Source organism: Apium graveolens, chromosome 6, assembly GCF_009905375.1.
Source record: "Apium graveolens cultivar Ventura chromosome 6, ASM990537v1, whole genome shotgun sequence".
NCBI lineage: Eukaryota > Viridiplantae > Streptophyta > Magnoliopsida > Apiales > Apiaceae > Apium > Apium graveolens.
Window position 1 is genome coordinate 295,446,644 of NC_133652.1, and position 62,191 is coordinate 295,508,834.

The window sequence follows — 62,191 nt, forward strand, 5'->3', positions numbered from 1 at the left end:
GACCAAGCTTGATAAAAAGAGGTTTATCAGACCTATTTCTGAAAAATTAAAGCCGTTGAGAAGATGCAAGAGAAGCAACACACCCAGATTACTGAGGTCCTACAAAATCAAGCTTCTCAAAAAGCTCAATTGGATGAAATCCAATCTTCAGTTGAACTTCTTCTCTCTCTCTTATTACCTGATGATGCCGAAAAGGGGGAGAAGATAGTTAAGTCCAAATGCTCTAATGATCGAGTACTGAAGAAGAAAGATGATGAAGCTGATGACCAGGAAAACCCTAGCAAGGGTAGAGGTCAAGTTCAAGGTAAAGAGCACAACAACAAGTTTTCTTCAAGGAAACTAAATACTGATGCAAGGAAATCTTCTACTCAAAAGAGGACAAGTTCTGAAGCTGCTCAAACTTAAAATCTGATAGCAAGTGCTGATAATCAAAATCTGATATCAAGTTCTGATGAGCAAAGTCTAATGACAAAGCCTGATGTTCTGATACAAGGTGGAAGTCAAGATTCTCAAAAGTTCATGCAAACTCTAAAGCTAAAGGGGAAGCAGACTACAGTCTACTACAAGGATCCCAAAATTCAGACACTTGATGAGGAAATTGCTAGAAGATTATTTCTGAAGCATAATCTTGGAATGGATTTAGAAAATCTCAAGGAGGAAGAAGCTAGATTTAAAGCTGAAAAGACAAATCTAAAGCCAAAAGCTTCTGTTGCAAAGAAACCTTCAAGGCCTAAGATATAAGGCATTGTGATCAAGGAGAAGTCAAATACTGAGGCATCAAAGCCCAAAACAAGATCACATATTGAGATTGATCCCAAAGACAAAGGGAAGGGAAAAGTTGATGAACCAACCAAGCCGCTGGAGATGAAAATTCCTCAAATCCTGATGAAACCAGTGTGCAAAATGGTTCAAGTTACTGATGATACTCTTGCTGAAGATGAAGATGTTGAAACTCTGGAAAGAAGGAAGATTTCTGAAGAATCAAACACAACCTCTGACAAGGCTCAAGTTGTTCAGAGTGAAGAAATGCAAGCTACAACAGAAACAGCAAGTTCTGACAAAGTCATCAAGACATCAACCATTGACATGGCTCAAGTTGATTTAGACAAGATGAAAGTAGCTGACAAAAAGAAACTTCTGTGGAAAAATATCAAACCATCAGATCCAAAGAAAAGCCAATTACTGTCTGATTTTATGACTATTGGGTTAAATGCTAGAGAACCAAGAGACAGGGCTGGACTAGTTTCTAATGAAGCAAAGATCAAGATAAGAGTTGAAGTTGCTACTAGAGATCCATTTCTATTAACTGACAAACCTCTTGAAGATGTTACACAGAAACACCTTGGTAAGGTTATCTCTGTTCAAGTGGTACTGGATGCTCATGACAAGCACAATGTCAAGGAAAATCTGATTCTATTTCTTGAAGATGGAAGGACATATCAGATGTCAGAATCAGATGTGCTAAACAAATCTTTGAAAGAACTTCAATTCTTTCATTACCTTTTAGAGGTAAAGTCTGATATTACCAGGAGATGGTCATAATTTATAATGAAGACCATAAAAGATAAAGCTAGAATTTCTGGTTCAAGGGTTACAGAATTCATTCCTAATATTGTTGAAGATGATGGAAGTGAGATTCCAATGAAGAAGGATTCTGCTAAGCTTGAAGTGATATTGAAAGAGAAATGTCTATGCTACAATGAAGATTCTTCTCATCCAAGGGTAATAAGACTAGATGATGGTTTAGAAAGAAACCATATATCTGCACTAAGGACTGCAATCTACCAGATTGGAAGTCAGAATGAAGAGATGAAGCAAGTCAAGACCACACTATCTCAAGTCCTGAGGATTAAAGAAGAAAAGATGATATCAAACTTTGTCAAGAATCACTTTGGATTCAGATTGACTCAGTGAGATTGGTAAAAGCTAGAATGACTATAAGCTATAGTTAGTTATCTAGTGAAACTCTTATTGCATTTGTACTTAAAAATATTTTTGACATCATCAAATCTATTAACTTGTATATTTTGCATAATTTACAAGTTGAGGGGATTGTTAGATATATTTGAGACGTCATGTCTAATATGATTTGTGTTTAGTTTTTAGAACTTAACAATAGGACAAATCAGGACTTACTGAAATCAGGACTTACTGGAAGTCAGAACTTAATATCAGAACTTAAGGTTATATCAGAACTTAAGTGCGGGAAGACTTTCAGTTAAGGAATGAAGCTGATTTATAGGAGAAGATCGAAACTAAAACAAAAGAATATATGCATAGAAAGAGTTAGAGGACTAGAAGACTTGTATAAGATATCTGATTGATATATTTTAGGAGACTGAATTATATTCCATATCAATTAGAATATATCTTGTAACTGTGTACTATATAAACATGGACTTAGGGTTTACACTATAAGTGTTATCATTATCAAGAAGATTATACATTGTAACCTAGCAGCTCTTAGTGATATTTATTCATCACTGAGAGAGAACAGCAGTTCATATTGTAACAAAGTTTATTGAATATACTTGATCTTTGTTACATACTTGTGCTAAATCGATTTGATTGTATAAACACTGTATTCAACCCCCTTCTACAGTGTTGTGCGACCTAACAAAGTTATCACCCCGGAAAAGCGAATATGGCAGCAGATGTATTAAGCCGCAAAGAAAGATTGAATATGTTAACTTCATCAAAGGAATTGATCAAGGATTTTGAAAAGTTGGAAATAGAAGTGCAGATTCCAGAGTTAGGAAAAGGAGCCATGTATGCAATGTCATTTCAACCAAAAATTTTGGAAAAGATTCGATGTTATCATGAACAAGTAATGAACTGTGAGAAATATAAGTTGTCAGGAGAGGAAGTTAAAGCTCAAAAGGATGAAAAAGGAATATATCACATCAACTCACGTATTTGGATACCTAATATTGTGGAGCTAAAGCATGAGATTTTGCACGAAGCGCATAACTCAAGATTTTCAATTCACCCTGTAACTACGAAAATGTACAAGGACTTAAAACAGAGTTATTGGTGGCCAAACATGAAAAAGGAAATCACGGAATGGATAAGTAAATGCTATACATATCAAATAGTAAAAGCGGAACATTAGCGACCGAGTGGATTGCTTCAACCACTAGACATACCTGAATGGAAATGGGAACATATCGCGATGGATTTCGTGGTAGGATTGCCAAAGACCAAGTCTAGTCATGATGCGATTTGGGTGATAGTCGATCGACTAACAAAATCAGCACATTTCTTGCCAATCAACGGAAGATTTTTATTGAAAAAGTTGGTCAAAATATATTTGGACGAGATCTTGATGTGTCACGGAGTTCCAGTATCTATTGTGTCCGATAGAGATCCGAGATTTAACTCGAGATTTTGGCGATAATTTCATGATCATTTGGGGACTAAATTGAAAATGAGCACGACGAGGATATGTTGTGAACCAGTACATTGGATTTCAAAGGAAATTGGGCCAATCATTTGCCATTGATTGAGTTTTCCTACAACAACATTTATCACGCGTGTATTGGCATCCCGCCTTATGAAGCATTGTATAGAAGAAAGTGTAGATCCCCTACATATTGGGACGAGGTTCGTGAGCGCAAACTAATTGGCCCAGAGCTAGTTCAACAAATGAAAGAGAAAATAGAAGTGATTCGTAAGAGGTTGATTGCTGCTCAAGATCGACAAAAGATGTACGCGGATCAAGATCAGATTGATTTGTAATTCGAGCCTGAAGATAAAGTGTTGTTAAAGATATCTCCGAGGAAAGGTTTATCCAGATTCTGGAAGAAAGGAAAGTTGAGTCCCATGTATATTGGACCATTCGAAGTACTTAAACAAGTCGGGAAAGTGGCTTATGAGTTAGCATTACCTCCGCAGATGCAACATCTTCATAACGTGTTTCAATGTTGATGCAAGCCATGTGATTAAATTTGAACCAGTAGAAATATAACAAGATCTGTCATACGTGGAACAACCAGTGCGAATCTTATATCAAAAAGAGAAGACGCTCAGAAAAAAGTTGTACCTCTAGTTATAGTATTGTAGAGAAATCTTAAAGTAGAAGAGTCAACTTGGGAATTAGAGAGTGAAATGCAAGAAAAGTATCCCCATCTATTTACTTAGACTAGATTCTGGGGATAAAATCCTTTTAAGGGGGGTAGATTGTAGCGACTGGGAATTTCGCGACGTGATTAAGTGAATAAAGTATAATTGTGTGGTGTAATTATAAATTATGTGATTAAATAAAGAGTTAAATAATTTTGTTGGTTAATTGTCTTTATTGTATATTAGTAACTGGGAACATGAAATGACCCATTCCAGTTTGATGAGTCAGCTTATGGTATAAGTTGTGTTGTCGGGCCGTCATGTTGAACGAAACCTGTCTTAAAAAGAGATTAAGGTATTTAAATGTGAAATAAGTGTTATTGTGTAAAATAGGAATGTTTAAGTGAGTATTATATTCCAGTGGTGTGTCAGTTGATATAAAGAGAATGATTGAGAAGCGCAATTGAAAACGCTCAGCGTCGGGCCGTCAGACAGGACACGACCTGTTACGTGAAAAGTGGTTATCAATTAAAAATGGGAATTCTTATGATCGAATGTGTTACGATATGAGTCATGATATGTGAATACTTGTTATTTCTTGAAAATATGCTTGATTATGTGCTCTAGTTATTTTTAAATGATTTTAAGGGATTTATTTGATTTAAAATAAGGTTTATTGGACCTTTATATATTTTTATAAAATTATTCGAGTATGGTCAAGGCGTGAAATTTATCTTGTTATCTTCGAAATAGTCCTAGAGACTTTCTAAAAATGATAGATGAAATTATTTGGTGATCGGTGTATTTTAAAATGATTTTATCGAGTTATAACTCTATTTTGAGTGCAATCTTGTAAAATTCATAGAAAATAAATTGTACGCTCAAAAATTATTTTTAAAATATGTCTAGAAATCTAATTTCGAGATCTATATTCTAAAATTTTTATTCGTGACATTTTCATCTTTTCTGAGAGGGTTGCGTATTAATTAAATTCGTTTTGAGTTAAATAAAAAGAAGATTCTAGAGTGGGTTGGCAAAAGACCAAAACGCTTCTGCCATTTTGGCTATAAAAACCCACCCCTCCCTCTTTTTCTTCTCTCCACCCAGCCACTCTTTCTTTCTTTCTTTCTTTCATCTTTTCCTTCTCTCTCTTCTCTCTCGTTTCTCTCTTTTCTTTCTTCTCCCTCTCGGCTCTCTCTCTCCCGAATACTCTCTCTCTCTCTCTCTCTCTCTCTCTCTCTCTCTCTCTCTCTCTCTCTCTCTCTCTCTTCTACATGCAATAGCAAATACTAGCTAGAACTCAAGAATTTCACCATTGATCATCATATTTTCTAATTCTCTATCTTATTCCTCTTTGCATGTAAGTTTTAAGCAAGTTTTGTAGCACCATCTCTTCGATTATGTCCAAGTAAAACACAATTTCTTGGAACATTTTCATATAGGAGAGAATAAAGTTCTAGATTGTGTGATTTTCAAAGTGATTTACTGTATATTTGATGTAGTATAGATTGCATGTTAGTTGTTTGATGTTTACTTGAGGTTTTGATCAAAATCAAGTTTTTATGGTTAAAAGGTTGAGTACAAGGATTATTGGTGGTTGATTGTGTGTTTAGTTGGATAAAAGTGGATGCATGTCATCAAAATCTCTATGCATGTTACTAAAAATCATTGCATGCTAATTTCTAAGCTTCATTCGACTTTTAACACTTGTTAGGTTCGAATTTTTGATAAAATAGTGTGGGGAAAATGATTTTTAAAGGTTAATTGATGATTGGTAGTTTGAATGTGAATTTAAATGGTTGCATGCAATTTTGTTGATTTTGTTTGATGATTGGAGTTCGAATTTTTATAATTTAAAAAGGGGGTCTAATTTTGATCTAAGGCTACAAAGAATTTTGGCTTTAGAACTTAATTTGTGTTTCGTTTTCTTTGAAAAATGATTTAAAGGGGTGAGTTTTGGATTAAATTAAAGTTAATAAGTGATCCTTGTACTTGCATGTCATTATTTGATTCTTTAATTGTCTTTTGTTGAAAAAGCCGTATGGTTTATAGTTTTAAAAGGGATTGCTTCAAGTTATTTGGTTGATTTGATTCTAGAGTCTAGTTAAATGAATGCATGTCAAGATATAAGATTGCATGTTGATCTATTTGATGTGGTTCATTTGCTTTGGTTCGAATTTTTGGATAAAAAGGAAAGGATTGAGTTACTTAGTTATCGAGTCATACGAAATATGATTATTTGCTAGAGTATGGAGTTTAAGTATATTAGTGTACACTATTAAGTGTTATGTGAGTATTCGGTATTATACTCGTATATATAAGTTAAGCGTTAGATCGAATTGGGGTAATTATTGAATGTTCTGGGAACATCGAGTGGGAACCTAATTAGGGTTTGATTTCGGATTGTAGATTCGGATCGTGAAAGCATTCAGGCTAGGGAAGGGAAAGGTATTCTAGGTGGCAGTAGCTCAAACCCCGTAAAACAGGAAAGCGGATCCAGGAAAGTAACTCTGCCTACTCGTATAATTTGATTATAGAGAGGATATTGATGATGCCATGATTAACTCGAGGCTTTTTATTGCAATTATGATATACCTGTTATTGATTTTGAGATACCCTGTTATTGTTCCTTGTGAACTTGTTATTGATTCTTGAGAAGCCCTGTTATTGTCCCTTGTGATAACCTGATATTGATTCTTGAACCCGGACGTTAATACTTGTGTTATATCTATCATTAATCCCTTGAAACACCTTGATATTGTTCGTGTAGCGACTTGATATAATTATTTTTCAAACCCTTATAGTAACCCTGCCGATTTATATCTTGATTACCTATTGAATCCTTTGTATACCCTAAATTCTCGTAAACCCTATAAGAACCTTTATGAACTCCCTTGCATAATATTTCGAGAAACCCAAATCCTTCATTTATTTGTTTACCTTAACCTGTATTGATCCTTGAAACTATTTTGGTTCCCTAACTTGTAGACCTTGTTTATCATTTGTTCTCGACCATAGTATTGATCTTTGATTACTTTTGATTCATTCAATTCCTTTGAATTCTTGAAATTGAACTTAAGAATGAGTTTTGACTTGAAAGAGTCCGAATGATTTCATATTCTTGGTAATGATAAAATGTACTTAGTAAAACCTTTATTTTCCAACATAAGGTTTTCCAAATGAATTCCTGATGGATTGGATTGAGACGTAAGAGACTGGTGGGACTAGTCTAGTCATATAAAGTCATATAAGAGACTAGCGAGCTAGTCCAGTTTAAGGCTGAAATTATGTCATAGGTACCTTAACGACCAGATGGAGGTCGGTACGGGATGATCACCCGTATTATTATTTATGAAAGTTAAAGTAGTCCAATCAAGGGTTCCCTATCACTTTAGAAAAAGATATTGAATACATTGCCTTAACAATTGCTTCTTTGTAAATGAAATGATTTAAAATGATTTGAGAAGAGTTGATTGTGTTATTGTTTAGCATACAGCTTTGAGAACCTTGATTCTTATTCTGATATAGTTATCAATCATATAATTGATTCCCAGAGTTGAATAGATTCTTTCTTTCCACTTGAAAGATCCTTGAGATCTTGTTAATGATTTGTGATGAACGTCGGCTTTCACCCTATCTTCAGCCTTGATTCCTGAAAGCCCAAATCTTTCTTCATAACCCTTTCATAGCCCAAAGATAGAAATCTGCCACCTACAGATTTAAAATAGAATGCCTTAAAAGTGATTTGGATATTTGTTATTGCTGCATTATAGAACTGTCATATAGTTATGTGTTGAGCTTTTTATGCTCATATATTTTACTTTATTCTAACCATGGCAGTTAAGCGAGAAGATGGCCAGACTTAGGCGCACTGCTCATAAGAGCGTACCTGGTGGCCCCTACCGTATCGTAGGCTTCCAGATGCCAGAGTAGGTAGTACAGGTTGTGTGAGCAAGCGCTTAGTTGGAAAGTTTGTAAAGATACAATGGGTTATCTATCGGTTCCAAGTCTGAATCGATTGTGTAAATTAAATATTATTTTGGGTTGTAATAATAATATGTTGGTTGATAGTTTTGTTTTGTCTCATACTTAATTCTGTTTAGATCATGTTAGTAGTTAATCGGGGTTTATGTTATTTTATTGATAGTTTAATGGTGTGTGGGTCCTCATTTCCTAACCCCGAGATTGAGGGCGTTCACATTATCAACTTACATTTCCTTAGCTTTATTTGTTTATTCTCCTTTGAATTCTTGAATTGAACCTAAGAATGATTTTCGACTTGAAAGAGTCCGAATAATTTCAATTGCTGGTAATGTTAAAAAGAATTTAGTCAACACTTCTGTGTTCTCCAATATAAAGATTTTCTAATGAATTCCTAAAGATTGGATAGAGATGTAAGAGGCTAGTGGGACTAGTCCGATCACATAAGAGGCTAGCGGGGCTAGTCCAATATATAGGCTAAAATAACTGTCTTAGGTACCTTAATAACCAGATGGAGATCAGTGCGGGTTGATTATCCGTATTATAATTAAAATATGGATAAATCCAATCCAAAAAGGGTTCTAAATTATTTAAAATAATGAAAAACGTTTAATTATGCATAAAACACTATCTTTGAATTGTGATTTGAATTTGACTATAATGATTCGAAACTTTTGTTTATTGATTAAACCATCTTGAAATTGTTGAATCTATTGAGAACCCTATTGATTGATCCTGAAACTGAATAAACATCACTTGAACCTCAAATCCCATTGAATCCTTATCCTGAAATCCTATCCTAGAGATATTGTAACCCTTCCACCTAGTTTATTGAGATTGTGACTGCATTATTGTTTTGATATTAGAACTGTCTAATGCTTACTTGCTGAGCCTTTTAGCTCATTTATTTGCGTGATCTAACAATGGCAGTTAAGCAAGAGGATGGTCAGACTTAGGCGCACCGCTCACAAGAGCGTTCCTAGTGGTCCCTATCGTGTTGTGGGATTTTAGATGCTAGAGCAGGTAGATGATGTGTGAGAAAGCGACAATAAATGGGTGGGAAGTGTATTAGCTGAATCAGATACTCTGGGTTATCTGTCAATTCCAAGTCGGAATCGGATAATTTGGTTTAAATTATATTTTTGGGTTGTAATAATATTACTCTGTTTGGTAGTTGTAATCTTTTCTCATATTTTGTCCTGTTAGATCCTGTTAGTTTTAGGGTATTATATTTTTTCTGCTATTATTATATTAGTAAAATAATATTGTGGGTCCTCTTTCCTAACCCCGAGTTTGAGGGCGTCATAAGTTGGTATCAGGGCTACAGGATTTAGTCCCTGAGATAAGTTAGGATAAAAGGGTAATAAGGGTAATTAAATATTACGAGAGTGTTCAACTCATATAGAGTTGAGTTAGACTATTAGGTATAGTCTAAGTAAGTATATTGCTGAGAAAGTAGTTAGAGTTAGGGTATTGAGTTAGTTGGGGGTTTGATTTAACCCCACTGATGTTTCTTAGTTACCGTTTTATATTTTATCTCAAGATCCTGATAGTGCTGATAGTGGTAGTGATGCCGATTCTGAGGATAGTTTGTTACCGGGATCTGTAGAGCCCGGTATATTAGTTCAGATACCGAGGAGGATCTGTCTGAGGATACTGTGACCCCTATGCATGTATACTCCATATTTCCAATACATGAGTCCCCAGTTGTTAGGGCAGATTCCCCAGCTCCTGATAGAGTGCATGTTTTCCTGCCCATATTGGTGATGATTTGGCTTGGGACCGTCACTTTATGTTTACTCTTATACCAGAATTGAGATCTTTGGTAGATAGGTTGAACCGAAAGTCTAGATTGCAGATGTTGGTACTAGAGCCCGAGTGGCATGTTCGTATTGAGATGGTGGAACAGTTTTCCTGTAGATGGTTGGTTGAGGGTCCTTCTTGCAGTGATGCTGATGTCGAGGTCCGCGGAGTTCATAAGTTGATGCGGTGGCTGATGTCAGTGTTGAGAGAGGTTCTGGATCATAATGTTTAATTATGGTTATGAATTCAGGCGGGACATCTGGTAGAGCCCATAGCAGTTGTTGTTGTTTCTTTTCAACGCCAGTAGGCTTGGGATACTTGGTTAGATGTCGGGTTCCCCTTTTATGTTATAATCTATTGTAGTGATGGTTGACAAGGGATAATAGACCTTCAATCCCGGAATGCAAGACTTATGGAAAGAGACACCCAGGAAGGTACAACAAGCTTAATATGACATATTTTAAGTGTAACCAGAAAGGACATTACTCATCGGAATGTTCAAATATTGTGGGAAGATCCGAGATAACATGCTTCAAATGCGGAAAAGCTGACCATATGGCAAGGAATTGTAAAGATCCTGTTCAGAAGGAAAATGTCTTGAGAATTGCTGGACCACCACCCCAACAAGCACAATCAGTTCAGCCAAGGGCACGAACATTTAATATGATAATGAAAGATATCGTGCAAGATACGAATGTGGTAGCAGGTACGCTCGCTGTAAATTCAGTAGAAGTTAAAGTGTTAATGGATTCTAGAGCTACTAGATCTTTTTGATAGATTAAAGTGTGTTGCATACCCTTTAGAATATAGTTTGGTTATCGAAGTAGCAATTCAGGAAAGAGTTATTGTCGATAGGTTTTTCCAAATTATGATATTGTTATAGAAGGTCAGTACTTTACTACTGACTTAATACCATTTAAGTTAGGAGAATTCCACATCATACTCGGAATGGATTGGTTCGTGAACCACGATGCGCAAATCAAATATAGAAGTAAGAATTTGAAATTGAGGTCCAAGGATGGAACTAAGGTGATATTTAAAGGGGGAAAAGCAAAAGAGAAAGTTTCTCAAGACAACCCAGACAAGAAGATTATTACAACAAGGATGCGAAGCTTATTTGGCTCACGTAAAGGATGTAGAGAAGGAATCCCTTAGGATTGAGGACATTCTTGTGGTTAAAGATTTTCCCGATAAATTACATGGACTACCTCCAGATCGAGAGAGCGAATTCACAATTGATTTGGCTCCTGGAACGGAACCAGTTTTGAAAGCCCCTTATCGAATGGCGCCCATTGAAATGAAGGAACTAGCGATACAATTACAAGAATTATTAGATAAAGGAGTTATTCGACCGAGTGTATCCCTGTGGGGTGCACTAGTGCTGTTCCTAAAGAAGAAAGATGGAAGCATGAGATTATATATCGATTATCGCGAACTCAATAAGTTGACTATCAAGAATAGGTACCCTCTCCCGTGAATTGATGATTTATTTGATCAATTGAAAGGAGCTACTTGTTTTTTGAAGATCGATTTACGATCTGGATATCATCAGCTGAAGATTAAGGCATGAGATAAATCCAAGATGACATTTTAAACGAGATATGGACACTATGAATTCTTGGTAATGGTGTTTGGCTTGACAAATGCGCCAGCTGCTTTTATGGATCTTATGAATTGAGTATTTAAGAAATACTTGTACAAGTTCATAATAGTTGTAATAACCCCAATTTTTGGGAAATTTTTAAAACCCTTATGAATAGTGTTTTTGCTGAATGAGAAAACTTTTCATGCCACACTATGTAGGGGTTCTGATATGGATATTCTGAGATTTTATTAGTACTTTATATGGGATATAAGTGTATGTAAAGATCGTCAGAATCCAAATCCGAACACTTTGATTTTTCCCGGAAATACACTAGATACGGAAAGATTTGAGAAAAAGGTAACAGGATAAAAAGGATTTAAATTAAAGGATTATAGGAGAGGATCATAAAAGGAATATAATATATTGAGAAAGGTTAAGGGAACCTAAGTAATAAGATCCCGGGTATGATCCTTCAAACGATAAACAAAAACGAAAGTTAAGCGAACCGTATAACAGATCAGCGGTCATTAGGCAAACAATTAGGAAGTTAATCAAAGGGATTAGAGAGGATGATGTCACCCAACCAATGAGAAGAGGACAAGGAGGGGAGGATGACATCATGAGGATGACACAAGCATGACATGGGAAGGAAGGAGATGTGGTGGCTTTTTAACCACACAAAATCAAGGGCAACTAGGTAATTTACTAAAACAAACACAAAAATCAAACCAACCAAGCCAAGCAAATCATTTTTCATCAAAATCAAAAAGAAACCAAGGCATTGTTCTTCATGCTCTCGGCCAAAACAGAACCAGAATACTAAAACTGCTGTATCTTCTTCATTTCTCACTCAAATATTGTGTTCTATAGCTCATTGGAAAGGTATTGAGATGGCCTACAACTCTTGTTCACAAGTCTCGTCCAAATAATCATGGTAAGACTCTCATTTTTACAGTTCTTTAAATCGGACTTTTAGAAACTTCAAAGCCTAACTTTGTGTTCTTGATTTCTTTGGAAAGATCAAGCTTGTAGGAGGCTCCCTAAGGCTTCCTAGCAACTTAACACCTCCCAAGGAAGGTATAAACTTCAAATCCTAGCCTTTACTTTATTTTTTAGTAAGTTTAATGGTTGGTGTTGTGAAATGAGAAGCATGGATTGTGATTATTAGTAGTTTGGTTTGATTTGGAAGTGTTTTTGGTAATTGAAGCTTGATTATAGTTCATAGGTCGTGATTGTGGTTGTTTGAGTTAAAAAACTTGGAGATTATGGACTGATGTGGTATGGTTTAGGTGAAGTTTTATTGTATTGATGGTTATGAGTTGGTTGGTGGTTAATTGGAGTAGTTTAAACATTGGTAATCGCGTAAACATAGCCGTCGTAACGTCCGATTTTCTTTGGACTGTTTTTGTTCATAACATTAGGACCCGAGAACCCCCTGCTAGATTATGACCACTGCCATGTTTAGATAGCTCATGTTACGAGCTTCGTTTTGATATGTAGTTCGTTCGATTCCGATGCACGGTTTAGGAGAAACAACCGTTTCAAGTAACGGCGTTTCGCGAACGAAACTTTTCCCCTCGCCTTACTTTGAAACATAGGTTAAATACCAAAAAGGGTTAATTAATGCATGAAACATTTATGGTAAGTGTGTTAGGCAGTTGGTAAGACACTCGCGAAGGAATCGCCTTAAAACTCGTAAAGGTTAAATTATTAAAAATGGTGGAGCCGAGGGTACTCGAGTGACTTAAGAGAATCAGTAAGCGCAAAACGAGCGTTAGAGTCTGAGTTGGTTAGAGTATAGATTTACAAGTGACTTTGGTTTAATTCCAACTTACTTGTTGTTTATAGGTTACCAGACTCGTCCCGAGCCATTCGTAACCCCCAGTCGCTCAGGCAAGTTTTCTACCCGATATACTGTTGTTGTGATATAAATATATGTATATGCATTATCTTGTGATAGTGCATGATTGTTATTAGCAAATTTTGCGATATATTGGAGCATGCTGATATGGTATATATGCATGTCTGTTTCTTAATCTGGTTATCTATCTGTTAATTTCAATGCTTATAGTTGCATAATACCTATGCTAGAAATAAGCAAGTAGTTGCGTATACCCTTAGTATAGGGGATAAAAGGTGAACATATTTCTAAACCGGGAGTCGATGTTCCCGAGTATATTATATATATATATTTATATATATATGGATATAGTTTTTAAAACTATGGATCGAATAAGGTTTATTCGATACCTTTATTTTACTTAATTGAATATTAATTTGAGTATTCATTCGAGGGCTTATGACTCAGTTTATTTTATTATTTGAATATTATTTGAATATTCATTCGAGGGCTTATGACTCAGTTTATATTATTATTGAATATTACTTGGATATTCATTTGAGGATGTATGACTCCTTTATTTTATGAATATTATTTATAGTATTCATTCGAGGTATTATGACTCCGCTTATTACTTAATAATATTCTTTCTTGTATTAAAAAATAAGGTGTCGATAATCAAACTTACTTTTGATTATTCAAATAAAGATATTACTTTCGTATAAGTATATCTTTGATTATTTGCTATTCATTTCAAGTATAAGTTTTAATACTTCTACTTCAATTATTTTATAAGATTATTCTTTATGGGAATATTATTTAAATAATAATATTCAGACATTTTCTAAATATTCTGGGGACTGATTTACTTCATTAAATCAGCTTCACTCCAAACATTCTTAAAAATGTTTTGCGAGTCTTCAAAATGATTTTTTTAAAAGTTAGAGCGGATCCCAAAACTCATTTTTTTTAAGATCCTCCTTTCGAAGGGGATTTAAATACTCGCTCAAAACCTGAGGGATCCGGCTCTGTGGTGTGTTTTATATTCGCAACAAGGTTGCTGTTTTGATAAATGAATTGATTACTTACCCAACACTCGGGAAGTAAAATTCTTGGAACAAGTTAATCCATTAACAGGCATCGCCTGGGAAATATCGGTGAGTTCTCCTTTCCAAATAGATACGACTTCTTGGTGGAGCCGTATCAACAAGTTTCTACTTGGGGAAAGTGGGGACAAGCTTTACGTTTCAGAGTCATGGATTTCATCTGAACTAGGAGTGGCGTAAGTGGCCGAGTAGCGCCGGCCCAGCCTTATTATATTGGCCCAATTGGCCTGGAAGTTCCGCTAAGGCGGTCCATTCCTTAGGAGTTCAGTGTTCGGTTGACAAGTAAATCCGACAGGTTCTCCTCTACATGTAGAAAATGGTGGGGTTGTACTACTACGACTGATCATCGTAAGTGGTCTTCCTGGCGCGGCAAACTCCCGTAATGAGTTCATCATCCAATTGGATAATTTCTGCAACACTACCCAGAGCACTTCGATAGAAAGGCTACGGTTGGGCGATTGTTGAGTGTTGGCAGGGTCAAGTTTTCAAAATGATGTTTACATCAAATGAAGTATCTCGTAACTTCATTTTATTTTGATAATATTTTAAAGATTTAATCTATTCAAATCTTGCCTTATAGTCTCATCTATGTGATGAACTTTTGAAGCTAATTATAACTTGAACGGTGGTAGTTCAAGTAGTATTTGGGAAAGATATAAGTATATTGGGGTATCTTGTAACTTCATCTTTTAAACTTATATCTAATTAATAATTGTCTTATGAATGACAAAGATTTTCAGAAAAACGTTGAGACAAGGTTAGATATATGAGATCACCTTGCAACGATATTTTTTTTTATACAGTTATACACTGGGACTTTGTGTATATTGTGCATGGAAGAGGACTTCCAATATTTTGAAAAGTATATATGTATATATATATATACTGAATATTTTGCGACTTCATCGCATTAAGATATCAACTTGGTTCATTTCTTTTGACCAAGACTTTCATGAGTACTATGAGAAGGCTCATATATTGTTAATCATTATACATATTATTTTGGTGGGCTTGCTGCTCACCCTTGCTTTCTTCTTTCATCACACAACATCAGATAGACAAGATGAACCGGACCAAGCTCCCGATTCGCAAGAGGTTAGGAGACGTTCCGCAGTTTTCTAGAAGCACTGATGCCGCCATAGCTGAGGTAGGAACTACCAATAGGCTAGGCTTTCAACTTTTGATGTATCAGATTATGTATATTTATGAATTGTAATAATGGCAAAGAAATGTAAATTTATTCAGAAACCTGTTTAAGGTGTATTGGCATATAATTGTGGAATAAAACGACTTGTGATTATTTTTGGATATTCATCTCTGAGACTATAACTTGTGGTGTGTGTGTTTATTGTGGGGTCACAGTACAGAGTAGTTGATTATTTATTAAGATTGGGTGTTGTTAAGGGAAATGGAACTCGTGACAACCCGGATCCCCGACCCCGGATTTGGGGGTGTTACAGAAATGGTATCAGAGCTAAGCGTTATAAACCTCAGAGATGATGTGACGTTAAGATAATAAGTTCACAAAGATAATAAGAACTCTTGCCAAGTTCATAGTCGGGCTACCTAACGTAGTACTGACAGTTAAAACCCTTATGGGAACCCTTATAAATATCGTGATAGGAGCGTAGTTCGTTATCGTATATGGTAGCGGGACTCCGAACACTGAGGTTGAGGAGCAACAGCGCGATGATGTTTTATTACTAATTGGAGATCGGATTGTGGATCCGATAGAGTGTCCTAATGCAGGACCGGATGATGTTGATATTGAGGATGTAGCGGTTGAGGATGTTGTCCTAGAAGGGATAGTTGTTGAGGAGGATCCCATGGAGGATCCTGACAAGATTGGATAAAGGACCACTGATGAATTGATGACCATGGTTAGGTCGACTACCAGAGGTAGGATTGGCCGGTCACTACCGGAGGTTCGTTCAAGTTTGTAAAGATAGTAACCCCTTTAACACGGCTTACTCGTAAGACTGAGAAGTTTGAATGGACAGAGAAATGCGAGAACAGCTTTCAAGAATTGAAGCAGAGGTTGGTGATGGCCCCTATGCTGGCATTGCCGGATGGAAAAGGAGATTTTGTGAAGTGTAGTGACGCTTCGCACAAGGGCTTAGGGTGCGTGCTTATGCAGCACGGTAAGGTAATCGCGTACATGTCAAGACAATTAAGGGAATTTAAAATTCGATATCCCCACCCATGAGCTTGGGCTCGTGGCAATAGTTTTGCCCTAAAGATTTGAGGCACTACTTGTATGGAGAGAAGTGTGAGATTCACAAACCATAGGAGCTCTAGTACATTCTTGCGTATAAAGAGCTCAACATACGCCAGAGGATGCGGTTAGAGCTAATCAAGAATTATGATTGGGAGATTCTTTATCATTCGGGGAAAGCCAATATGGTGGCTGATGCCCTTAGTAAAAAGGAGAGACTCAAGATGATAATGTCTTTTGGAGAGTTTATAAGAGATTTTGAGAAAATGGAAATAGTAGTGAAGGTAACCGGAGCCGGTACCGAAAAGCTGTTTGAGATAGCAATACAGCCCGAAGTATTGGAAAAGAACATATTGTGCCAGTAAAAGTGATGAATGAAGGCAGAGAGCCAACAAATAGGTATGAGATTAATACCGAGAGTGATGATAAGGGAATAATGAGGTATTCCTATAGAATTTGGGTTCCAAAGGTTTAAGAGCTTAAAGATGAAATCTTAGATGAAAGCTAGTTTGAGGAATAAGAGTTAGAGCAAACCCTGAACGTGATAGTCAGGGAGGTTGCCACCAAGACAAAAGGAACCCATAACATGATGAAGTGGAAAATGAGGATTTAAATTATGTAAGATGACCCCAATTATAGGGAGTAGGAAGAAATATTTAGACTGAGGAAACAAAAGTCGAGTAAGGACAGGAGACCCGAGATGGTACCCCTATACGGCAATTCATGGACCTATCTAAAGAGAACTTAGACTATTATCCCCAACCACCACCCTGAGGAGACAGTGCGGTGGGAAATTCTTTCATGACCTTTAAGTCGCTAAGCTCTCAGAGTTCCAAGGAACAAGCTGACCCAGTCGAGGCAAGAGCCTGGCTAAAGGAAATAGATGAATCATTTGAGATTCTAAATGATTGACGAACCACAAAAGACTGTTTTGTCACTTACCCTCCTAAGAGAGAGACCACCCGCTGGTGAAAGGCCAAGGAAGGCACGGAGCAAGAGATTATAATAAACTGATTTAAGTTCAGTCAATTGTTTTCAGGAAAGTACTTCCCAAGGTTATGGAGATAGTGTAAAAGCTTAAGAGCCAGAACAAAGGCAGACGAGTATGATGAATTATGAATCTAAGTTGTAAAAGTTATCAAGATTCGTTCTGAAGACACGAATCCAGAATGACGGGATGTTTGAAATCAATGCTTATGTTGTGTTGGTTCATGAAATAATGATAAGAGAAAGGAATATAAAGGCAAGAGAGTTTGAGGAATGATAAGGGAGTTGGGTATGAGGAAACCCTAAAGACTCGTAGAAATAGAAATAGAAAAGTAGGTAATCGTCCGGATGAGAGTGATTCACCATGAGTTAAATTGATGGTTGAAGGTATAAGAGATACATATATTTTATCCCCTGTAAGTTGGGAAGATTCGAGGAAACCTTGAGATAATTCGAAGGATAAATAATGAGACGCGGATAGACTGAGGAGACAAGAAAGTAAAAAATTAAGAAAATTGGGTGAAGGAAGTGACCTTCAAGAAGGTAAAGTGTAAGACCGGTGGCATGATACCCAGAAAGGGAGACGCCAGATATGAAAGATATCCCAACATTGAGATGACTGTTGAGATAAACAACAAAAGTAAATAAGGAATTATTAAGAAGAAGTTCACGTTGAACATGACCAATATCTTCCAGAACATCCATGTTATCATTACCAAATCAAGAAAGAAAATTGGATGACCATTGTTATCTTTTGGAGGCCATATGAATTGACCTCAATTTGAATAAGGATGCTATTATGAAGTTAGGTATAGACTATCGAGGTGGGAATGATTGAATAAGACACCCTTATCAGGGATATATGACTTGATTTATCCATGGAAGGATGCAGGTACCTTTTAAAGGTGGAATTAAGGATAGAACATCGGTAACTTAAAATGAATCCTAGGGGAATGCATAAAGGTTGGAATTTCACCCTTAATAGGGACAGTATGAGTTTTGACAGTATGATTTGGAAAGGGTTAATGTAGCAACAACCTTTAAGAATCAGTGGAGAAATTTTTCAGAAGTATATAGACAATGGTTCTAGTAATAGTAAATGGTATTTTAATATGCCCTGTATCTAGGGAATACAGGAGGAACGGTTGAAGGATAACCTTAGAGGTTTTACAAGGAGAAAGGTAATATTCAAAATTTTCAAGAATAAAAATGTTGATAAAGGAAATATGACGTAATTATAATGTTGCCAAGTGGGGCATGTGTTAAACCACGAGAAAGTATGGATCGAACCAGTAATGGTCGAAATTATTCAGGGTAATTAGGACTTAAGATAAAAGATGTTCTAATTATGATTGAGAGTCAGTCATGACAGTGATTAACCTCTAAAGAGTGAGGCAATAACTTATGGAAAAATGGTGATTTTTTTTTTACTCATCAGATTTTAAGGAAAGCATTTTCACATAAGCTGTGATTGAAATAAGGTAGAAAATTTATTTGGAGATGGTTAAAGTGACATTGACTGTAAGGAAATTTTACTATCAGGAAAGGCCAAAGAGGTGGCCGACACTTTAAAGGTAAGAGGATAATTATAGGCGCTTGTGCCAAAAGAATACAGTGATGATGGTTAAAACTGTGAAGGTTGTATTATGGTTTGGAAGATTGACATTCCTTCTGATGACTGTGCAATACCCAGCCGTAATAGTAGTTGGTAAAGGTTTAATTCGTGTAATCGCCATGAGCGGGCTATCTATCTTAGAAGGTACTATCTTGAGAATGAGCCTGGACCATGTTTCAAAAGGACTAAACGAACCTTTGAGATCAGGAGTGTTCTTCATGAATCAGAAATGGTGATTATGTTACCTCCTTAGAAGGATTTGATACGACATGTATGGACTCCGTATGGTTAGCTATTAAGATTTCATGGAAAGTGAATGATGACAGTGGGTTAGTGGTGGACCATAGTAAGGCAGCAATGATTCTGTGAGTAACAAGCTGATTACAACCGTGAGAGTTGTATTGGAATGGGTGTTGAGATTGAGTACCACTAATCGGGTCGTGGTAGTGTATAAGTTATCATTGATAGACTAATTAAGTAGAGTATCTACCTAGTGAATTATTATTCTTTCTTATCAATAGAGAGTCGTATTATTATACGAGGAAGGTTGCGGTGCAAGCATAGAATTCTAGTAACGATGATGTATAGAATGAGATCCCAGATTCGATTTTCGATGTCGAGGGAGTTTCAAAGGTGATTGTGTATAAGCTCGAGGAAGAGCATGGGTCCATAGAATGATGGACGGAATAGCAAAAATATTTAGGCATGTGAAATAGGATGCTATAATACTTGATGTTAATATAAATACAGATATGTTTTGTTCTCCTATGACAAACCTCTATAGTTCAGAGGTAGGTTCCAAGCCAGATATTTTGTGGCAGTATATTTTTTTTTATATATACAATTCTCTTCAGTTCATTCTTTTCTCTTCTTTTCATTTCATGTAAGTTGAGAAGAACAACCCTTCCAGAAGGGGAGGTATTGCCGAATGACTGTCTATCTGTGTGATAGAAGCCTAGTAGGATACCAACTATTGTTTAATTGCTTGTCAAGTACTAAAGGATGGGCACCTTCTGTACTAACTATGCGAGATAACAAGTGTTCATGATCATAGTGATCTCTCAACAAATTCCTTTACTTCTATATGATTGATCAAACTTTGGGAAATAGAAACAGCTGAAAAAGGAGTAATAAAGTTGTGGTAGTATTCGGAATGGAAACACATTCGTGATACTAAGGTTGACGTGGTTATTAAAAGGTTATAGAACGCTAACGAGCAAAAGTATAACTAGTATAATATTAGGAACGGAAGATAGTAGCGACTACGAACTGGGAAAAAGGATGGGTAGTGAGAAGCAAAAGCTCTAATGCTAAAAGCTATAATGAGAGTCTGTGCAATAGACTTGAAAGAAATTGGAATGATCACTTAACACGGTTGAGTTTTCTTACGACAATAGATCATATGTCAGTATTGAGGTATCGCCTTATGAGATCCTTGAGGGAAGACAATGTCGATCTCCCTTATGTTAGGATGAAGTTGTAGAGCGCAAGATGCTCGGACCCGCAGTAGTCCAAAGGACCAAGGATATGATAGATCTAATCAGAGGATGGCTGGTAGTAGCCCAAGATAGACAAGATGAACCGGACCAAGCTCCCGATTCGCAAGAGGTTAGGAGACGTTCCGCAGTTTTCTAGAAGCACTGATGCCGCCATAGCTGAGGTAGGAACTACCAATAGGCTAGGCTTTCAACTTTTGATGTATCAGATTATGTATATTTATGAATTGTAATAATGGCAAAGAAATGTAAATTTATTCAGAAACCTGTTTAAGGTGTATTGGCATATAATTGTGGAATAAAACGACTTGTGATTATTTTTGGATATTCATCTCTGAGACTATAACTTGTGGTGTGTGTGTTTATTGTGGGGTCACAGTACAGAGTAGTTGATTATTTATTAAGATTGGGTATTGTTAAGGGAAATGGAACTCGTGACAACCCGGATCCCCGACCCCGGATTTGGGGGTGTTACAGAAATGGTATGAAATAGGGGGCCTAGTAATGTTATAGGTATCCCCTTGGAAACCCTTGAAAAAGGATTGATGAGGTTCGGAAAGAAAGGAAAGCTAAGTCTACAATTTGTTGGACCCTTGGATATATTAAGACGTTTGGGAAGTTAGCATATGAGCTAGCCCTACCCCCGAACCTGTAGCAAGTTCATAACGTGTTCCACGTATCAATGTTAAGGAAGTGTAATTCGGATGCCAGACAAATAGGGGCATATGAGCGCATAGACATGCAACCAGACGTAACCTATATGGAGCAACCAGGAAGGGTATAGAATAAAAAGGAACGAGTGCTTAGGAGAAGGGTTATCAAACTAGTAAGAGTTTGATGGTAGAACCACAATGTGGGAAAATTTACTCGAGAGTTAGAAAGTGCAATGCTAAGAGAGTATCCCTATTCATTTTCTATCTGATTCCGGGACGGAATCCTTTTAAGGAGGGGAGACTGTAATAACCCCAATTTTTGGGAAATTTTTGAAACCCTTATGAATAGTGTTTTTGCTGAATGAGAAAACTTTTCATGCCACACTATGTAGGGGTTCTGATATGGATATTCTGAGATTTTATTAGTACTTTATATGGGATATAAGTGTATGTAAAGATCGTCAGAATCCAAATCCGAACACTTTGATTTTTTCCGGAAATACACTAGATACGGAAAGATTTGAGAAAAAGGTAACAGGATAAAAAGGATTTAAATTAAAAGATTATAGGAGAGGATCATAAAAGGAATATAATATATTGAGAAAGGTTAAGGGAACCTAAGTAATAAGATCCCGGGTATGATCCTTCAAACGATAAACGAAAACGAAAGTTAAGCGAACCGTATAACAGATCAGCGGTCATTAGGCAAACAATTAGGAAGTTAATCAAAGGGATTAGAGAGGATGATGTCACCCAACCAATGAGAAGAGGACAAGGAGGGGAGGATGACATCATGAGGATGACACAAGCATGACATGGGAAGGAAGGAGATGTGGTGGCTTTTTAACCACACAAAATCAAGGGCAACTAGGTAATTTACTAAAACAAACACAAAAATCAAACCAACCAAGCCAAGCAAATCATTTTTCATCAAAATCAAAAAGAAACCAAGGCATTGTTCTTCATGCTCTCGGCCAAAACAGAACCAGAATACTAAAACTGCTGTATCTCCTTCATTTCTCACTCAAATATTGTGTTCTATAGCTCATTGGAAAGGTATTGAAATGGCCTACAACTCTTGTTCACAAGTCTCGTCCAAATAATCATGGTAAGACTCTCATTTTTACAGTTCTTTAAATCGGACTTTTAGAAACTTCAAAGCCTAACTTTGTGTTCTTGATTTCTTTGGAAAGATCAAGCTTGTAGGAGGCTCCCTAAGGCTTCCTAGCAACTTAACACCTCCCAAGGAAGGTATAAACTTCAAACCCTAGCCTTTACTTTATTTTTTAGTAAGTTTAATGGTTGGTGTTGTGAAATGAGAAGCATGGATTGTGATTATTAGTAGTTTGGTTTGATTTGGAAGTGTTTTTGGTAATTGAAGCTTGATTATAGTTCATAGGTCGTGATTGTGGTTGTTTGAGTTGAAAACCTTGGAGATTATGGACTGATGTGGTATGGTTTAGGTGAAGTTTTATTGTATTGATGGTTATGAGTTGGTTGGTGGTTAATTGGAGTAGTTTAAACATTGGTAATCGCGTAAACATAGTCGTCGTAACGTCCGATTTTCTTTGGACTGTTTTTGTGCATAACATTAGGACCCAAGAACCCCCTGCTAGATTATGACCACTGCCATGTTTAGATAGCTCATGTTACGAGCTTCGTTTTGATATGTAGTTCGTTCGATTCCGATGCACGGTTTAGGAGAAACAACCGTTTCAAGTAACGGCGTTTCGCGAACGAAACTTTTCCCCTCGCCTTACTTTGAAACATAGGTTAAAGACCAAAAAGGGTTAATTAATGCATGAAACATTTATGGTAAGTGTGTTAGGCAGTTGGTAAGACACTCGCGAAGGAATCGCCTTAAAACTCGTAAAGGTTAAATTATTAAAAATGGTGGAGCCGAGGGTACTCGAGTGACTTAAGAGAATCAGTAAGCGCAAAACGAGCGTTAGAGTCTGAGTTGGTTAGAGTATAGATTTACAAGTGACTTTGGTTTAATTCCAACTTACTTGTTGTTTATAGGTTACCAGACTCGTCCCGAGCCATTCGTAACCCCCAGTCGCTCAGGCAAGTTTTCTACCCGATATACTGTTGTTGTGATATAAATATATGTATATGCATTATCTTGTGATAGTGCATGATTGTTATTAGCAAATTTTGCGATATATTGGAGCATGCTGATATGGTATATATGCATGTCTGTTTCGTAATCTGGTTATCTATCTGTTGATTTCAATGCTTATAGTTGCATAATACCTATGCTAGAAATAAGCAAGTAGTTGCGTATACCCTTAGTATAGGGGATAAAAGGTGAACATATTTCTAAACCGGGAGTCGATGTTCCCGAGTATATTATATATATATATATATTTATATATATATGGATATAGTTTTTAAAACTATGGATCGAATAAGGTTTATTCGATACCTTTATTTTACTTAATTGAATATTAATTTGAGTATTCATTCGAGGGCTTATGACTCAGTTTATTTTATTATTTGAATATTATTTGAATATTCATTCGAGGGCTTATGACTCAGTTTATATTATTATTGAATATTACTTGGATATTCATTTGAGGATGTATGACTCCTTTATTTTATGAATATTATTTATAGTATTCATTCGAGGTATTATGACTCCGCTTATTACTTAATAATATTCTTTATTGTATTAAAAAATAAGGTGTCGATAATCAAACTTACTTTTGATTATTCAAATAAAGATATTACTTTCGTATAAGTATATCTTTGATTATTTGCTATTCATTTCAAGTATAAGTTTTAATACTTCTACTTCAATTATTTTATAAGATTATTCTTTATGGGAATATTATTTAAATAATAATATTCAGACATTTTCTAAATATTCTGGGGACTGATTTACTTCATTAAATCAGCTTCACTCCAAACATTCTTAAAAATGTTTTGCGAGTCTTCAAAATGATTTTTTTAAAAGTTAGAGCGGATCCCAAAACTCATTTTTTTTAAGATCCTCCTTTCGAAGGGGATTTAAATACTCGCTCAAAACCTGAGGGATCCGGCTCTGTGGTGTGTTTTATATTCGCAACAAGGTTGCTGTTTTGATAAATGAATTGATTACTTACCCAACACTCGGGAAGTAAAATTCTTGGAACAAGTTAATCCATTAACAGGCATCGCCTGGGAAATATCGGTGAGTTCTCCTTTCCAAATAGATACGACTTCTTGGTGGAGCCGTATCAACAAGTTTCTACTTGGGGAAAGTGGGGACAAGCTTTACGTTTCAGAGTCATGGATTTCATCTGAACTAGGAGTGGCGTAAGTGGCCGAGTAGCGCCGGCCCAGCCTTATTATATTGGCCCAAATGGCCTGGAAGTTCCGCTAAGGCGGTCCATTCCTTAGGAGTTCAGTGTTCGGTTGACAAGTAAATCCGACAGGTTCTCCTCTATATGTAGAAAATGGTGGGGTTGTACTACTACGACTGATCATCGTAAGTGGTCTTCCTGGCGCGGCAAACTCCCGTAATGAGTTCATCATCCAATTGGATAATTTCTGCAACACTACCCAGAGCACTTCGATAGAAAGGCTACGGTTGGGCGATTGTTGAGTGTTGGCAGGGTCAAGTTTTCAAAATGATGTTTACATCAAATGAAGTATCTCGTAACTTCATTTTATTTTGATAATATTTTAAAGATTTAATCTATTCAAATCTTGCCTTATAGTCTCATCTATGTGATGAACTTTTGAAGCTAATTATAACTTGAACGGTGGTAGTTCAAGTAGTATTTGGGAAAGATATAAGTATATTGGGGTATCTTGTAACTTCATCTTTTAAACTTATATCTAATTAATAATTGTCTTATGAATGACAAAGATTTTCAGAAAAACGTTGAGACAAGGTTAGATATATGAGATCACCTTACAACGATATTTTTTTTTATACAGTTATACACTGGGACTTTGTGTATATTGTGCATGGAAGAGGACTTCCAATATTTTGAAAAGTATATATGTATATATATATATACTGAATATTTTGCGACTTCATCGCATTAAGATATCAACTTGGTTCATTTCTTTTGACCAAGACTTTCATGAGTACTATGAGAAGGCTCATATATTGTTAATAATTATACATATTATTTTGGTGGGCTCGCTGCTCACCCTTGCTTTCTTCTTTCATCACACAACATCAGATAGACAAGATGAACCGGACCAAGCTCCCGATTCGCAAGAGGTTAGGAGACGTTCCGCAGTTTTCTAGAAGCACTGATGCCGCCATAGCTGAGGTAGGAACTACCAATAGGCTAGGCTTTCAACTTTTGATGTATCATATTATGTATATTTATGAATTGTAATAATGGCAAAGAAATGTAAATTTATTCAGAAACCTGTTTAAGGTGTATTGGCATATAATTGTGGAATAAAACGACTTGTGATTATTTTTGGATATTCATCTCTGAGACTATAACTTGTGGTGTGTGTGTTTATTGTGGGGTCACAGTACAGAGTAGTTGATTATTTATTAAGATTGGGTGTTGTTAAGGGAAATGGAACTCGTGACAACCCGGATCCCCGACCCCGGATTTGGGGGTGTTACAATAGTATTCATTGACGATATCATGATTTACTCAAGGTCAGAATCGGAGCACATGGAACATTTTAGAATTGCTTTGGAAATCTTGAGGAAATAGAAATTGTACGCAAAGTTTTCTAAATGTGAGTTTTGGTTAAAGGAAGTTCAGTTTCTTAGACACGTAGTCAATAGTGAAGGTATCAAAGTAGATCCTGCGAAGATTGAAGCTGTTATGAATAGGGAAAGGCCAAAGACTCCAATATAAGTGAGAAGCTTTTTGGGACTAGCTGGATATTATCGACGATTCATTCAAGGTTTTTCTAAGATTGCAGTTTCACTGACTAAGTTGACGAAGAAAAATGAAAAAAAATTGTTTGGACAGATAAGTGTAAAGAAATCTTCCAAGTGCTAAAGAAAAGATTAGTTTATGCACCAGTATTGGTTCTACTTGATGAGAAGGGTGAGTTTGTGATATATAGTGATGCTTCGTATAAAGGTTTAGGTTGAGTGTTGATGTAGCACGGAAACGTAATAGCGTATGCATCACGTTAGTTAAAGCCGCATGAGCAGAGATATCTTACGCATAAAATGGAATTAACAGCGATTGTGATTGCTCTTAAGATTTGGAGACACTATTTGTACGGAGAGAAATATGAAATTTATACGGACCACAAGAGATTGAAATATATCTTTACGCAGAAAGAGTTGAATATGAGACAAAGGAGATGGTTGAAATTAATCAAGGATTACGACTACACGATAAGTTATCATCCTGGAAAAGCAAATGTCATAGCGGATGCGCTAAGCCACAAGGAAATATTTAATATATTAACTTCATCTATAGAATTGATCAAAGAAATTATGAAGTTGGAGACAGAGATGTAAATCCCGGAGATAGAGAATGAAATGATTTATATCATGGCATTTCATCCAGTCTGGAAAAGATTCGACGTTGTCAGGAATAAGTGATAGAGTATGAGAAAGATAAAATATCTGGAGAAGAAATTAAGACTCAAAAGGATGATAAAGGAATATACAGATTTAATTCACATATATGGATTCCAAATGTTGTAGAGCTAAAGCACGAGATTTTACGCGAAGCGCATAACTCGAGGTTTTCGATTCATCTTGGAAGTACGAAAATGTACAAGGACTTGAAAGAGAACTATTGGTGGCTGAATATGAAAAAGCAAATTACAGAGTGGATAAGTAAGTGATATACATGTCAAAAAGTAAAGGAGGAACACCAATGACCGAGCAGATTGCTTCAACCACTAGACATACCTGAATGGAAGTGAGAACATATCGCAATGGATTTTGAGGTAGGATTACCAAAGACCAAGGCTAATCATAACTCGATTTGGGTGATCATTGATCGACTGAGAAAGTCTACGCATTTCTTTTGAAGAAGTATAATGCAGATTCCAGTCACGAACTAATTGGAACCCGTAGAAATTCAGCAAAAAAATTCTTATATGGAACAACCCGTTCAAATTTTAGATCGGAAAGAAAAAACGCTTAGAAATAAAGTGGTGCCATTAGTTAGAGTTTTGTGGAAAAATCCTAAGGTAGAAGAATCAACTTGAAAATTAGAAAGAGAAATGTGTGAGAAATATCCCCATTTATTTGCTTAGGCTAGATTCTGAGGACAGAATCCTTTTAAGGGGGGTAGATTGTAACGACTTAGATTTTCGCGATGTAATTATATGATAAAGTATAGATTTATGATCTATGTGTGGATTTATGATTATAAATATAAAGGTATATAATTTTGTGGCTTATGTGTGTTTCTGTAAAAAAGTATAAGGGATTGTAAAATGACTTGATCCAGTTTGACGAGTCAGCAAATGCATAAGTTATGTTTTAAGAAAACATAAATTAATCAGTTGTTGTCAAGCCATCAGACAGAATGGGACCCGTTATAAGAAAGGTGGATTAAATGAAAAAAAAGGATTAAAAATAAGATAATTAATGGATTATATTAGGAGATGAAAGATATCTAGTCCTCTGTGTGTTTCTGTTGTATGGAGTCATAAATGTGAAAGTTATATTGTTATTTGAATTACCGGGTAATTGTTATAAACGTAATTAGCATTTACAAGGGAAAATTATGTGTTGAGGTGTACAAATATGAAATGTGGATGATGTTATTATGTGATATATGATATTTTAGAGTTAAGAGTGTGATTCTGAGATTCACGAGTATTTAATTATTCACAAAAGGATTTATTGAATAAAAATAAGGATTATTTGATCTTTATTTATTTTTATAAAATTATTGGAGTATGATCAAAGTGTGAAATTTATTTTATAATCTTTGAAATAGCCCTAGAGACTTTCTAAAAATGATGATTGAATTTATTTTGATATTCTGATATTTTTAAAATGAATTTCGAAAGGTTATTTCTATTATCTGAGAGTTAATTGTAAAATTCATAGAAAATGATCTATTTACTCAAAAATAATTTTAAAAATATGAGGAGAGGGCTAATTTCATGATATTTATTTTAAAAATAAAAGTTGTGTAATTTTTATAATTTATAAAGCTGTTTTTATATTTGTTACTTTATGTTCTAGAATTTTCTAGAAAATAAAAGAGAAAAGCAATTGTGAATTATCATGTTGCCCCTCCACTCCACTATATATACTCCCTCCTCCCATCCTCCTTCCTTCCCAGCTTACTCTCTCTCTTCTCTCTTGTCTCTCTTTTCTCCCCCTCTCTCTCTCTCGAATTCTTCTTTTCTCTCTCTCTCTCTCTCTCACATGCGAGATCAAAATCTAAGTTAGTTTTCAAAGATTTTACCATAAATATTAACCATTTATAATCCTCTATCCTACATTATTTTTATCTAAGTTCTTGAGTAAGTTTTTACAAAACCCTCTCTTAGAGTATATTCAAGAAAATTACAATTTCTTGATGTATGTTCATAAGGGTGTATAGTAGATTAGTATTACAAGATTTAAAGGTCCAAAATTTGAAGAAAGACCCTTGTATGAGCACCCTCGAATTCGACCACCCCGGCCATGACCAAAAGGGACCGATGGATTTATTTAAACTTGATCTTCCATTTGCTTTAGTGTAAAGAAGATGAATTGTAAAATGCATGTTACTTGTTTAGTGCTTGATTGGATTTTTGGTTTTTAAATCAAAGTTTATGATTATAAGTTTGAATAGAATGATTATTGGCAGTTGATTATATGATTAGTTGACTAAATATTGATGCATGTCACTAAAATCTTTTTGCATGTTATTAAAAATGGATGCATGTTGATTTTCTAAGTTTCATTCGGTTTCCAACATGTTTTGGTTCGATTTTTTGATAAAAAAATGTAAGGTAATTATTTATAAAGGTAATTAATGTTTAGAAGTCTTGTATTGATTGATTGATGATTGTGTAGAAGCTAAGAAACTTTTTAAATGTCAGAATTGTGATTTTTGTTCGAATTAAGAGCTTTTAAGGTTCAAATTTTTATAAAAAATGATAAAAAGAATGGTTTTAAGGATGGTTAGGATTACACATGCTATGGATCATGCATGTTAGCTTGTATAGTTTTAAGAAGTCGAATTGCACGATTAAGTGTTTTAAGTGATTTTGTGATATTTGAGATGGATATGCTAAATTTAATTTGCATGCAAAGTGATATTTGTTTAATGTGAGTTGATCACAAGGATTGGTATTCGGTTTTAAAAAGAAATAAGGATTCAATTCCGTATAGTAGTTTTGATTCGAGTTGTTAATCGTATAAAGTTTAGTGCATGATACGTGTTAAGGGTTAAGTGCTAAAAAGAAATTAGGTGTACTTGATTAATTATTTTGATTGATTGTTGTGATAAGGGTAAGCGTAGTTGCGAATACGTCATGCCCTATTATCGAGAACAATATATATATATATATAGGGGTGGATTCATTGGGTAACTCTATCTATTGAGTAACTAGGTAACTCTAACTCTAACATCACGTCGTTACATTGATTCAGTTTTTTTATCTGCACGTTCTTTTACTTTTTTTTGTTTTTCTTTAATATTTTGTACCGTGCACAATATTTTTTTATCAATTTTTGTTTTGTGCACAACAAGTCTTTTATTAGTATTCCCTTCTTTTTATTAACACTGTGTAATTTTTTTATGTATTTTTAATTTTTTTATCGTACTAACCCGCAGTCGTATTTTGTAATTACTTTTATGTGCTTTTATTTATTGTGAATTGTGGTGTTATGTAATTTCAACTAATGTTCTGTATTGTGTTCTATAATTCTTATATATTTTATGTTTTTTCTTTTCTTAATGCTATATATTTTTTACTTAATGTCTATTTTTCTTGTTTTCATTTTTAGTAACTTTTATGTGTTCTATAACTATTTTTATAGAACACATCTAATTATCCATGAGTTCTTTAATATTTTTCATGTTCTCAATCATTTTTTATAATTTTCATGTATTCTGTAAACTAAAATCATGTGTTCTGTAATTATTTTTACTGAAACTTGGGTTATTATTTTTTTACCGTGTTTTATTAATTTTTAATTTCATGTTTTGTGTTTTTTAACCTTTGTTTATAACATAACCTTTAGTCATACCTTTTTATATTCTTTTTATAACGTAACTTTGGTTAATGATTTAAAAATGTATTCTTTTCATATAAAAAATTTAATTGGTCGTGAAAGTTTTACATGTTCCGTAAACTTTTAGTGTTTTGTAAACTTTAATGTTTTCTATTGTTTTTGTTAATGTTATGTTCTGTAAATTTTATGTACACAGGATGTTAGTTTTTTGTATTTTTTTATTTATGTCAGGTTTATTTATATGTAATATACTTTTATGTTGTTTTCTTAATTTTATTTTCATATCCAGTATTTCTTTTTCCTTAGATTGACTAGCCTAAAATTTAAATTATATTTATAAATATGAAAAATTAGAATCTCAATGTAAAAAAATCATAAAATATGTAGAATATTATATTTACAAATGATTTATAAAATTACATAGTATTTAAATTCAACCAGAAAAATAAGAAAAACAAAAAAAATTAAAAGTTGGAAACGTTGTTCACACTGTGCAACACTGTTAGTTTGTTTTTTTAACAGCAGATGCAATATTTGATGTTAGGTACATGTCAAGATCTAAACCCCTAACTAACATAAATCTAATGGCGAATATTTAGTTACTCTACAAAATAGTTACCAGTTGATCACTTCTCTCTTTCTCTATATATGTGTGTGTGTGTTGATATATATATAAGTATAAGGAATATAGATATAAATGAATGTGTTGGATTATGTGTATACGTGATTACGTGTTTGTAAGTAAATGATTGAACAAGGGTATAAAGGATATAAGGTTGATATTTGATATCTGTTAAGTATGATATAAGTTATTATAGGGATTAAGATATATTAATTGGGGTAGAAAGATAGACGTTCTGAGAAATGTCAAGTTTTGATGAGGTTCTAATTATGGATTATTTTGTGATTGTGGATTCGGAAAGCAGGGGCATTCGTTCTAGGAAAGGGAAAGAGACTCTAGGTGGCAGTAGCTCAATATTCAGTTAAACAAGAAAGCTTGTGAGGCAAGTAACTTTAATTTCTCTTTAAAAGTGAATTGATCACAGAGAGTCGATATGTTATGCATTGATAAAATAAGATGATCTTATTGGTACAGTTGTTGAACTTGAATTGATAACCCTTGTTATTGACCTATTTCATTTCAAATACCCTACCCTACTTTCATTATATCTTGTGATCTACAAAGACCTTTGATCCTTATTGCTTTGATAAGCCTGGTTGTTAATACCATGTTATCCAGATCCTTATATTGATTATTACTTGGTTAAGCCTTGTTTTTTTATACCTTGTTTATCCAGATCCTTATTGTTAATGCTTTGTTTACCCATATCCTTATAACAGTAAACCCGACGCTTTTTATTGTATTGTTTCCTGAGAACCATCTTGTGGATGACTTTGATAATACCTATGCTTAGTGATTAATCATTTCCTCAACTTACGTTTCCTTAGCTTTAATTGTTTATTCTCATTTGAATTCTTGAATTGAACCTAACAATGATTTTCGGCTTGAAAGAGTCCGAATGATTTCAATTGATGGTAATGTTAAAAAGAATTTAGTTAACACTTCTGTGTTCTCCAATATAAAGGTTTTTCTAATGAATTCCTAAAGATTGGATAGAGATGTAAGAGGCTAGTAGGACTAGTTCAATCACATAAGAGGCTAGCGGGGATAGTCCAATATATAGGCTGAAATAATTGCCTTAGGTACCTTAATGACCAGATGAAGGTTAGTACGGACTGATCACCTGTATTGTAATTAAAAGATGGATAAATCCAATCCAACAGGGGTTCTAAATTGTTTAAAATGATGAAAAGGGATTTATTGTGCATAAAATACTATATTTTGAATTGTGATTTGTATTTCACTATAATGATTTGAAACTGTTGTTTATTGATTAAACCATCTTGGAATTGTTGAATCTATTGAGAACCCTATTGATTGATCTTGAAACTGAATAAACATCACTTAAACCTCCAATCCCATTGAATCCTTATCCTGAAATCCTTTCCTAGAAATATTATAACCCTGCCACCTAGTTTATTGAGATTGTGAATGTCATTATTGTTCTGATATTAGAATTGTCTAATGGTTACTTTCTGAGACTTATAGCTCATTTATTTGCGTGATCTTATAATGGCAGTTAAGCAAGAGGATGGTCAGACTTAGGCGCACCACTCGCAAGAGCGTTCCTAGCAGTCCCTATCGTGTTGTAGGATTACAGATGCCAGAGCAGGTAGATGTTGTGTGAGCAAGCGACAATAAGTTGGTGGGAAGTGTATTAGCTGAATCAGATACTTTGGGTTATCAGTCAATTCCAAGTCGGAATCAGATAGTTTGGTTTAAATTATATTTTTGGGTTGTAATAATATTACTCTGGTTGGTAGTTGTAAACTTGTCGCATACTTTATCTGTTAGATCCTGTTAGTTTCGGAGTATTATATTTTGTTTCTGCTATTATTATATAGTAAAGTTGTATTATGGGTCCTCTTTCCTAACCCCGAGTGTGAGGGCGTCACAACATTTATACATTAGGCTCGAAATAGACTTAATTAAACTCAAATTACAATTAATCCCAAATTAGAATTATATTACCCAAATTAATTGACCATTACTTAAATAAGGCCTCGTTTGGCCATGTAAAAGGGTTAATTAACTCGCATTTAGCTCGATTCCATGAATTATGTCAAACTAACTTTATAACCCGTGCGTTATACGGATACTCGTTAATATTTTATAAATTTTATTGTTTTAATATTTATATTATTAAAATTATAATAAAATTATATTTTCAGTTAAGATTATATAGTGTATGAAGGATGAGATTTGAAATATTAACTTTATTAGTATGTTTATAAATGATAATATAAAAGTTTGTTGTTAGCAAAATTTGAAACTGGGAATTTGAGTCGTGTATAAATAATAATATAAATTTTTGCTGCTGGCGGGATTTGAACCTGAAAACTTGAGTTGTGTACAAATAATACTAGCATAATAGCCCTTGCGAGGCACGGACCATTTCTAGCATAATGTGAGTAATACCTCTGTTTTCTATGGTCGCCATAATACCTAGTGAGGTATGATTAGTTTGCTTCAGCAGTTTGTTTCAGGATATAAAATTTGTTACTTTTTCATGTTTAAAAAATTTTAGGCTACCGGCTTGCATTGCAAAAGTTATGTTGAGACGCATCACTAATGCAAGAAATCTTTAGACTTTAAAAATTGTGAATTTGAACTCATTAGAGTTTGTTATTAAACGTCTCTTCAACTGTGTCTCCTCTCAGAAAGTCGAGTGGGAAACTGCATCTCTAACCGGAGCCAGAAAGGCGTCTTCTAGCCAAGGCTCTTCTAGACTTCTCCAACGAGCGATTTGCTCTTCTTTCTGAGAGTTGTATACCAGTTTACAACTTTCCAACTGTCTACAGGTACCTCATTGGATCCGAACAGAGTTTTGTGCAGTCATTCGATGATCCCTCCCGCTATAGGCGTGGGCGTTACAGCTCCAAAATACAGCCTGATATTCAGCTTGAAGACTGGCGGAAAGGGTCTCAATAGTTTGAAATTAACCGTGATCTTGCTACAAAAGTTGTGTCGGATACAAGTACTACGCACTGTTCAAGAAGTATTGTCTTCCTGCTTGTTATCCAGATGAACATTACCTGCCAACTTATGTTCACATGTTTTACGGAACTTGTAATTCGAATCGATCAGTGACATATGTTGATTGGACATTAGGAGGACCACACCCTGCAACATTTACAACAGAAAATATTACGGAAACTTTCATGCAATATATAAGGAATAGTGGGTTGCTCTGTGAATATAATGGGGACTGGACTCCTCTTTGTCATCTTTTTGCTAGAAAATTTGCTCCTAGTGCATTGAGCCCCTTACTTAACCTCACCTCAACTGTGTTGGGATTTCAAGAATTCTGATTCTTTTCAAATCGTATGAATATATATAAAGTTCTTCAGGCAGACCTTTTTCACTTGATATGTTCACTGCGATTACAGCCATTAGGTTCATGGTTAATGAGTCCGGTTAACGTAAATTGAAACCTCAATCCCATTAATTATAGTGTTTGGATTAGTAATTTTGATATATCAAATTGGAAGCTCAGTCGCTCACCAACCCTTAGGATTCGATATTATTCCCAGTCTTATTTACCTCATTCACATATTCAATTCCGATTCCACGCCACAATCCAAACGCCCCCATAGAATATAGGAAAGTAGTAATGAAATGTAGTATTTTTCAAACATCCCGAGTCCTGGAAACCGGCTGAACACTAGTAAATGCTTCCAGATAAAAGTACTGGCAGTAAGTTGGTGGAACTTACAATAAAGAAGTCTTTGATTAATAGAAATCTTAAAGTTTCTCTTTTAAATATCTTCATATGAGAACTTTTGTTTAGAACTATTTCATAACCTTCCTTGAACTAGTGATCTACCCTTCATTCAAATATACCAATAAGTTGGGGTATCAGGCAAGAGGGATACATTGTCAATATTAATTTTTTTGGATAAACAAGCGAAATTAAAAAGAGTTGATCTAAAAAAAGATTATCTTCACGTTTGAAAATGAAAAAATGCGCAAACAGAATAAGCATCACATTACGCCATAGATGGCATGATGTAATGTCTTTCTACTGTTACAATAGGCCCGAAAAGCATTATAATAGACCTATTGTAACAGTAAGGGGCGTTGCACTTGCAAGCATTACATCAGGTCCCTTGTAACACTTTGGCTACCTATTATAACATGACTAAAAGTATTACAATAGGCCTCTATGCATTGCCAATTTTAACATTTTATAGATGTTACATTAGGTTGGAATTATTTTGCAAAAGTGGGTCCCAATGTGGGTCCCCACATAGTCTAATGTAACACTCTGCTTGTGTAATGTAACAGTGGTGCATTTTTATTATGCAATAGTAGGTTTCATTAATATAACCCTACAATATATAAAGAAATTATACCACAATATGAAAATGTAAAAGTTAATTTTATATAATTTGAGATACATCCTCTGTTTAGACAACAATTCTTGTACCAGATATGCTCTGTTAAACAAGAATCCTAATACAAACAAATACCAAACTAATAAATTACATTTTGTGAAGCTAAATACATCAATTCTTGAATGAACAAACATGTTAAAAACTCTTGAGCAATGCACCGGACGAGCGTACTATAAATTTCAGCTAAGACTTTACTCAAAAGGCGTTGAAGAACCTACACGAATATATAGTTTTATGATAGTGTGATATAAAAAATTATGAGAAATATTTTATATGAGAATCGTTAATATATATATTGATTTACTTGTACCTGTATAGAAAGCTTTTCCAAACATGTATTTTCTTTTTGATGAAAACCCAGCCCCTGTAAAATTACTATCACCATTGGTAACAATGCAGCTTAAATAATTAAAAATCAGACTACTTACTATTGAAGATTTTTCAGTAGGGTAATTACATACTTAAAAATGTACTTATTCCAGCCTAGTCATGATTTTAGAAAAAATACACAATTATTCTAAATAATTAATAAGGGTGGATAAACCTGGATTGCTCACCACAACCCAGCGATGCTGATAATATAATTTACTATATATTGCTAAGTCATATATATCTGAGCTTATTTTCTTGTTCGCGATCGGCTCGTTTAAGAAAACGAGTTGAGCCGAGCCGAGTTCACTTAAACGATACATGTACACTCTCCATAAACAGAATTACTATTTACTATTGCTCAAAGAAAAGATGCACTAAATTCACTTTAACATTCAGCTTGCAATATGGGTAAAAGAAACAAATTTCTGCTAGCACCGACAATTTATGGAAAAGCAAACAATACATCATGTCATGATGACTTGGAATAACAATTGTAAACTTCAATCCACTTCCTTTTTGCTAAGGAACCTTAATCCACTTAAATACCTCAGATAGGCAGACATTATTTACAGTAAACACAGACTCCTCGTAACAATGACAAAGCTATCTCATACATTTATAACTATCCTTACAAGGGCCAACAACAGTTTCGTGTTACAGCATAATTTGTGCTTTAGTTGTTTAATGAAACACATTCCCATACCTTTGGTAGAACATTAAAACTATACTCGGCCATCTCAAGGACGTACCTTATGTCTGACTCTTCTTATGCTTTGCTTGACATGTTCCCAAGATTTTCTTGCCAATCTAGTAACTTTCTTATCAAAAGTAATGTCTTATTAGTTAGTCAACTGCATCACAAACTGAATTAACATCAAGCAAATGTTAGAGAATGAATATCATTTACCTGATTTTCCTTGGTGGATCTAGTGAAAAATACAAATGATTAAATTAGTGAACTGGCACATTAAAGCGATTGTTATTTTAATATAGCTTGAGCACTAAGATCACTGGTTCTCCTAAATAATATGACAAACAAATTTTCTGAAAAATGATAAGATTTTAAAAATGGATAGTAATCGTCTCTTATATATCGGAAGAAGATAGATAAGGTTCTTAAAAAATATACTCGTCAGAAAACTATCAATTCAACACAGGAGACTGATTAGCTACTCGTATATATAAAAGTGAAAAAGTCATACCCGACATCAGCCAAGTCAGGATATATGGCTATGGCATCTCCAAAATCTTGCATAAGAAATGCAACACCGAGTTAGTTACTCAACTGCATTGCCAACTATTTGGCTGTAAAATGTAATCTTCTCAGATACTAGAGTTCCTGCATAGCCTTAGAGCACAGTATCTAGCACAAGAAAAAAGTTGCATCCTCTGAAATCAGTACTTGACATGTAGACCGATGACACTATCCTCCACCACTATATAGTCTTTCTCTAACACACCAAGTCTCTGAAATTTTGGGAAAATTTAAATAGCAAGGAACATTAGTTAGAAACCAGAACACTGTAAACATGAAATATTGCTAAGTTTTAAAAGATAAAATAGTAATTCAAGTTTACAAAAGGAGTTAAATAACTCGGTAAAAGCAGAGTATTCAAGCTTTGCATATAATTGAAGTGTGCACCTGGTTCAACTCCTGAGGTGCTCGGTTATTGGTGGCAACAAGAACATTCCGGTGCTCACCAATTTGCTTAGAATTCCAGATAAGGCCACACTTTCTGTAAACTGTGTACTGGGAATCCCAGATGCCAATGATCTGAACACTGGAGTTACCTGAGGTGGAGAGTCTAACTCATTACTTGAGAAGGAGTAAACAAATCTGTCATCATCATTGTTTAAATCATCACAAGGTGGCATAATGCTTGCTGAATTAAGAAAAGAAATTGCGTCAATCAAATCAATATAGCATAATTATATCTCTCAAATAAATTAGAGTTTATGAATATAAGTAGCTTTGTTCTTACAAGATAAAAGTGTGGAGCCAGTACTATACTCTTTATAGTACTCTTTATGACTGTTCAGGCCAAGGTTCCCGTTTATTGTTGAACACGGCATTGAGTTTGGTAACATAATTAGCGGCAGATTTTTTTGTTAAGAATGAGTTTATAGATCTAAGATATAATTTAGTTTTATGCTTACGTTTTGTAGTTTATTGAATAGTTTTTGTTTTGAAGTCCTTGTGCTCATATCTACCTTGGGTCACCTATTATTTATGATACCCTTCTTTGAGTATACGTGATTCCTCATACTGACTTTAAGGTCAAATATCGATTCATTTCAGAATAGTTCGATGATGGATGTTCCACTGCTCTATGTATCTAAGAGCTTACATAAATTTTCTCTTAAGTTTAGGATAAATTTATATTCTTGCTGATGTGCCTATATTTGAAGAGTGCTTAATCAACCTTTTACAGTTGGTTTTCCGTACTCCTTTAATACAAACAGTAAATACAATCCCCAATTAACTCCAAACGCTCATGCATACCGAATATATACTATATAAACATTCAAAATTCTACAAAAATACACTAACAAACACCAAAAAATCCAAACTTTAAATTCTGTTTGTCAAAATACTACTATATAAACCAACATTCACTAAAACAGAAACAAAATTTCCTAAAAACACAAATCCAATTCACCTGATTAGTACATAAACATGATCCCATACATATTGGCATTAAAAAATTAAAGGGGGACCAAACATACTTGTAAGAACAAGAAGAATAAAATTCAATATTTATTGTATGACCAATACCAATTTCTCCGATACCACCACTAACTTTCTGAAATCACAAAAAGGGTCAGCAAGATTCATCAAGAATTCAAAAGGGTACATCAAAAATCCAAAAATTAACATAAAATATAAACATGGATAGGAAACTGAAGAGTTTCTTGAATGACCGGCGGTGAAGATTGGATTTTATGGTGATTGTGATGGTGATGTTGGGGGGTTTGGATGGAGGAGTAAACAGATTGACGATGTCCGAGCAGAAGAGGAAGAGGGGTAAGCCTACTAGTAAATATCAATGCAAATTGCCTCACCTTCCAAGCACTATCGATACTCTGATCTTTGTTCTCCGCATCAAATTGTCATTCCGAAACGATCTTGTCCCTGTTTTCGTCAAAATTGTCATTCCAATTTTATCTTCAACATTGTCATCCAAGCTCATGTTACAGTAAATTCTAACTTTGCACCTAATATGCCACAAAAAATCAAGTGGTGGTTCAATCTTCACCCTAAAAAAATGAAAATGAAGGTTAGATCAGTTGCTTGGCTTTTAATCAGTTTTTCCCAAAATTGATGCACATCCTAAGCGTTAGATATGGATCTATGAATCTATATCCTACGGATATTGGAGTGGACATGCCCTCCAAAGATAAAAACCTTGTCGATAAAAATGCTCCTCTAAGAGGGCGCGCCCTCCAAATTTAAAGACTTTGTCGAGTTAGATGCATTTCTTATACAGGAATTTCCCTCAAAGGGGTACAAAAGATGCCAAAGGCCGAGGACACGCCTTCATAGATCAAGATGCGGAGGGCGCGCCCTCATGGTTAAGGATGAAATAATTTTTGCTTAGGTTTAAAAATAGTACGTACATATGTCTCCCATAATTGACGTATGAATCAGTTAAAATTCTTTGACCGCGCCCTAAAAGCTAAACCAATATAGGTGCGCCTTATTAAGAGAACGATGTGTACAAATCTTTTGAAACCAAGAAAGTTAAAATTTTAATCCCAATAACAATGACATATGAAATTTGGGGTAGTTGTTATAGCAAAAATTTGGTATGAAAGTTATCCGGTTCAAAGTCGGGTCAATAGAACTCAATTTGGATGGACGCCAAGAAAATAGGTTTTCACGGACAGCCAAGGACGAATGTTCTAGGAAATGGGTTTTTGCTGAAAAAGTTAAGGCGAGACCAAACCTAGGATAAGTTAGGGCGCGCCCAAACCTTGGGCGAATTGCGACCCCAAATCTTGTAATAGTTAGGGCGAGCCCCAACCTTGGACGAGTTAGGGCGAGTCCAAACCTTGGAAAAGTTAGGGCGCGCCCAAACACTGGACAAAGTTAGGGCGAGCCCCAACCTTGGACGAGTTAGGGCAAGCTCAAACCTTGGATAGCTTGGCGAGCCAAAACCCTTGGACGGGTCAGGGCAAGCCCTTTCCATTGGAAAAGTTAGGGCGAGCCCTAAATATTTGATTGACAAGTTTCTTGGAGACCACTTTATAAAGGGTTAAGTTATATGGAGACCACTTTATAAAGGGTTAAGTTATATGGAGACCACTTTATAAAGGGTTAAGTTATATGGAGACCACTTTATAAAGGGTTAAGTTATATGGAGACCACTTTTTTTTGGAGACCTTGGAGACCACTTGTGTTCTGCAAGTTAAATATTGCATAAAAAATTGCAAAATATATTATTTGTGAATCGTGCTTTACAAAGATCTTTATTTTATTCAAAATCTTGAATATCATATATGTACTGAATGTAAAACATTACAAAAATACTTTATTCTGCAAAACATGTTAAGTTTGCAGAAAATTTGTTCAGCTTGCACAACATACACATTCTACTTATTAAACTTAAATGATCTTCAATAATTTTAATGAATTAGTGATACTCGTAGAACATACTTCACAAAATAATATATTTTATAGTGATTTGATTGCAGAACATATGTGGTGAAGGTCTCCGATAAAAAAGTGGTCTCCATAGAACTTTTCACATTTTATAAAATTTTATTTTTTTAGTATTAAGAGCCCATCTCACTTTTGCACACCGCTATATTAAAACGCCTTATTTGTCAATAAACAAACCGCGTCATAAATAAAACCACACAAATGTCCCCTCTGAAACCGCCGAACCAGGACGGCCCCGACGATATCGCCGCCGTGCTCCAGCCAGACCGTTCGAGTTCGACGACGATTACGCCTTCTGTGTCCAACTACTGGAAGCCATGGCCGCTTCTCTCACTTTCCAGCCTTCATCTTCAACTCAATCTCCACTAAACGCCGTCGTTTGGAACGCTTGTACCTCTTAACCATCCCTAGGTCTCGAACGCGAGATTTTCGACCCTGATTTCTTAAATCCCTTTCTAATTCCAAGTAATGGGGAAACCCAAGTCTTCATCCAAGAAGCAGCCTAAGCACGGTATCGATTTCAAGGTTAGCCCCCCTCCCTTATATATACATATCTAAAAACATTTAATTCTTTTAAGGATGATAAATTGTGTTGTTTATCTTTATTGTCATTTATGGTCCATACGTGAGTCTAGTTGAGAGCTATGAACTTGTTAGTTTTTTTAATAACATTATTAAAACACAGAAGTGATATAAATTTGCATGAGTTTCAAAGGTTTTAGAAGATAACTGAAGTTAATTTATAGAGCTTAAGAAGCTTATGTGCTTTATAAGCCTCCGGTGCACGTTTATTTGCACTACTTCTCAGTCTCCTGGCTCGAATCAATACTCTTCTTTCTGAAATTGCATCACTTGTGCTTGTTCTTGAACTACTGCTGGAACTGCAGCTTCTACTCCTCTGGCTCGAGCTACAGCTGTTTCTCGGAGACAACGATGAAAACTCAGAGCCGTCTTTGATGCTTCCCCTGGTTCGATTACCCTACAAAATCTAAATTCCAAATCATGATCATCTGGAGAAATGTATTTGAGAAGTATAACCTAATTTTATCTTGGAGATTGGGTAAATGTTTGATGTATTTGTAATTGATTTTGCACTCGTTAACAATTTATCTCTGAGTTCTTTTATCTATTAAGTGTCTTGGTTGTTTTGAAGGCTGATTTCGGGCTGATTTAGTATATGATTCAAATGAAATGGTCAAATCATCTGCAATACCAAGATATTGTCTAAACTACGCTGAAGCTACGAAGATATGACATTTTGCTTTGCTTTGGTTTTGTAACTAAAAGAAATTTGCTTTTGTTTTTCTATATTTATTCCCTGTTGAATTTTCTTTGCAATAATTTTTGTCAACTAGCTTGACATCTCTAATTTTTCTAAAATGAGTAGTAATCTTGTGGCTGAAAATTTCAATTTATTACTTATCAATTATCATCAGTAACAACTATGAGAATGATGAGTCAAAAATAGAAAGCATCGTGGATGTTTCTCTTCCGTTAGTCAAGCTAGTATATTTTAGTACACGTTCCTGAGCAAATTTAGTTGATACAGAAAGTCTACAGTTTCCCACGTCTATAAATAAAAAACTCTCACTGAGCTTCTCAACACCATACCAACCTATTAAGGTATCATCAGATGTTCACTCATATATACACCATATACTTCTCTCTACTTAACTATATATGTTACTAATTAGTTAATTAGGAATAATAATGGCGTTTACAAGCTAGGATGTTGATTAGTTAGTACACTGGAGGAGCAGAGGGTGATATATCAGGCAGGGTGAAGTACTGGGGTGAGTGGTTTCCATGATTTCCTTGTCAAGTGAGTAGTCTTAGCACTTCCACCTTTGTTGCGTTGTCTGTTCGACCATTAACTTTTATCCGGTACTATATACGTGTATGTTCTATATGTCTATCTCAGTACATGTCTATATTATTACAAATCTGTACATACACCAACATGCTACACCAATTAAGTATCTCATCAGTAGAACATCTGATATGGATCCTCTGATCTATATCATGTATTTGATTTAGGGTTCAACGATCGACTCTCTGGGTATTAGTACTTTTTGCAATTAATTATCTTTCATGAGAAAAGAATATCATGTGCACTTTACTTATTTTATACCGGTATATGTATATTAACTTATTTTAGTTGTCACATTGACATTTTATTTTGAATTATAAAATTGGTGACATTCCATTATGTAAAACCTATATTGTGCAGCTCTAGTATGTCACGTGTATAATCATTTTATATTTGTGAAGTTTGGCGCGGTTTTTGATTCAGTAATTTGAAGAAAAGATGCACAAATGCAGCCCTCCTTTTAAAGATCAGAATGCGCATGTTGCTTCTGTTAAAAATATTCTTGGAAGTCATGCTAGTTATTTAATGTCTGGGAAAGAACTTTCCAAGATTGTTGCATTTGTGAAAGGCACCCAGTTTGATCTATTGGTAAGTGGGTTTGGCAGTTTTCTGTCGATTCATGTCTTGTCTCTTCTAACAATAATTTTTCTTAAGGTGGCAATGAAAATTTATTGCAGGAGTTCCTTCAGCGAGAACGATATGGAAGTGCTCATTTGGATAATTTTGCTTCAGGACTTGAATTAATTGGTCAGAAGGTAGTGACATCTGCAATCTTTTTTATGACAGAAGTCCAGCATGTCCGGATTCTGTTTTTTAACTTGTTTAATTGTGTGTTGTTTTGGGATGCCATGCATTTGACATGGACAAACCTACGACTGTATATATGTAAAAATTTGTAATTGTTGTTGGGCTATCTTGATTCGCGGACCCTTAATATGCATATTAGTGATTTTGCTTACTTTCTTTGGCTTTTGGCCTATCAATTCCTTCTTTATTCATAGGAGCTGTCTCCTTTTCCTATACCATAACATTAATTGCTTATGACTATCGATCCATTTTTAGACATTTTTATTTATTTTTCGAACTTTTATTCCTTTTGCCCTATATGAGTTCATTTATTAGTGTTGGAAATTTCATGGTTAATGAGCCTATTACAGATATTTTTGTGATTTTTATTCCTTCAGTCTTCACTGCAACAGTCTCCACTTCCTGTTAACAAGAGATATAGAATTGAATAAGATCAGACAACAAATATCTTCTAGGCACAACCAGATCGTTTTCCTTAAGGCTTAATTTGTCCCCGCTAACTGCTGCAACAAGATTCTGGCGAAAATCCTTTAATTCGTCCCTTTTCTCTTAATAAGTTTGTTTTCTGGATAATTTGTTGACAACATCAAATATAGAAATTAACTTGTATAATTGATTCATGCATATATCATATATACCATGTTTATGTAACTTGTTTTTTTTGCTAATTACAGGGATCACATCATAATGATCTGGATGACGACTTTGGAAGAATTTATCATGTCTATGTTTGTAGATTGTACTTTTCATTAGATGAAAATAGAATATGTGATGGTCGTTTTAGTATTTTTTTTAAATGATGTAAACAATATTTGGATTTGTATTCGAGTTGATTTTTGGGATTTGAGCAAATGTTTATATATATTGTGAATATGTTTATATCTTTTGTATTGTTATGATTGTATGCGTGGTAAAGTAGGGTAAAAAATGATATTACAACTCTATCCATTTGTTAGGTCCCAATTTGTTTGTAGAAGGGGGGGTTGAATGCAAACAATACCGTTTAGTCGAATAAAATGCGGAATAAAATTGTGAAACAAAATTTAAGTTAAATAAAACTTTTATTAAACTTGAAAGGTATTACAACTACGGTATCGGTTACAAGGGATTAATCTCAAATCAATTATTACAAATTTAGAATAAATTTGACATGTACTTTTTCTATTTTTGTAATTAAAAGATCAAATGCTAAAAGCGATTTGAGATTAAGTTCTAGGGATTTTAATCCGCTAGATTGATACACAAGAACAAGATAAGTATTTCTAGTTGATTGGATATAACTTTACAATCTAGAAATTGATCTTGAAGTTGCAGAATAGATGTAATATTTTTCTGCTTCTTTTTCTCTTTTGTTCTTCTGTATGTTCTGTTTTTGCTGAGTTTTTGGATGATCTTTTTTTCTGCTTCTTTTGTTTCTTTTTAAGTAAACAGCCGAATGCAAATGAACTGCAATGACAATCCTTTGAACCAGCATGACTTTCGGTATGACAATTGATTGTCATACCGATTGTTACATAAGTACAATTCAGATTGTCTTGCAAAGATTAATAACAGATTTTTAATCTAATAAAAATTCTAACAAGACAATTAAATGAATTAGCATGACTTTAGGTATGACTATTGATTGTCATACCGATTGTCATACTAATACAATCAGTTTGCTTTGTTTCAATTTAAATAGATTTTAAACCAATTAAAATTCTGTAATTCCTTAATATTAATTCTAAATTAATTAATCAATTTAATTCAATTAATTAATAAATTAATCCTTGCAGATATAATTTATTTTCTTAATTAAATTTTATGACTTAATTAATTAATGGAGAATTAATACTAACCCTGAGCAGCAACCATTCTTCTGACAATCTTCTGAAAGTCACTGAGACTTATGAATCAATTCCGTCACTTCAATGCTGACACTCGATGTACTATCTGGTTCATGAGTGACTAACTTTCGTGACGTTTCTTCATGTCTTGACTTTGTTGTTCTGATTGAATCCTTGTAATAAATGATACCTTGACGAGATCTCTGTCACTTGATTAAATCCACGATCTTGATTTATATCACTGAGGCATGATCAAATTCTTGAACTTCTTCTAGTGAATCTTCAAGTCTGCAGATGAACAATGTTTCTTTATTCTTTGACATATGTTACTTTGTGAGATCTCTCTGATGATTGATCCACTATTTACTTATTACATTCTTATTTGAGTTGAGTTAAATACTCGAATAAACGAGTAGGCTATGACATATGCCTTTCAATCTCCCCCTATTTGCTTGTTAGACAATAACAACAAATACCTAGAGGATAACTCAACTAACAAATAAGAAAAAGATATAAACAGTAATGTAAAGTAAATAGCAGAAAAGTTCTGGATTATATTTAACATTTTCCAGATTCCAAATGAAATTTACAAGTGAATACAAGATAGATGTTCCTCTAGCCTGAACATATAACTACATTAGTCTATCTTGATTCATAACGCTCTAATCATATTACATTGAGTTTTGAGCTAATTGACTTTAGTTGTCTTCTCTTCTGACTTCACCTTCTTCTAAATCTTGAAGCAATTCCTTGTCAAAGACACGATCTTTTTCTGAAGTGAAGCTTGCAGGTCTGACTGGTTGAACTCCAACTGACTTCAACTTATTCTTGAGTTGATTGTACCTTTTAACATTCTTTTCACAATAAGCTTGAATCAAGTCAGCAGCTTGAGTCTTCAACATGGATGAATATCCAGCAGTTCTCAAATGATGTTCCATCCAGACCAGATGCTTAGCTGAGTAGTCTTTAAGAGATTGTACATCTAGCTGACAGATTTGAAGACAATCAGACTTAAAGAATCTCACCTGATGAGGATTGTTGACCACTTGAGGACTAGCCCTGCTGGCAAACTCTTTAAGCCTTTCCCGAAGAACTTCATTCAATTCTGAGCTTCTTTTGACTTTGTTTAAAAGAACTCAAATCTCTGACAATGAACGATTCTCAAATAGATGAAGTGACACCTTGAATGATCCTTCACTCTGACAGTATACAAAAATGCTCATCTCATTTAGGGATCTATCAAAAGCAGCTGTGATCCTTGAGACTTCAGTCTTGATAGCATTCATGTACATGTCATTGTTAGGATTTGAGATTTCCAGCTTGTCAAGAAGATGTAAGAACTGCCTATCATTGTTAGTGCATAGCTGAGGCATATCGAGTACTCTCCTAGCTTCATTCCACTTTTCACCAATCTTTAGTCTGACATCTCTTCTCCTTTCTTGAGCTTTAATGTCATGAAGACGTTGCTTTTGAAGAGTTTCTGTTCTTTGTATGTCTTTTCTCTTGTCAATGATCTGTGAGACCTTCTTGAGTTCAGCTTCTTTTCTTTGCATCTCTGACTGCTCTTTCTGAAATTCTTTCTCAAACCTAGGATCCACTGTATCTTCTTCTTCCCAATCTTCAAAATCACTTTCTTCTTCAGCTTCAAATAACCCATCTTTATCTTCCTGAACTGGTTCAGTGGGAATGTCAAAAATATCGAAGTCATCCTGTTCTCCACTGTAGTAGGCATCATCAGCCTTTCCTTTATCTCCAGCAGAAGTATCTTTTTCTTTCCCTTTGGTACTACTCCCTTTCTTCTCCCCCTTAGTTGAGGGATCCTCTGCTGACTTTCCTTTGAAACCTCCACCACTTCCAGAGCCTGATCCTCCACCAGACGGTCCTTCAAAATAAGCTCTTTGTTCTTCATTAGGGCAATGAGAATTCTTGATCATGTAATATAAGTGCTTCATCCCTTCATTTAGATGTTCCATGCCCGTCTCTATCTTTAGAAATCTTGAGTTGTCCAGTGAATGATTCATCTCAACGAGGTCTTCAAGAGAAGTCATTCTTGTATGTAGGGAGCAGAAGTTGGATATGTCATCAGCTGATAAATTTGGAGTGTCCTGAATAGAATTGAGCTTTGGTATTACAGTAGTCTTTAAATCTGAGATGTCATTCCTTATGATTGCAAGCTGATTGTTGACAGAGGTGGAAGAAGAAGACTGTTCAACCACTTGTGCTTTAAATGCTTGAGCTTCAGCTTGACTTTTAGCAAGTTCTTCTTTCAGGGCAGCAATCTGAGCTAACAGGTTGACAGTATCAGTGTCTGTGTGTGCTCTCACCTGAAGTTCACTCGTGTTTGGTTCACTCATCTCACGTGCATGTGTTTCTCTCAATATGATTGCTCGTGAGGAGTCTTCCAGTTGCTGTTCTTGTGTACCTGCATTAAAAATCACCCTAGCCTCTTCAAGAGAGGTCAGTGGTGGTGCAATGGGAATTCGCGAGTCCCGATCCTCAGTCAATACTATCAAATCTTTTGGAATAGATGTCTGAATTGCTTCAGGGATAGATTGACCGAGTTGCCCTCCACTTTCTCCAGATAAATCTGCGAGTGGAGAATCCCATAAGGGAGCCAGAGGTGTTGGATCTGGGAGGGGAGAAAATGACTCTATTAAAGATGGCGGAGAGTCAGATTTTCCCTCTGAAGCATGTGACTGCTCTTCTGCCGTAACTATGGCAGGCACTGTAACCGACTCTACGTGCACTCCTCGCTGTGTGTCCTGAGTATGATCTGGGGAAGTGTATGGTTCCATTGTGAGTAATGGAATTGTGCTTGACTCAGTACAAGATGCCATGGCCCTATGGCGAATTTCAATAGATGCATCATGTTGAGAGAATGCCTCTAGTAACTGTTCATTGGCCATTTCAAAGTCCATGTCCTGTTGGGAGGACAAGGATGGGCTTTCAGATGCCTCAGAATAGGTTTTTCTTTTCTTAGGAGGAGGCAGAGCTGAGGGTTCACTCATATTTGACAATGTACTACTTCCTCGTAATCTCCTGGGTAACATTTTAGACAGTGGGGGAGAGGTTGAGATAGAATGAGACTCTGTGTTTGGCTCTATGACCTGGGATTGAAGCTGTGGTTCTACAACTTCATGGTCAGCCCTATCAACCACTGAGGGTCTTACAACAGAAGTAGGAAGAGAGTGAGAGTGAGGAGTTACTACCTGTAATGGAAGAGCCTGGGTGGCTTGAACCACTGGAGGTTGAGGTTGCTGTTCATGGCCGGGAAGATTAAAAATAGGTAAGGGAATATAATTGGCCATGAAAGCAGATACAAGTACTAGAACTTGCATAAATTTGAAGGTTGTGTCTTGGCGAGTGTAAATCTTTTTGCTAACTGGTGGGGGTTCGGTTACAGCAGAGTTAGCAAAAAGTGCTTTGTGTTCAGGGGTGAGTAGATGATCTGCTATAAGCATAAGAAAACGAGCATAGTAACATGATACCCTACGATTTGTAGAATGATCACGTAAAGCAGAAGTTAGACGTCTCAAGAGAATGGGAAAAAGTAGTTTGCCAAAATTGATCCTTTGATTGAAAACAACCGCAAGACCAATATACTACAGGGTGGAAGTAATGTTATGAAAATTAGATTTTGTGCAGTTGGCAAACACTTTGGAAAGTGTATCGAAGAATATATCCCATTCAGACACCAAATTTGATTTAGAAAGTTTGGTTAGCTAACAATCGAATGGTCATTTAAAAATCTAATCCATGGCTTAAATTTTTCAACATCACATTTTTCCGGATTAAAATAACCAACCTGATTATGCGCGACAATTTGGAAATTGAGAGCCATTATATAAAATAATAATAAGACACAAGCTTTTCAGAATTTTAAGAATAATATTAAGAAAATTCGAATTAATTAAATTAATTTAATAATTCGAATTAAATTAATTATAATCGAAAAATTTAGACAGAAATGTATCTCGTTAAAATTCTTAACTCACAAACACAGTTTTGACAAACCAAAAGACACAAATCAGAAATTAAAATTAAAATAAAGGTTCAAATTCAATAACACAATTGGAATTTGAAGGGGCAAACTGATTTTTATTTAAGAAAAATTCAACAGCATCTCTTTATATATATACTTGTATGTATATATCACAAAGTGATGATTTTGTGTGCTGAGTAAAAACTCGAGCAAGGAAGAAGACAGATTGTTGGTTTGGTTCGAAGAGAGAGAAGAGAGAAAAATTAGGGAGAAAAACTGTTCAAAATTTTTGAAATGAACTGTTATGTTGAAATGGTTTAAAACAAAACAGCAAAAGCCTTTATATAACAGCTGGTATGACAATCCGGGAGTGTCATACCGATTGTCATACCAGGCAAAAAGAAGGAAAAGAAATAACAGAATAAATATTAAAATTATAACTGGTATGACAATCTGATAGTCATACCGATTGTCATACCAGTATAATAATAAAATGAAAATAATTATCTATATGGTTTATAACTGGCAAGACAATCCAATAGTCATACCGATTGTCTTGCCAGTATAAAACTATACTGAAGAACATAATTAACATAATTTACACTGAAATGACTTTCAGCAAGACAATTTCAATTGTCTTGCCGATTATCATACCAGCAATAAACACAGAATTAATATGAAAATAAGTATATATATATAAGTACTGAAATGATTTTCAGCAAGACAATTCAATTGTCTTGCCGATTGTCATTGCAGTAGAAAACAAATTAAATAAAATAAATGGAACAGACTTCTATTTGAATATTGAAACTATATTACAAGATAGTAAAACTGAAATAAACACTTAAAAATTTTTACAGAAACAAAGATAATATATCAGAATTTATTATTTTTATTTCAAAAATAGATTTCTATTGAATTTTAGCAAATAAAATTCATAGAAAAATATTTTTAGAGGAAATAAAATATTCTGAGATATTTTAAATTAACAAATAGGGAAAATAAAAATAGATAAGATAATATATATTACATAGAAATAAGCAAGAAATATGATAAAATGATAAAATAAATTTGCAGATGAATTTTTCATTTATGAAAAATTCATTTGTAAATTCATTCAAGAACAGATTCCAGATATTAACTAAATTAATCACTAAAACTATTCAACATGCCCAATTTACCAACTAATCCGGTAAATGTGGATTCGTCAAGTGGTTTAGTGAAAATATCTGCTATTTGTTCTTCTGTTGGAACAAAAAATAGTTCAACAGTACCATTCATGACGTGCTCTCTAATAAAATGATACCTGATGTCAATGTGCTTTGTCCTCGAGTGCTGCACAGGGTTATTGGTGATGGCTATTGCACTTGTGTTGTCACATAAAATAGGAATCTTGTTCAATACAGAGCCATAGTCTCGTAGTTGGTTCCTAATCCACAAGATCTGAGCACAGCAGCTTCCAGCAGCAATATATTCAGCCTCGGCCGTTGAGTTGGAAACTGTTTGCTGTTTCTTGCTGTACCATGAGACTAGCCTGCTTCCTAGGAATTGACAACTTCCTGAGGTGCTTTTCCTATCAACAACACTTCCTGCATAATCTGAATCTGTATATCCGACAAGGTTAAAACCAGATTCTTTAGGGTACCAAATACCTAGATTTGGTGTTCCCTTAAGATATCTTAAGATTCGTTTAACAGCAACGAGATGAATATCTCTAGGATCCGCTTGGAACCTTGCACATAAACATGTAGCATACATAATATCTGGTCTACTTGCAGTAAGATAGAGTAACGAGCCAATCATACCTCTGTAGCTTGTGACATCTACCTTAATGGAGTTTTCACATGGTCCAAGCTTGACAGCTGTAGTTGATGGAGTCCTTGCTGATGCAGAATCCTCTAGATTGTACTTTTGAGGAGTTTCTTGAGATACTTGGATTGACAAATAAATGTTCCATCTAACCTTTGATTTACTTGTAATCCAAGAAAGAACTTCAGCTCTCCCATCATGCTCATTTCAAACTTGCTGTGCATTAACTTAGCAAATCTCTTACAGAGATTATCATTAGTAGACCCAAATATTATATCATCCACATAGACTTGGACTAATATAGTATCATTCTTATGTTTTTTAGAAAAGAGAGTTTTGTCTATGACACCTCTAATAAAGCTATTTTCAATAAGAAATTCAGAGAGAGTGTCATACCATTTTCTTGGAGACTGTTTTAGCCCATAGATAGCCTTGAAAAGAAAGAAGACAAAATCCATATGATCTGGATCTTCAAAACCAGGAGGTTGCTCTACATATACCTCTTCATCCAGCTTTCCATTCAGAAAGGCGCTCTTGACATCCATTTGATAAACTTTAAAGTTTGAAAATGCTGCGAATGCCAGAAATATCCTGATGGCCTCAAGTCTAGCCACTGGAGCATAGGTTTCATCATAATCAATACCTTCAGCTTGAGAATACCCTTTAGCTACCAGTCTTGCCTTGTTTCTTGTAACCACACCATCTTCATCTAGTTTATTCCTGAATACCCACCTAGTACCAACAGCTTTCTTGTGTACAGGCCTAGGTACCAGTTTCCAGACTTGTTGACTTTCAAACTGATTGAGTTCATCTTGCATAGCAATCACCCAATCTGGATCAGTCAGTGCTTCTTCAATTTCCTTAGGTTCCATCTCAGAAAGAAATCCTGAGAACAGACACTCATTTTGAGTAGCACGTCTAGTTCTGACTCCAACATCTGGATCACCAATAATCAACTCAAAAGGGTGAGCTTTATTCCAGACAGTCTGTCTTGGAAGATTTGATCTTGATGATTCGCCTTGAAATTCATTGTGATGTTGTGTCCTACTAGATGATCCTTCAGCATCTCCCCCTGAATTGTTGCCATGTTGACTTGAAGATTCTCCGTCAGTAGCAGTGGTATCTCCATTGTTGCCAGAGTTTCCATCACTATTACCTTGAGTATCATCAGGATTAACAGGTTCTTCACCAGTAACAACCTCAGGTTCTTGACCATGTTCTGACTCTGAATCTGACGTATCATCAAACTTCAGTTTCTCAGAAGGATCTTCAGTTTGGATACTAGGGAGTTTAGTGTCATCAAATGTAACATTGACACTTTCAGTTACTTTGTGTTGATCAATGATATACACTCTATATGATCTTCTTCCATATCCAACAAAAATACCCTCATATGCCTTTGCCTCGAACTTACCACGACGATCATCTCCATCCTTGAGCACGAAGCATCTGGCACCAAATACATGAAAGTATTTGATAGAAGGTTTCTGTTCATTCAAAATCTCATAAGGAGTTTTCATGAAGTCTTTGTTGATTAGAGTTCGATTCTGAGTATAACATGCAGTATTGACAGCTTCAGCCCAAAAGTACATTGGAAGACCTGATTCATTTAACATCGTTCTTGCAGCTTCAATCAATGTACGATTCTTCCTTTCTACCACTCCATTTTGCTGAGGGGTTCTAGGAGCTGAAAATTGTCTGGTAATCCCTTTGTCTGTACAGAATCCATTGAGAAGTGCATTCTTGAATTCTGTTCCATTATCTGACCTTATTGCTCTAACAGGGACGTTAGAATCTAACTCAATCATCTTGATATGATCAATCACAACTTGTGGTGTTTCATCCTTAGAGTGAAGAAATAAAACCCACGTATACTTGGAATAGTCATCAACTATCACAAGACAGTAACACTTCTTTGACATAGAAAGGATATTAACTGGACCAAATAAATCCATGTGCAATAATTGCAGAACACCAGTTATGGAAGATGTGTCAGTGCCTTTGTGACTTGCTTTCTTTGACTTTCCTTTCTGGCAAGCCTCACATAGTCCTTCTGGAGAGAATTCCAGCTGAGGCAGACCTCTTACCAATTCTCTTTTGACAAGAGAATTCATTGTTTTGAAATTGAGATGGGAAAGTCTCTTGTGCCATAGCCAACTCTCATCTGACGATGCCTTTGCATAGAAACAATTGACTTCAAGATTGCTTCCAGAGTTCATGTCAGCTACGAACAGATTTCCTTTCCGGATTCCCATTAAGGAGGGTTTTTCACTTTTCTTGTGCAGAATCTGACACTTCAGCTTGTCGAATAAAACATTGTAGCCGTTGTCACAGAACTGACTAATGCTAAGCAGATTGTGTTCAAGTCCTTGCACAAGATATACATTTTCAATGATAACATTTCCAGCTTGCAAACAGCCATATCCCTCCGTTAAACCTTTGCTGTTATCTCCAAAGGTAACCATTGGGCCAGCTTTCTCAACCACATTTGATAGCAGGGCTCTATCTCCGGTCATATGTCTTGACGATCCGCTGTCAAGAATCCACACTACCGGTTGTACCTGTTTAATGCCCTGCAATACAAATGGATTAGAACTTCTTCGGAACCCAAGCTTGGCTGGGTCCGGCATACTTATAAAATTGGCCTTTATCAGGCAAAACAACATTCTTAATTTCACTATTCTCAACATTCTCAATGACTGAACATTTGACCTTTAAAACAGCCTTATCAAATTTATGTTTAGGCTTAGGCACAAATGTCTCCTTTCTAGCTTTAGGAGGACTAGCAGTCTTAGACCTATCATGCTTTCTATTATTCACATGCTGACGAGGAGTAGTCTTATCATTAGATACATGCTACCATTAAAATAAGCAAACAACAGATTAAAAGCACAAGACATACAATCAGGAACACCACATGCTTTATGAGAAGGATTAACAATAGGCAACTTATGCATGGTAGACATGGCATTGTGTTATCCAACTCATGTATGTCTGAGTTAGTCTCAGTTGCTTTCACAACCTTGACTGGAACTTTTGACACACTTGTCTTGGAGACAGCTTTCCCATTAGCATTATCTTCAGCACGGATTTCTTCTTGAATAATAAAAGAGGTCTCATCAAATGGTTCAGCAATTGATTCCTTATAGAGGGGTTCATCAACACCCTTAAGCACATGTGGTACTTCCCTGCCTTTAGCACATACATGAGGAGGGGAGTTTATGCCTAATTTTCCAATAGCAGCATTGTAATCATAACCTATTCCGTGTGTTTGATTAACAGCTTGCTTATTGTAAAACTCTTTGGACTTCGAACAAGAATTAAAGTAAGCTTTAACCTTAGCCTCAAGACCGGTGATCTTGTCTTTGAGAATAGTTTCGAGTTGTCTATAACAGTCAACTCTATTCTCTAGAAAAGATACTTGATCTTTAAGTTTATCTTGATTAATGTGCACAAGTCTTAATTCATTGACCTCTTTCTCAAGGTCTTTGATTTGTTGATTTAACAATTCATTATCACGACGAGCACAATCTAAGTTACCTCTTAGATGATAAACCATTTCAGCATCAGAAAGTTTTACCTCTTTTCTTGACGATGAGGTGCTTGCATCACTAGCCATGAGAGCAAGATTCCCAACTTCTTCATCTTCACTGTCAGTATCATCCCAGCTTCTTCCCTTTGCCAGGTACGCCCTTTCAGATTTACTCTTCTGATTAGAATCGTAAGAGTTCTTCCTTGCTTGTTTTGGCTTCCTGCATTCTGTGGCAAAGTGTCCCAACTCATTACAGTTGAAGCATCGAATGGTGCTTCGATCAACCATCCCTGTTTTATACCCACCACTGCTGGTGTTAGAGGATGAAGATCCACCTTTCTGGAATCTGTTGTAGTTGGACTTGTACTTGAACTTGGGATTCCTTTTGAATCTGACATTTGAGAATCTCTTGACAATCAGGGCCATTGACTCATCCTCCAATTGCTCCAGTTCTTCCAAGGAATAATAATCATCTCCTGATTGATTTGTAGTAGGAGAATCAAATTCTGCTACTATCACATTATCTTCAACCTTGGAAGACTGTACCATTCTATCTGACTGTTGAGATTGTTGTTGATATAGTGGTTGTTGTTGCTGTTCATCAGCTACTAGAGCAGTAGACGTGCTGACCACTCTTCCTTTCCCGTAAACTTCCTTTTGCTGAATCTGCTCAAACTCATAAGTCTTTAACACACCATAGAGCCTTTCCAAAGAAATCTCACTCAGATCTCTTGCTTCTCTTATGGCAGTGATTCTATGTTCGAGATGAGTTGGCAGTGTCAAAAGGAACTTTTTGTAGACCTCCCTGATGGAATAGTATTTACCATTAATGTTCAGGTTGTTGATCAATGCATTGTACCTCTCAAACACTTCAGTGATTCCTTCTCCTGGATTGGATTTAAAGTATTCATACTCAGAGGTTAGGATTTCTAGTTTGTTCTCCCTAACTTCCTCTGTGCCTTCATTAATAATCTCAATAGTTTCCCAGATATGTTTGGAATCTTTACAATTCATCACATGTCTATTCATTAGGGGATTAAGGGAATCTACTAAGATTAATTGAAGGCTAGCATCCAGGGAAGCTTCTTCTATTTCAGCAGGATAGAAGTCCTCAGGATCCTTCACATAAGTTCTCGCTTTGGTGATCACCACATCATTTTCTATTACCTCTGGTTCAATAACCATAGGTATTTTTGGACCCTTCTTCAACACTTGCAAATATTTGGGATTAGCAACCTGTAAAAACAGTAGCATCTTCTTCTTCCACATAACATAATTTTCTTTATCGAAAAGTGGAATTTTAACGGTTCCAACTTTTTGTGTAGTCATTATGAATTTTTTTGAGTGAATAAAAAATTCAAGAAGTGAAAGAAACACAAAAGTCTAGGATCTAGATTTGTACGTTAATCAGAAGGCTCTGATACCAATTGTTAGGTCCCAATTTGTTTGTAGAAGGGGGGTTGAATGCAAACAATACCGTTTAGTCGAAATAAAATGCGGAATAAAATTGTGAAACAAAATTCAAGTTAAATAAAACTTTTATTAAACTTGAAGGTGTTACAACTACGGTATCGGTTACAAGGGATTAATCTCAAATCAATTATTACAAATTTAGAATAAATTCGACATGAACTTTTTCTATTTTTGTAATTAAAAGATCAAATGCTAAAAGCGATTTGAGATTAAGTTCTAGGGATTTTAATCCGCTAGATTGATACACAAGAACAAGATAAGTATTTCTAGTTGATTGGATATAACTTTACAATCTAAAAATTGATCTTGAAGTTGCAGAATAGATGTAATATTTTTCTGCTTCTTTTTCTCTTTTGTTCTTCTGTATGTTCTGTTTTTGCTGAGTTTTTGGATGATCTTTTTTTTCTGCTTCTTTTGTTTCTTTTTAAGTAAACAGCCGAATGCAAATGAACTGCAATGACAATCCTTTGAACCAGCATGACTTTCGGTATGACAATTGATTGTCATACCGATTGTTACATAAGTACAATTCAGATTGTCTTGCAAAGATTAATAACAGATTTTTAATCTAATAAAAATTCTAACAAGACAATTAAATGAATTAGCATGACTTTCGGTATGACTATTGATTGTCATACCGATTGTCATACTAATACAATCAGTTTGCTTTGTTTCAATTTAAATAGATTTTAAACCAATTAAAATTCTGTAATTCCTTAATATTAATTCTAAATTAATTAATCAATTTAATTCAATTAATTAATAAATTAATCCTTGCAGATATAATTTATTTTCTTAATTAAATTTTATGACTTAATTAATTAATGGAGAATTAATACTAACCCTGAGCAGCAACCATTCTTCTGACAATCTTCTGAAAGTCACTGAGACTTATGAATCAATTCCGTCACTTCAATGCTGACACTCGATGTACTGTCTGGTTCATGAGTGACTAACTTTCGTGACGTTTCTTCATGTCTTGACTTTGTTGTTCTGATTGAATCCTTGTAATAAATGATACCTTGACGAGATCTCTGTCACTTGATTAAATCCACGATCTTGATTTATATCACTGAGGCATGATCAAATTCTTGAACTTCTTCCAGTGAATCTTCAAGTCTGCAGATGAACAATGTTTCTTTATTCTTTGACAGATGTTACTTTGTGAGATCTGTCTGATGATTGATCCACTATTTACTTATTACATTCTTATTTGAGTTGAGTTAAATACTCGAATAAACGAGTAGGCTATGACATATGCCTTTCACCATTTTGTGTTTTGTGATTGCATTAGATTTTGACAGGTTTAGAATTTAAATTGGAAGCTGTGAATGGCTGGAAACTGAAAAATCAGAATTTGGCTACTCTGTAATTACAAACTTACGACGGTTTGTCATCACATATTTCGTCGTAAGTTGGCCCCAACTCCCAAAATATGACATTCTTTCTGTCGGAAGTTACTAATTTACGACGTATAGTTGCGTCGTTAATTTATGTTTTGTTTTATCAAAGGTGGGCTCCACATCCCTAACTTGCGACGTTTTTCTTAACTTTGTGACGAAATGAATACTTATGACGAAATGGTTATCTATTACAAAATATGTACTGTGTGACAAAAATTGGAACTTGCGACATAATTGATACTTATGACGAAATGATTACTTGTGACGAAAATCTGAACTTAAGATTTGAGCAAAAACGTCGAATATTTCCCATCGCAATTGGCCAATTGCGACGAATTGTAGTGTAAAAATTCCGTCGCAAATGGGCAAATTTCTTGTAGTGTATGTGGATGTTTGTTGGAAAGTCCGGAGGGCTTGCTGCCAAATATTTAGCAGCTTTAACTATTTCTAGTCCTGAGATGCTCCCAAAGCTGTTTGTGGAGGTAATGTCAATTGTTAGATGGATTCAAACTCCGGTGTGCTAAAAGTCTTATTTTTCATTTTATTTCTGAGTTTGTAGAAGCTGTGTTGATGTTTAACTCATTAGTCGATAATTTTGCCTTAGACATTTTACAAAGTAATTAATCTTAATAGGTACATGAAAAACATGTGCAAGTTGCAGAGGGTTGTAATAACATAGAAAAGAAAACAGAGGTATATGAAAGTACAAAGAAAGGGCAATGCAAGTTTGTACTTGCTGTGTTTCCAACAAAAGAAAAGTAAGTCACCCTAAATGGTTATGAACTACTGTACTTTGCAGGCTTGCCCGAAATTGATGGACAGATTCGGAGAAAGAGAAGAAGTTGTTAAGGTTAGGACCGATAAACTGTAGTTTTATCTTCTTTTCTCGAATGCTAGCTGATCTAATTCTCAGATCTTCCTATGTAGATGGATGTGTTCATTTCTTTTATTGAGCTACTACGCCAGACAGAAATGCCAGGAAGGTGGCAGAATGAAGATGGGCCCAGATAAATTTGCACTGTATTTATATTTTCTGATCATTGGCCTTATCATCTTAAATACTTTCAAATCCGATTATGTGTAAAAGGTAAATACATATCAGTGTGTGTTAAAACCTGTAGATATATTTCGGTGAGTGTTTAACTCAAGAAGTTTTTTTGAAAAATATTTTATGTATGGTTATGCTAATTTAGAGTTATATACATAATATGGTTATCACATATTTGAGAGCTGGTTATAAGTGGTTTTGGAACCAATCCAAACCTTTTTAAAATTTTTGATTTCAGTTGAATCATGTTATTATTTTGGTTTGTTTGGTCAGTTATATAGTTTTCCTGTCCATATCCGCCAGGTCTGATGCAAATGTATTGACTGATTATCGATTTCTTGCTCCACCTTAGCGGGTCTATCTAGCATCTCTCAAGAAGTTTCTGTCCTTCATTCCTTGAGAAAAAAATATACTTACTTAAGGTATATGAATATGATTGCTTATTGAATTTTTTGTCTCTATTTGTCCAGCATTCCCATATGTTTACTGAAATAAAAAGTACCAAAGATTGTTAAATTGGTTCAGAGGCAGCTGTGAGGGATATCTGTCAACACAAAGGTCGAAAACCCTTCTGAAATCTTAGTTCTCTAATTTTCAATAATTATCAGGGTTTCAACATACCTTAAATTTCTGCAGGTTGCCCCACTTTCAGTTTTGAAAGAACTTGCGGTTTGTCTTGCCGGACTGCGTTGGCAGACAATTTTAAATTCTCCTTCCAGAGATACGTAGTATTCCACGTTTACTAATCTACCTTCAGCTTGCAAATTTTTATATTATCCAACTTCTTAGCTTGTTATTTTTTTCAGTTATCTTTACCAGGACAAGTCCTCTACCTCAGCTTGAAGCTTGAGGCTCTTATATTGACAAGATTAGTGTTAGCTTCAAATTCTCCTACCATGTTTTACACTTACATTGAGGTATTTTAAACGTTTCCTAATTGTGTTTATGATTGCTTAAGAATTAAGATTGAATTTAAGTTAAAATTGCGGACTATCTTATTTTATATTAAGTAACTTTTAGAGGAAAGCCTATACACAACATCTTATATTAAGTGTTAGAATATTAATATAAGTTAGCAAAAGTAACCCCCTTCTCCAGAAAAGCTTTCAAACTATTTGCGATAATTTTCTCACGAGTCATGTGTATAGAGTTCATAAATAACCTATAGTTTGGATTAAAATCAATTATTTAGTAACACCCATTCCTGTAATTCCTGCCATTAGTTTTGATACAAGGAAAGGTTACACTACTAGAAAAAGTAGAATAGACATCGGCTACAAACCGATGTCGATGAACAAAAAAATCCGATGTCTTCGTGGGTGATTGTTAAAGACCCCCCATTTAACTCGGTTTTAAACTGAGTGTAAAGAAGATAAATACACATCAGTTTTTAAATATTTTAAATTTCTAATGCATATCTAATCTTAATATATTATCATAATATGATATTTTTATCAATTTAACATATGTGAGATAAGTAAAATATTTTCATTTACCCATTAAACTGATGTTACCAATACCAATAACAACGGTTTTTCAAGATAAACTGATGTAAACATAACTTTGACATCGGTTCTTTATTTCAAACCGATATCTATTGGTGAAAAACCGATGTCTATAAAGCTTAATAACATCGGTTTTCTGTTTAAGATTTTTTTATTGTAGTATTAACATCGGTTTTATTCGATATTACTGATGTCAATGTTCCACTAAAACTGATGTATTATGTTTTGATAGAGATCAGTTTTTTATTTTATAACAGTTGTTAAAGTGTTAAATTAACATCATTTCCATTGTAATGATGTTTGATTACCTGTTTCATTAATGATATTTTATAAATGTAGATGCCAAAATTTGCCAAACCAATAAACTAACAAAACCAATTACTGCATAATACCAATTCTTTATATATCAAATAACAATATCCAAAATATCAAGCACAACACTTCTCTAATCCAAACATCAAGTACTACACATATTTATGCATACTGTTTGCAAACTACTATATCACCAGATTCTGGATTTTTGGCTACATAGGCATGAATCCAACAACGGAGCTCCAGATTGCAACGTCAATGCACTCCCACCAAAAAGCTGCAATTTGTCAATCAACCAAAACTCAGAGTATGGAATGTATATGACTAAATTATATATGACTGTTCCAACCGTAAAGAAGAGCAATAAAACAAAAAGTTCGGACAACTACCTGTACAATGACATATACTGACATATAATCAAATACAATTATAATTGCCTTTCACATACTTTAATTGCCTTCATATTATCATGCCTTTCGTATACAATAACCATTTCATTAAATATGAAGTGTGACACATAATTTATAACTAAATCCCTGTACCTTGTGCCACATTAATGCTGGTTTTTTGTCATAGCTATTTGAAGCCCGTCAGCTTCAAGCTGCTCTGGATCCTTAAACAGACTCGGGCATTCATCCTTTCTGTACATAGCAATAAAAGAGACCTATAGCAAGATTATATAACAGATTTGTTAGTGGATATAAATTCAAGAAAATAATCAAAATTATTATAGAAGATATAACTTACAATCTAATTTTTGGATATGGATAAAATCCAAGAATCTCATCACATCTTCTTTGACTATGGGCAACTCACTAGTTTCAACAATTCTTCGATACAAATGAATCATGTTTCTAAGCTGATTGCAAATCAAGATACCCAAGTACAAGGAACAGATGTTACAAAAAAGAATTGCCAGAAATGACAAAATACAACCAGATACCCAAGTCAACATTTACCTGCAACCTTTTCGGAAAATCTATGTTACGAATATTATCATCCTTCTCTGTCATATACTTCTCTGAGAGAATGGTTGGGTCAAATCCTCCTCTATTCCTTAATTCATTTCTTCTTCCAGGTGGATCATCAAATCCACTCATCTCTGTCAATCCTTGCTTGCGACGCTTTAATAGATCATCCACATTTCCAATATTTCATGAGCTTCCTGTAATGTAAATTTGCGTCCATGAAATATGAAGTATTAATTACTCGTCTATGTCAGTCAGGTGTTAAAGCTAAAATAGATCTTATAGTGAAAAGTGGGAGTAATCTAGTGGAAGGAAACAACTCATATTTTGAAATCTATTAATTCATAGCGGTGTCAAAAGAACTATATCTTAGTGCTTAAATAGCAAATTTTATAGAACAAGTAGATGAAGAGGGTGATAGCATTGTATCTACTGCAATTTAATAGTAAAAATCAGAGCAAGTTGTAAACAATTAAAAGAAATTAAGCTTATTTGACACCTTTAATTCAACAAGAATTCTTTCGAAGCTTGCATATCCATCTTCTTAATTGCGGCTTTCTGCTAAATAATACTATTAGTGTTCCACAAATTTCATTTACCATTATATAATACGCCTACCAAAAAGTTCACTTGCAATTGCAAATCTGCCAATATATCAACTTCACATAAACAAGACGTAGAACACAAATCATACCTACTTTAGCCAGCTTAGCAGCCTTCCCTAGCTCAAGATAAACGCACTTGTCTATAGAATATAGATTTTAGAATCTATAAAAATTATACCATTATACATAGATATATATCTAGAACATGACACATTTCCAATATAATGATCAACCCCCTTAAACATGACCCTATAAATTTTAAATCTACTTACAAGGAACAAGCAGGGCAAACTTATATATCACATTACTAAATGTCAAGAGAAGACCTAAAAAAATATATTAGCTGCCAGTTTAAAAAAAATCATAAGCTACGAATTGCACTTATTATTTAGGTAAAGTAGCCAACTGAGTTCTCTTCACCTTTAGCAAAGTTCCACCTGGAGCTACAGTCAAAGAAGGTATTTGACTACAGCTATTTGTAGTACAGACAATTGCACTTACAAGGATGTAAATACAATGAAAAATCTGCATCT

General features: G+C 34.9%; 1 protein-coding gene across 2 annotated transcripts; it reads left to right on the top strand.

Annotated features, from left to right (window-relative positions):
• The first annotated feature begins 40,668 nt into the window (after positions 1–40,668).
• LOC141664208 (uncharacterized) lies at positions 40,669–44,038 on the top strand. 2 transcript variants are annotated; one of them, XR_012551882.1, is made up of 5 exons: positions 40,669–41,043; positions 41,406–41,578; positions 41,672–42,976; positions 43,066–43,143; positions 43,870–44,038. XR_012551882.1 is itself a non-coding variant. In XM_074470122.1 (4 exons), the coding sequence occupies exons 2-4, from the start codon at positions 42,827–42,829 to the stop codon at positions 43,993–43,995; spliced, it is 354 nt and encodes a 117-aa protein (XP_074326223.1). In that variant the 5' UTR covers positions 40,669–41,043; positions 41,406–42,826; the 3' UTR covers positions 43,996–44,038. The 2 variants fall into 2 exon arrangements, 1 of the variants encoding a protein (XP_074326223.1); XM_074470122.1 differs by having other exon boundaries at positions 41,406–42,976.
• The last annotated feature ends 18,153 nt before the right edge of the window (positions 44,039–62,191 follow it).

Bases quoted from the DNA above. Each gene is read 5' to 3' on its own strand.
- LOC141664208 (XM_074470122.1), top strand. From the start codon at position 42,827: ATGCACAAATGCAGCCCTCCTTTTAAAGATCAGAATGCGCATGTTGCT. The intron at 42,977-43,065 runs GTAAGTGGGTTT...AATTTATTGCAG, and splicing joins GCACCCAGTTTGATCTATTG to GAGTTCCTTCAGCGAGAACG. The intron at 43,144-43,869 runs GTAGTGACATCT...TGCTAATTACAG, and splicing joins TTGAATTAATTGGTCAGAAG to GGATCACATCATAATGATCT.